The sequence below is a fragment of the Hyperoodon ampullatus genome (genome assembly GCF_949752795.1).
Source record: "Hyperoodon ampullatus genome assembly, chromosome: 14".
NCBI classification, from domain to species: domain Eukaryota; kingdom Metazoa; phylum Chordata; class Mammalia; order Artiodactyla; family Ziphiidae; genus Hyperoodon; species Hyperoodon ampullatus.
This window is the reverse complement of record NC_136927.1, coordinates 62,332,171-62,404,259: the sequence shown is the minus strand read 5'-3', so window position 1 is coordinate 62,404,259 and position 72,089 is coordinate 62,332,171. Positions and strand designations below refer to the sequence as shown.

Genomic DNA, 72,089 nt, shown 5'->3' with positions numbered 1-72,089 from the left:
TTCAAGAGTGTCTTATAGTTTTCTGCATACAGGTCTTTTGCCTCCTTAGGTAGGTTTATTCCTAGGTATTTTATTCTTTTTGTTGCAGTGGTAAATGGGATTGTTTCCTTAATTTCTCTTTCTGCCCTTTCATTGTTAGTGTACAGGAACGCAAGAGATTTCTGTGTATTAATTTTGTATCCTGCAACTTTACCAAATTCATTGATTAGCTCTAGTAGTTTTCTGGTGACATCTCTTTAAATTAGAAGAACTCATAACAGAACACTACCATTTTAGAGGTTCCCTCAATCCAGGTATGACTTTGGGTATGTAGAAAGTTAATGCTCTGTTTTTCATTTCGCTGGTTTGTTTGTTTTTGTTTTGTTTTGTTTTGGTCGTGCGGTATGCAGGATCTTAGTTCCCCAACCAGGGATCGAACCCATGCCCCCTGCAGTGGAAGCATGGAGTCCTAACCACTGGGCCACCAGGGAAGTCCCTCATTTCGCTGCTTTTATGTCAGCCCCGATGCATCCCCTTCTCCATTTCCATCCGCTGGGGAAATTGAGCTCTCCAGACCTGCTTGTTGCTTTTAGCTAAGAACATTTACCAAGAATATCAGTGTAATTTTTCTACACCATTTGGAAACTTATGTGGCTATTCATGACTGTTATTAAGTTGTTGTGGCTGTTAATATAACTCTGAACTTAGAAGTAGTTAGAATAAGGTTGTTTTGTAGGACTTAAGACTAGAAATTGTTACCATATTCTGTGAGGATAACCTCCGAAAAGAAATCTGTAACCCTGATGGTCTTGATGACCTGTGTCCCAGTGGCGGTGTTGTAATGACATCGCTGTAACTGACATCACTGCTTCTAGACAGAGAAACAGTCATGAGGTGGCTTTGTCCAATGAGAAGAGGATTCATAGCACTTTGTCTTCTATTGCTTGTTGAAAACATAAAAACTTTTCAGTCTGGGGCAAAAAAAAACTCCTCAGATCATGTTACTCCCCCATCCAAAACCCTCCATTGGCAGAAAAAAAATCCTAATTCCTTATTGTGGCTGACAGATTCCAGCATTTTCTGGTCCCTGCCAACATCTCCCCTCGATCTCCCTTCACTTCCCCCATGCTCGCCTCTAAGCTGCTCCTTAAACACACTAAGCATATTGCAACCTCGGGGGTTTCGCACTTGCTTTTCTGGCCCCAAACGCTTCTTCCGAGGCCCTTCCTGCCCAGCCTGTCTAAAGTCATTCTCTGCCCCTCAGCATTGCTTCTCCCCTTCTCTTCCTGATTGCCTCCATGGCACTTGTAGCTCTGAAGTGATCTTCGTTTTCTTCTTTTCCTCTCCCATCTAACGTGTCAGGAGGACAGGGACCTCTCAGTCTGCTGCTTTGCCCTACGTGCACCTCAAAAGTTACTTGTGTGAAATGAATGACTTTAGCCAAATGTGTCAGAGTATCGTGCTCTGCCCTGCCAACATGGTTGCTGCCCAAAGGATTTCAGTTGGGCAGAGAAGCGTGGGGACAGTGAAGGGTGACCATGTAATTTGTCTTTAGCTAGAACACGTCTGGGAGTGAAAGGGACGCTACTAATAATTACACCAGGACAAGAGGCCTAACTGGTACATAACAGTCACCCCAAAGAGACAGAACCCAGCTAAGTCCAGCTTGGCATACAGCTCTTCCCAGCTGTGTATGATGTGGGATCAGAGGGTGGAGACTTCTCTGAAGCCAGGACGCTGGAGCTGGGCTTTGAAAAATGGGCGGTAGTTTAGAAAGTGGGCCTGAAAAAGGAAATTCCTGACAGAGCAGTGTTGACCACAGGCGCTGGGATAGAAAATGCATGATGTGTTTAGGGCACAACATGTGCCCTGCGCGTGGCTGCTTGGAAGAGGCAAGGCTAGATGGGTAGGTTCAGGCCATTTTCTGGAAATAGGACCTCTGAATGCAAAGCCAAAGCCTTGTCCTGTAGATAGTGGGGAGGGGTATCAGATGTGGTTCAGAGGTGGGAGAGCTCATGGGGCAGCTGGAGGCAAGGCAGGGGTCAGTGTCTGCAACTCCTGTTCTCCATTACCTTCAGTTTGAATCTTTTCCGTCTGTCCAGGCTGCAGCTCTTCCAGGAAGCCCTCCATGATTGCCCTAGCCCACAACAATCTCTGCCACCTCCCAAGTAGACTGAGAACCCAAAATTGGCACACCAGTGCCTGGCTGGGCTGCACCCTCTGGGGTTCTCTTTTGTGCTGTCCCAGATGCTCCCAGGGGAATCAGGGTGAGCGTGAAGTGGAGGCAGCCTGGCGATCCTGAAAGCCAGTGCCCCATGTGGTTTGCCTGCCCTGCGCCTGGTGTTTGGCAGGTGCACTTTGGCTCCTGCAGCCCAAATTGGGGCCCAGCTGCATCCTACACGTCCTTAGGCCTTCGACAGTGGTGCTTACCCAGACAGGTGCTCACTTGATCTTTCTGCTGCATGGCCAACAGCACACTTCCTTCATGCCGTGACTGGCCTCGGCGGGGGGCCTTGGCGCTCTTCTGGGGCCTGAGTCTCGTCCTCAGAACCCACTCCTGCTTGTTCATTTATTTGGGTCCCGCGTCATTTGTTTATCCACGCATCTTAGCGTCCTCTGTACCGGGCGTTGGGGGCACAAGATGACTCTATTCAGGTTTCTGCTCTCAATGAGCTCAAGAGCCTGAAAACAGTGATGATAACCCCTGACATTTAGTGAACACCTACTGTGTACAGGGAGCTCACATGGATACAGCAGCCAGAGTGGTTCTTTAAACCTACGTCGGGTCATGTCTTTCCTCTGCTCCAAACCCTCCAATGGCTCCAATTGCACACAAAAGGGAAAGCCAACGTGCTCCTCGTGGCCTGCAAGACCCTCAGGATCTGACCTTATCACCTCTCCAACTTCATCTCCTCCGCCTCTCCCTCCAGATCGCCTTCCAGTGACACCAAACTCCTGTTAGTCTTCAAACCTGGCTCAAAACTTTGCTTGCACTATACCCTCACCTGGAACCTTCTCCTGATATCTGCACGGCCGACTCCTCAATTCATTAAGGTTTCTCAGCTCATCTGTTACAGTTTCACCTCCTGAGGGAGGCCGTCTGTGACCACCCTTTCCGAAAAACACCCTGACAGGCTTCCTCCAGGTTCTCTGATTTGGATTTTGTTATAGCACTGACAACCCCTTACGTTAGACTGCATATTGATTTATTGATCTGCCGTTTCCTCTGCACTCATGGGGACTTTGTCTTATTCACTGCTGAATACCCCTCACCTAGAATAGCACCTGGCACAGTTGGGGGCTCAGGAACTCTTTGAGGAATGAATGCTTCACACCCTCGAGGTTCAGGAGGCTCTCACAGGTGGGCAAGGGGAAGACGACCTCTAAGGACAGAAACTCTGTATGGCCCGAGGTAGCCATTTTCCAGGCACTCTCTGGAGTTGAGGTGATGTCTCTGGGCCCATTCCTGGTCCCTCCTACAGAGATATGGCCGCCTGGCTTACACATGCTCCAAGGGTGGGGGAAGGAGTTCAGGGCGAGGAGGGTCTTCCTGCTCTGGTGTGACAGACACGAGCCTATGCTCTCAGAGGTCTGCCCTGTTCTGTTGTCTTGGGAAGGAACTTTGGACAAGTTCTTTGCAATCAGAATGAATCTGTCTAGAAACTATAGCAATTAGTTGTTACCTATAACCGCCCTGATTACAGCTTGGGGGACTTTGATATTTTCTTCCAAGGACATGATTTCAGCACAAAGATTCAAGTATCTCTGATATCCGCTTGCCTTTGCTTAGAAGGAGAACTAAATGCTAACTTGGGCCAGTGAACTTCGAGGCTCCCACCTCACAGGCCCCACCATCAGAGCTGACTCAGGACCTCAAGGGCAGGGGCTGGGGTGGAGCAGGCACTAGCCGGAAGGCTGATAGGCCGGCATGCTCTTGATTCCCGACCGTGTGGCCTTGGACACATCTTTTCATGGCTCTCAGCCCGAGTTTCTCACCTAAAGGAAAACTTGGATATTCTTTAGCAGGAGGAAAAAGTCCCTTCAGGTGTCTCCCCTCCCCATAAGCCTCCAGCCCTCCAGGTGGCAGGCTCAGTGACAATGCTTTTGGTTGCATCTAACAGAAACTCTAATTGACTTAAACGAGATTTTTTCCCCTTACGTGAACATCCAGAGGTCAGATGGGCTTTGGGGCTGTTTGATTCAGCAGCTCAATGATGTCTTCAAAGACTTGAGCCTTCTTCCCTGATCTGCCATCCTTCCTGCTGGTTCCATTCTCGGGTTGGTACCAAGATGGTAGCAGTAGTTCCAAGGGTAACTTTGGGATACGGCAACTCCAGAGAAGGCAGATGGTGTCTTCCCATGACTTGCTTAGAATGGAAGAAAACTTTTCCAGAAGCCACTTTAGACTTTCTGGGTTCTGCATCTAATCGGCTAGAACTGGGTAACATGTCTGCTCTTGAATCAGTTATTGGTGAGGTGGAGCATGGTACCATGACTTGCTTGGACCAAACATCAGGGGTAAACTGGATGTCTGTCCACAGTGCCCAGTGGGATGGTTAAGACTGTCATCTCTAGGAGCTACAGTTGTAATTCAGCTCTCCTGTGGGACCCCCTAGATGGCACTTTCACCCTGCAGTGGCCCTCAGGGTTAGAGGGGGCTGACTTCTGGGCTAGCACAGGTTCAACTGCACAGTTTCTGGGCCTAGAGCGTTCTTAGGTGCAGCCAAGTCACTGCCAAACTTAAGATTGCTAGGAATTAGGCCCCTTAGACTCACCATTCATGGGTGAGGAGGGAGTAACTGATTGAGCAGCTACCATGAGTGATCCTTTCATGTAACAGGACTCACACAGCCCTTCAGGGACCCCGTGATCTTACAGGTTAAAAAAGGGAGCAGCAGAGACTTCTGTTTTTAGCCAAGATGAAATAACAGGTAAGATTTATCCTCCCACCTGAAACTACCAGTAAAACTAAACAAAATATATGAAACAGTGGTTTTCAAGGCTTTGGACATTGATCAATAAAGGACAGTAATCCCAGGCAGATGGGAAACAAGTGAGGTAAGTCCTATGACTGCCTAGCTCACTGCCTTGAGAGAGTTTTCAGGCTGCAGCATAAGGAGGGGGACTGAAGTAGAGCTGAGTGCACTCCCTGAGATGGTGCTGAGAGTCTGGAGACCAATGTAACAAGAGTTCAGAAATGGGCAAAAGATCCGAACGGACATTTTTCCGAAGAAGACAAACAGACGGCCAACAGGTACATGAAAAGATGCTCAATATCGTTAATCATCAGGAATATGCAAGTCAAAAACCACAATGAGATATCACTTCACACCTGTTAGAATGGCTATTATCAAAAAGACAAGAAATATTGGTGAGGATGTGGAGAAAAGGGAAACGTGCACTGTTGGTAGGAATGTAAATTGGTGCAGCCACTATGGAAAACAATACGGAGGTTCCTCAAAAAATGAAAAATAGAACTACCATATGATCCAGCAGTTCTACTTCTGGGTATTTATCTAAAGAAAATGAAAACACCAACTCAAAAAGATGCACCCCTATGTTCCCTGCAGCATTATTTACAATAGCCAAGATATGGAAACAACCTAAGTGTCCATCGATGGATGAAAAGATGAAGAAATTGTGGTATATATACACAATGGAATATTATCCAGCCATAAAAAATGAAATCTCACCATTTGCAACCATATGGTTGGACACTGAGGACATTATGCTAAGTGAAATAAGTCAGAGAAAGACAAATACCATTTGATCTCTCTTGTAGGTGGAATCTAAAAAAAGAAAAACAAACTCATAAATACAGAGAACAGATTGGTTGTTGCCAGAGGTGCAGGGGGTGGGAGAAGTGGGTAAAGGGGATTAAAAGGTAAAAAGAAAAAGGGGGAGAGAAGGGGAGGGGGGACGAGAGAGAGAGAGAGAGAGAGAGTTCTCAGAGAGAATACCAGAGAGCCAGAGAGAGCTGCACAAGGAGAAACCCCTGGAGATCTGCATAGGGTCCCCTGAAGTATTCATCAGCATACTGATCAGCACAAGTGTGCGAGGAAACTACCTGAGGCCAAGTAAAGAACCAACAGGAAGAATGAAAGGGAATAGTCCTTAGTGCTCACATGAGTGGGGAATAGTGTCTATTCCCACCAGCCATGGCACTGGGGAGAATGTCATGGTATATACGGGAGAATACTCAGAAAGGTCTTGCCTCGATAGTGGCCAATAATTAGCCCTAGAGAAAGCACTGCTCTGAAATTGCCTAAAAAATCTATGAGTAAGACCCAAAAGGATTAAACTGTTTCCAAGTAACTTAACTGTCCCAGAACAAAGCTCAAGAGGATTTACAGGATTACAAAAATATCCAGCCCTTAACAAGGTGAAACTCACAACATCTGGCATTCAATCAAAGACCATCAAGCCTATAAAGTGGCAGGCGATATGATCCACAATGAGGAAAATAAGCAATGAAAACCAACCCACAACTGAAATAGATGTTAAAATGAGCAGGTAGAGGCTTCTCTCCTGGCGCAGTGGTTAAGAATCCACCTGCTAATCCAGGGGACCCGGATTCAGGTAACCCTAACCTAACACAAGCCACAACTAGACCTGGTGCAGCCAAAATAAATAAATATTTTAAAATAATAAAAAAATTAAAAAAATTTTTTTAAATGGGTAAAGGACCTAAATAGACATTTCTCCAAAGAAGATATACAAATAGCCAATAAGCACTGAAAAGATGCTCAACATCACTAATTATTAGGTAAATGCAAATCAAAAACATGAGATACCACTTCACATTCACTAGGATTGATGGGTATTTTCTTTTTTTAAAAATTTATTTATTTATTTATTTATTTTTGGTTGCATTGGGTCTTCATTGCTGTGCGCGGGCTTTCTCTAGTTGCAGCAAGTGGGGGCTACTCTTTGTTGCAGTGCGTGGGCTTCTCATCACGGTGGCTTGTTGCAGAGCATGGGCTCTAGGTGCATGGGCTTCAGTAGTTGTGGCACACGGGCTCAGTAGTTGTGGCTCGTGGGCTCTAGAGTGCAGGCTCAGTAGTTGTGGCATGCGGACTTAGTTACTCCACAGCATGTGGGATCTTCCCGGACCAGGGCTCGAACCCATGTCCCCTGCATTGGCAGGCAGATTCTTAACCACTGCACCACCAGGGAAGTCCCAGGATGGGTATTTTCAAAAAACAGAAAACAACAAGTATTGGTGAGGATGTAAAGAAACTGAAATTTTCATGCATAGCTGGTGGGAATGTAAATGATACAGCCACTGTGGATAACAGGATGGTGGCTTCTCAAAAAAATTAAACATAAAATTACCATAAGATCCAGCAATTCCACTCCTAGGTATATACCCAAAATAACTGAAAGCAGGGACTTGAACAGATATTTGTACACCAATGTTTACAGCAGCATTATCCACAATAGCCAAAAGGTAAAAACAACCCAAATGTCCACTGGTGGGTTAATGGATAAGCAAAATGTAGTATATACATACAATGGGATATTAAACCTTAAAGGAGTGAAATTCTGACAGATGCTACAATGTGAATGAACCTTGAAGACATAGTAAGTAAAATAAGCCAGACACAAAAGGACAAATATGTCCTGATCCCACTAGAGTAGTCAAGTTCATAGAGGCAGAAAGTAGAATAGTGGTTACCAGGGGCTGGGGGGAGAAAAGAACGGGGAGTTAGTGTTTAATGCATAAACAGAGTTTCAGTTTGGGATGATGAAAAAGTTCTGGAGATGGCTGGTGACCACACATTTGTTGCACAAATTATGTTGCACAATTTGTGAGTCTACTTAATGCTTCTGAATTGTACACTTTAAAACAGTTAAAGTGGTAAATTTTATGTATATTTTACACAATAAAAAGTTAGGTAGAAATATGGAATATATATTTTAAAAAAAAGACCTAAGTCAAATTGCTAGAGGTGAAAAAGACAATGTCTGAGATGAAAACCACTGGATTAGTGGCAGAGTAGACATGGTACAAGATTAGTGAATTTAAAGGAACAGTAATAGAAACTATCCAAAGTGAAACACAGAAAAAAGAATCAATGAAATGAGCATCAGTGGATGGGACAGCAGTGGTGAAACAACTTCAAGTAGTCTAACCTATGGGTAATCAGAATCACAGAGGAAAGTGGGGGGGAGAAAAAATATTTGAAGAAATAGTGACCTAAAAACTTTCCAATCTTACTGAAAACAATAAATGCACAGTTCTAAGAAGCTCAATGTACCCTAAACATAAGAAATATGAAGAAAACTATACCAAGGCATCCATAATCAAATAGCTCAAAAACCACTGACATAGTAAAGGCAGTCATAGAGAAAAGACCTGTTACATACAGAGGGAACAAAGAGAAGGATATCAGCTCTGTTGTTGGAAGCAACACAAGCAGTAAGACAGTAGACTAACATCTTTAAAGTACCAGCAAACAAAAAAACTTGTCAACAGAATTCTATACCCAGAAAAAATATCTTCCAATCACAAAGCTAAAATTGAAACATTTTGGACATACAAAAACTGAAAGGGGACTTCCCTGGTGGTCTAGTGGTTAAGACTCCATGCTTCCACTGCAGGGGGCAAGACTTGATCCTTGGTTGGGGAACTAAGGTCCTGCATGCCATGTGGTGAAAAAAAAAAAAAAAGCTGAAAGAATTCATCATCAGCAGATCCTCACTACAAGAAATATTTAAGGATATTAAAGGATGTCTTTTAGGCAGATGGAAAGTCGTACCAGATGGAAATTTGGGTCTACACAAAGGAATGAAGACCACTGGAAATAATAACTACCTGGGTACATACGTAAGATTTTTTTCTTATTACTTAAGCTCTTAAAAGACAACTGTTAAAAAAAAAGACAACTGTTTAAATAAAAATAGCAACAGTATATTGTGGGGTTTATAACATATGTAAGAGTAAAAAAGGAGTGACAATTGAAATATAAAGGCTGGTAATGGAGAAATGGAAGTATACTATTGTATGGTTCTTATACTGTATGTGAAGTGGTATAATATCACTTGAAGGTAGACTGTGACAAGTTAAAGATATACACTAGAAACCCTAAAGTAATTACTGAAATATCAAAAAAAAAGTTACAGTCAATAAGCCCATGAAGGAAATTAAAATGCAAAGCATACTTAATTTGTCCAAAAGAAGGCAGAAAAAGAGGACAAAAGGAAACAACAAATGGGGAAAATAGCAAACAAATGGCAAGATGAAGGACTTAAACTTAGCCAAATCAAGAATCGTATTAGGGACTTCCCTTGTGGTGCAGTGGTTAAGAATCCGCCTGCCGGTGGAGGGGACACAGGTTCGAGCCCTAGTCTGGGAAGAACCCACATGCCGCAGAGCAACGAAGCCCGTGTGCCACAACTCCTGAAGCCCGCACACCTACAGCCTGTGTTCCACAACAAGAGAAGCCACCGCAATGAGAAGCCCATGCACCTCAACAAAGAGTAGCCCCTGTTTGCCACAAAGAGAGAAAGCCTGTGCGCAGCAACAAAGACCCAACGTAGCAAGCAAGCAAGCAAGCAACAAAGAAAGAAAAAGAAAGAAAAGATGAAAGAAAGAATCATATTAAATGTAAATGATTTAAACACTCCAATTAAAAAGCAGAGATTGTAAGACTGGATAAAAAGCAAAACCAAACTATATGCTGCCTATAAGAAACACACTTTAAATATAAAAATACAAATAGGCTAAAAGTAAAAGAATGGAAAAAGACATACTGTGCTGGGCTTCCCTGGTGGCGCAGTGGTTGAGAGTCCGCCTGCCGATGCAGGGGACACGGGTTCGTGCCCTGGTCTGGGAGGATCCCACATGCTGCGGAACGGCTGGGCCTGTGAGCCATGGCCGCTAAGCCTGCGCGTCCGGAGCCTGTGCTCCGCAACGGGAGAGGCCACAACAGTGAGAGGCCCGCGTACTGCAAAAAAAAAAAAAAAAAAAAAGACATACTGTGCTAACATTAGTTAAAAGAAAGTGGGATTGGCTGTATTAATACCAAAGTAGATTTCTGGGGATAAATTCATCCAAAGAACAATATGAACCTAACAGAGTTTCAAAATACATATAGCAAAAACAGAACTGCAAGGAGAAATATACAAATCTACAATTACAGTTAGAGATTTCAATACTCCTCTCTCAATCACTGGTAAAACAAGCAGGCAGAAAATAAGCAAGCACATCATAGACTTGAACAACACTATCAACCAACTTGACCTAATTGACATTTATATAACGCTCCACTCAAAAACAGCTGAATACTCATTCTTTTCAAGTGTACATGGAATATTTACCAAGACAGACCATATTTTGGGCCATAAAACAAGTCTCAATAAATTCAAAAGAATTCAAGTCATATAAAGTCTCTGCCCATTATTGTCTCTGTCCACAATAGAATTAAATTAGAAATCAATAACAGAAATATCCTTGGAAAAAATCCCCCAATATTTGGACACTAAATAACATACTTCTAAATAACCATGAATCAAACAAGTAATCAAATGGAAATTAGGAAGTATCTTGGACTGAATGACAATGAACACACAACATATCAGTATTTCTGGGATCTTGCAAAAGCAGTATTTAGGAAGAAATTTATGAACACCTATTTTAGAAAAAAAAAAAAAGACCTCAAATAAATGACCTCAGCTTCCACCTTAAGAAACCAGAAGAGAGCAAATTAAAGAGAGATGTCCACTCGCACCATTCAGCACTATATTTGAGGCTGTAGCCAGTGCAAGACAACATGATCATCTATGTAGAATTCTGAAGGAATATACAAAAGACAAAACAAACAAAACAAAACCCCCCCCCCCAAAAACACAGCTACTAGAACTAATACGTGAATTTAGCAAGGTTTTAGGATATAAGATCAATATATAAAACTCAGTTGTGGGGCTTCCCTGGTGGCACAGTGGTTAAGAATCCGCCTGACAATGCAGCGGACACGGGTTCGAGCCCTGGTCCGGGAAGACCCCACATGCCGCAGAGCAACTAAGCCCGTGCAACACAACTACTGAGCCTGCGCTCTAGAGCCGTGAGCCACAACTACTGAGCCCGTGTGCCACAACTACTGAAGCCCGCGCGCCTAGAGCCCATGCTCCACAAGAGAAGCCACCATAATGAGAAGCCTGCGCACCACAACAAAGAGTAGTCCCTGCTTGCCACAAATAGAGAAAGCCCGTGCGCAGCAACAAAGACCCAGTGCAGCCAAAACCAAAACTCAATTATATTTCTATTGCTAGCAATGAAAAAATTAGAAATTAAAAAACACCATTTTTAATGGCATAAAAAGTATGAAATACTTAGGAATAAATCTGACAAAAAGCTGTGAAAGACCTATACACTGAAGACTGCAAAATATGGTTGAAATTAAACAGAGAGATATAAGTTGTTCACAGGTCAGAAGACTCAACATTAAGATGTCAATTCTTCCCAAATTGATCTATAGATTTAACAGAATCTCAATTGAAATTACAGCAAGTGTGGACTTCCCTGGTGGTCCAGTGGGTAAGACTCCTAGCTCCCAATACAGGGGGCCCGGGTTCGATCCCTGGTCAGGGAACTAGATCCCGCATGCATGCTGCAGCTAGGAGTCCACGTGCCACAACTAAACAAAGATCCTGTGAGCTGCAGCTAAGACCCAGCACAGTCTAAATAAATAAATAATTAAAAAAAAAAAAGAAATTACAGCAGGTGTTTTTGTGGAAAGTGACAAGATGATTTTAAAATTCATATGGAAATCAAAGGGCCTCGAAATGCTGAAAAAGAACAAAATTGGAGGGCTAACAACACCTGATTCTAAGAATTATTATAAAGCTACAGTAATAAAGTGTGGCACTGGCATAAAAATGGACAGAACAATGGAACAGAATGGAAATTCCAGAAATAAATCCACACACAGGTGGGCAACTGATTTTTGTCAAAGACACAAAGAGAAAAGATAAGCTTTTCAAGAGATGGTAAAAAAAAAAAAAAGAACTTAGATCCATATGTTGCACCTATACTAAAATTGCCTCAAAATGGATCACAGATCTAAACACAAAACCTAAAACTATGGAAGTTCTTAAAGAAAACATAGGAGAAAAATCACTGTAACCTTGAGTTAGGCAAAGATGTCTTAGATATGACACCCTAACCCCAATCCATGAAAGAACGAATTGATAATTGGACTCTTTCAAAATTAAAAATTTCTGCTCTTTAAAAGACACTATTAAGAGGAGGAAACCACAAGCCACAAACTGGGAGAAAATCTTTGCAAAGCATATATCTGATAAAGGACTTGTATGCAGAATCCATAAAGAACTCTCAAAACTTAATTTCAAAAAACAAGCAACTCGGGCTTCCCTGGTGGCGCAGTGGTTGAAAGTCCGCCTGCCGATGCAGGGGACGCGGGTTCGTGCCCCGGTCCGGGAAGATCCCACATGCCGCGGAGCGGCTGGGCCCGTGAGCCATGGCCGCTGAGCCTGCGCGTCCGGAGCCTGTGCTCCGCAACGGGAGAGGCCACAACAGTGAGAGGCCCGCGTACCGCAAAAAAAAAACCAAAAAACAAGCAACTCATTAAAAAACGGGCAAAGGATTTGAACAGACACTTCATCAAAGAAGATATATGGATGACAGATAAGCACATGAAAAGATGCTCAATAAAAGTTGTCACTAGGGATATGTAAATTGAAATCACAGTGAGACATTATTTTGCACCTGTTAGAATGGCTGAAATTAAAAAGATTAAGCACAGAAGTGTCAGAATGTGGAGCAACTGGAACTCTTATATACTGCTGATGGGAATGTGAAATTATAGATACAACCACCTTGGAAAAGAGCTTGGCAGTTTAGCTTAAACATTACCACTATCACATGATCCAGCCATTTCAATGCTTCACTTATTCACAGCAATTTTTTTTTTTTTTTTTTTTTTTTTGCGGTACGCGGGCCTCTCACTGTTGTGGCCTCTCCCGTTGCGGAGCACAGGCTCTGGACGCGCAGGCTCAACGGCCATGGCTCACGAGCCCAGCCGCTCCGCGGCATGTGGGATCTTCCCGGACCGGGGCACGAACCCACGTCCCCTGCATCGGCAGGCGGACTCTCAACCACTGCGCCACCAGGGAAGCCCACAGCAATTTTATCTGTAATAGCCAAAAACTTGAGACACAAATGTCTGTCAATAGATAAGTAGATAAACAAATTATGGTAGGTGTAGGTGTCTTACATGACAGAGGTGAAGTGAGTTAGCAGCAAAATATTGGAGCTGGGAATCATTTAAAAACCAGGTCTCACTGCTACCAAAGCTCACACATGATTACCATCTCCTACTTGTGGGACCAGAGGGGCATGCTTAGCAATTCAGTATCGAGGGGCTAAGCAGATGGCAGAGGCTATGAAGAAGCACCAGGCAGGGGAAGAGCAGTGGCCTGGGCCCTAGAAAGCCTGACATGAGACTGAGCTTTGAGGGAAACCACTCAGCTCAACACATTTGGGGAATTTGTCTCACCTCAGACCCGTAACCCTTGAAGAGATTCAAGAGACATGACAACAGGACAATGACATATTTATTTACAACTGGACCAAAAAAAGGCATACAGGCATATTTTAATTAAAAATAATGATGATGATGATTTAAAAAGTCAGAAAAATCGATGCTGTTTGAACCCTTTACGAGGAGTCCGTTTCCCCACTCCCCCCAAAAGAGAATCTTTTAGGGAAAAACTCCAAGATTCGAATGAACAAGACTCCATTATCATACTCTACTGCTTGGGTTCCCTTTCCTCCAACCTGATTCTTGGTGGACGCCGCTTGGCACCGCGGAGTCGCTGTGAGGCAAGGTTGAGAAGATCACCGGTTTGACTGGTGGAGCTGGTGAGGGCTGCTGGGAGAGTGTGGGGGGAGGGGCGGCGGGGAGGGTGGTGTGTTCCTAGCTCAGCCAGCATCCTGAGCTTTGTCTTGTGGTGGGCTTCCTCAAGGGGCTGTAGCACGGGTGAGTGGCTGCTACTTGAACCCTAACCCCAGGGTGGGTTTGGTCTCTTGCAGCTTAAGAGCAGACGTGTGTGACACGCACGGGGCGGGGCGTGGGTTAGGAGGAGTGGGCGCTGACAGGGGACCCAGGCCTGAACGTCAGCTCCTCTTTCTAACTTAGGCTCCTTGCCTATTCCTGGGACTCGGGGAAGGAATGACAGAACTTAATTTCCATCTTCCTTCTCGCAACCAGTGTTCTGGGTGTTCCTCAAAGGAGGCAGGAACTCAGACAGGAGGCGGAGGGGAGGGGTCTGGCTAAAAGAGCTGTGTATGGGCACGAAGGCTGGGGGAGGTCAGGGAGAGTGCCTCTTCCCAGCCACCTAAAGGAGGGGATCTGCGGTCTCCAGGCCTTGTCCTGCCCTGGAAATGGAGGAGAAGGCCCACCCTAGCACACTCTGCAAAGAGCAGCAACCCCCACAAGGTAGGGGCTGAGGAGCATCCTGTGGGGTGAGGACCCTCAGCCCAGACACACACACATGGATGCTTGGTTTGGCTCTGGAAACACTTGGCCCTGGATCCAGGGTTTCTTGGCACGAAGACGGTTCATTGCAAGTCTCTCCTCCGGTCCAGCAAACTCTCACTGCTCTGAGCAGGGGCAACTCCTGCTGTCCTGGGGCATTTGGTGCCCAGTACTTCCAGGGGATTTCCTTGTAGCAACCAAGACCTGGGCTTGCTCCCAGTGACAAGATGACCGGAGGCCTGGCGGGAAGCCCTGCCTCGAGCAGCCCTGGGAGGAGGCTGGGGAGGAGAGAAGAGGGAGGAAAAGGGGCTGGAAGAGGCTGGTTGGCACCGAGGATGCGTGTCCAGGCTGAGCTGTGCTTTGTTGCGGCATCAATGGCGAGGACGGGCAGCGAGAGGCTCAGAAATCTCGCTGAAGCCCTGGAAGGCCCGGCGTTTCCTCTTCCAGTTAGTCGTGGGGTGGCCAACAGCCCTGAGGAACTGAGGTGGAGACAGTGACCAGAACCCAGTGTCTTGATGGGTTTATCCATCCTGGATCCATTTGTTAAAAAAACTAAGGAAAAAACTCCAAACCAAAAATAAACCTGAATAAACAGGTCTGAGAGTTCCTGCTGGAGGGATCTTTCTTAGCACTGAAGAAAAACAACCCACAAAAAACTCATCCCCCACAGAACTGGAATAAGATGATGAAGAAAAATGCAAGATTTATCTATAGGCCCTCCCGCCCCCTATGCAGCCCCAGGATCCAGGAACACTGTGCCAGGAGTTACATTCCAAACGAGCAGGAGTTATTTTATTTTACGTGCCTGCAGTTCCCCACGCGGGGTGGCTTCCTGTCCGTGGATGGAGTGGGCCAGGCCACGGTCCACCCCCATCAGTCTATCTTCACAGCAGCGTAGATCTTGCGGACAAACATGTAGGCTGCATAGAAGCCGATGGTGCCCGTGAGAAGCCAGAAGGACAGGACCATGAGGGCCGTGTAGCCAAAGTAGAGGAGAGAGGGAATGAACTCGACGATGTCCAGCTGGGGCACGAGCGGGGAGAGAAGAGAGGGGACACGCTTAGTGCCAGCCTGCCGTGGCCAACTGGGTGTCCCCCTACCTTCTCACTGATCTTGTGGTGAAGCTGAAGACTGGCAAGGGGAAGGGGCCTGCCCCAGGTGGGCAGCGAGGGGCAGGTGGGTCTCACAGTCATGGTGGACCTTCATCAGTACCAGGGCCCGTGCACCGCCTTGGATGCTCACAACCACTATGGTAGGTTATTAACCCACTTTACAGATGGCGCACAGTTACACAGCCAGGAAACAGAAGGAGCTGGGATTTGAACCTAGGGCTAGAGGGCTAAGAGCCCAAGGCCCAAATCCATTGACTCAGGCCATTTCCTGTGGGGGTAGGAGGGAGTGGGAGTCTTCCTGGGGAAGGGCCTGGGAGCTCACTGGGAGATGGGGCTGACCTCACGGGCCAGTGCCAGAATGACAAAGGCAGCAATGGCCATAGCCGTCACTTCTTCACTCTCCATAGTCCCCAGAACAGTACAGTGAGACTCCTGGGTGCTGGAGCACAGGAAGTGGGGGCAGGAGAGAGGCGTCCAGGGCTCCTGGCTTTAGGAACAGAAAGCCACCACGAGCCTGTCTCAGCCTACAATCCTCTCCACCTGAGCACGCTCTGTCACTGTTGCTACCCTCTCACGGGGATTTTTATCTTGGAGCATTTGAACTCCTTTGCAGAGTTCTGAGGCCTGGGCAGGGATGCTAGGGAATCTGGAGTGTGGTGGGGTTTGCTGGGCCAAGTAGAACTAATCTAGGACCTTGGTATCAAGATCTGCCCAGCCCACCAGGGCCTGAGTGGGGCCTGTTCTAGGGCCCATGGGCAGACACATGGCCACAAAATGCCAGGAGCCCAGAAGAAAACAATAAGGGTCACTGTTTGAGACCGTCTCCCTGAAGTCAAATGTCCTCAAACTAGGGGTGAAGGCCATGTTTTCCAGCTCAACTGCCTATGTCTCCTTTTATGAGCTTCCTTACGGCTGAAGATGGGGTGAAGGTGAGGGGGGAAACAGGGCAGTGGTAGATCCAGTGGTAAAACCAGGAAAGGGATGAGGCAAAAAGGCAGCGCTGGAAAGTTCCTTAGAGTTCAGACAGGCTAAGGCCACCATTTTACAGACAGGGCTCTGGGACTGGAGGAGGTTTTTAGAGCAGAGAAGAAAGCCTGGGCCAGAGGCAGGAAGGGCAGGAGGCTGAGACGTGACCCTCGTGTAGGCGGCTACGGTAGCAGGTTTTGCTTGCCCAACGCTGGCTCCTGTCTTCCTGCTTCCTGGTGTCTCGGGTACTCACTCCCTACTTTGTGGTCCTGTTGGGGTTGTCGGTCCTAATACAAAACCTAAGCTAGTCAATCAGAGTATGCCATCCTACTGGACGTGAGGAACAGTGAGGGATGGCATGTAGCCTGGCCAATGAGTGTCTTCCCTGGGATTTATAACATAATGATAGAGGAAAGATGTTCTTTTAGTTCTAGAGCTGCAAAGCTGAGAAAAGGAGACTCTAGGGCTGCTATTGGTCATCCTTCTACTTTGTGGAAAGATCCTGCCTGCAGATTGAAGCCAAGAAAACACACACAGAGCTGAGGAATAAACACAGAGCCCTGATACCATTTGACCTGCTGGATCTAACCAAGCCTGAAGCTAGAACTCCAACTTCTTATTCAACTTACATCAGCCAAAACATTCTCTTTTTTGCTTAAGCCAGTTGGGACTGGTTTTGGTCACTTTCCATTCAAAATAGTTCTGATTAATATGGGCTGTAGAGAAGGGATATTAGATTTGTTCTGCAGGATTCCAGGAACAAGACTATGGTCTGAAGATGGAATTTACAGGGAGGCAGATTTCAGTGTGACTTAAGGAAGGCCTTGATAATGACAGGAGCTATCCAAAGAGAATGGGAGCATCAGGAGGGAGTGTCTTCTGTTGCTGGATGTGCCAGAGCAGGGGTCAACAAGCTTTTTCTTAAAGGACCAGATTATAAATAGTTTAGGCCACGTGGCCTCTGTCAAAACTACTCCACTCTACCATTATAGTGTAAAAACAGCCTTGACAATATGTAAATGAACAAGCATGGCTGTGTGCCAATAAAACTTTGTTTACAGAAGCAGGCCTGCTGGCCCATGGGCTACAGTTGGCTGACCCCTGAGCTAGATGATCACTTATTGGGATCGCTGGAGAAGAGGGCAGTCAGCAAACTGGAAGCAGGGGTGGAGCACCGCACTCAAATATCTGGACAGTCCTTTCCAACCTGACATTTTTGGGAAAGGGAATTCCAAGCTTCACCCAGCTGACCTATGCCTCTAGTTTGGGAATACACCCTGGTTATAAGCAGAGGACTTCTCGGTTTGGGGTTCTGGATACCCAAAGTACAGCGGGTAAAACTGTCTTCAGCATAAGCTCCAGAGGTAACATGGGGCCCACCAGAGCGACCCCAGACTCCTCTCAATGGCCCATCTGGTTTATGTGTTACACACAAATCTAATAAACCTGCTGTGGGGATCTGTTTGGACTCTTATGCCACTCTTTGGGGACACTGAGCTCTGTGACTATAGCCGAGTTCCTAAATCTGAGTGCTAAAGGCTAATTCAGCAGTTTCTGCTTTTACCTTTATTAACTCTTCTCATTTACTTTCGTTCTTTCAAGTTACTGTTCTTTTTTTTTTTTTTTCTGTCTTCTTGAGGTGAACACTGTATCAGTCTCTCTTACTTCCTCTTAAAAGCACTGTAAGGTGATATACTCCCTTTAAGTTCTGCTTTGGTTGTACCTCACAGGTTTTACATACAACATTCTCATTGTCATTTATCCTGAAGGCTTTTGTCACCCAAACACACTCTCTTTCCTAAAAAGATTATGTTCTAAGAGCAGGAACAGTTCTAGGATGACTTTGGTCCTCCTCATTCTTGGCAGAAAAGTAAGACTTAGACACTTGGGGTTTTTCCCCAGCACCCTCCCCCCCACAATCCTGCCCTGAAAAGGCTAGGGGGCTCCCTCATGCAGGGTGGTACCTTGTTAACAAAATAAAAGATGGCATAGACCAGGACATAGAATGCAGATCCCCCGGAGACTAGGAAATTCCTCCACCACCAGCGGTAATCCTGAGGAGGAAACAGAGAAGGGTCATTGCTGTCTCCAGGCAGAACCTCTTCCCCAAGTTTCAGAGCTGCCTGAGGATCTAAAGACCCTGGGTAAGAACTGTAATATTTGGGGTGATGCGAAGCTTTTATACCTTGACTGTGATGGTGGTTACACAACTGTATGCATTTTTAAAAACTTACAGAACTGTAGATTAAAAAGGGTGAACTTTACTGTTTATAAATTATATCTCAATTTAAAAAAATCAGCAACAACAAAAGAACACTATTAACAACATTAGCATTTCTTGAGCAAACGCTCACCGTGTGCCACATACTGTTCTAAGTGCTCTACGTGAATCAGCTCATTGAGTCTTTGCAGCAGCCCTGTGAGTTACGCCCAGAAGGCACACGGAGGTTAAACAACTGCCCAAGATCCAGAGCTACTAACAGAGGAGCCAGGGTTTCAGCTCAGGCTGTCTGTCCCAGAGCCCTTGTTTGGCCCGCCAAGAGCTAGTCCCCAGATGGAGGGCAGGTCACCCAAACTGCATCAGCTGTTGAAGAAACCACTACTGGAGTGGACTCAGTACTGACGAGTCTACTGTCATTAGGTCGTGGTGACTTCCCCGCAAGACTATGCAGTGAGGTAGGGATCATTAACTCTAGTCTACAGATGAACAAATGGAGGCTCGGCAAGGGGAAGTGATGTACTTGCCCAAGACCTCATGGCCAGAAGAGGCAGGACCACATGAGAAACCCAGACAGCCTCACTGACCCAATTCAATACTGGACCCAGCTGCCCCCACCCAAAACTGCTGGCCCCATTCCCCTCACCTCTGCACACAGCTGGAAGTATACCATGACGATGCTGATTTGTGAACAGGACACCACCAGGATGATGAAGACGAGGAACAGGAAGCCAAAAAGGTAATAGAACTGATTCTCCCAGATTGCCTGCGGATATACCAGAGCCGGCCTTCAGCTAGCCTGCCCCCACTCCCCTGGCATTCCCTGCTTGTGCTCGGGAACTCCATCCGTTCGTCAGGACTGGCAGGAATGGAGACACCATCATGACACCACTGGGGCCTGTGGGCCTGGCTCGTGGCTGACTGGTCTCTCCTCTCTGGAGCAAAGGGTTCTTAGGGAGGGGCCGGGGCATGGCTGATCCTGAGATGGGTGGCCCCCGCCTGAACTCAGCAGCTTGCGGAAAATAATGAATCCCACCCCAATCAAAATTACACAGCTGCCACCACTGCCTGGGGCAGCTCACCATGTGCCAGGCATAGTGCCATGTGCTTTACGTACAACACCACGTGTCAGCCTGTGAAAGCATGGCATTTTACAGTCAAAGAAGTGAAGGTTCAGAGAGGCTGGTGATCGGCCCAGTGTCACACAAACACAATAGATGCAGCCTCCCTGGCCGGGCAGCCGACCCGTCCTAGGCAGGGCTGGGTGGACGAGGGGGTCTCAGCAGGGACGGGCTAGGCCACTCCAGAGGAGTGGACGCTTCTCCAGCACTGACTTAGTGCAAGGCCCTCTCTCCATGCTAGGCACTGAGCTGGGTCAGCTGGACTTAGATGGCTCTGAAGAACCGTTCTGCCAACTTTCATCTTGGCATGCCTGGGAGAGGAGTAATCATCATTACAACAGCAGCTACAAGTTAACAAGCATTTCCTGAATGCCAGGCACTGTGCCTTTTATAGACATTATCACGTTCCAGCCTCATGAAGATCCTGAGAATTAGGCATCATCCCCCCACTTTCCTAGGAGTTTTCAGTAACTCAGGTAAAGACACGTAGGGACCCAGAAATCAAAGCAGACGCAACAATGATATTAATAATGGTGGTGACTGACCGCAATATTGCTAAAGCAGCCAAAGCAGCTTCTATTTACTGAGCCCTTCCCACACCAGACCCCGTACATATGGCACATCTCACATAACCTTCCAAGCTGTCCCGAGAGGCAGGACTGTTACCCTATCTTAGGGCAAAGAATGGGGGCTCTGAGAGGCTAAAAGGTCTGTCTGGAATGTCATAGGCGGTAAGAGGCAGAGCACCTAAGTGCAGGGGCAGGGACTAGGCTAGCGTGGGTGAAGGTGAGGGTGGGGAGCAAGCAGCAGTACTCACACTGAAGATGAAGAAAAGCTCGATGAACATGGCGCCAAAGGGCAGGATCCCAGCCATGAGAATGCTGCAGAGAATGGGAGGGTTAACACTGCTGGGAGACCTGGGCCACTGGAAGCTTCGGGCTCCCTCCTGAGCCAGCAAGAATGAGAATGCTTACACTGTTCGGTGGGTCTAAATCTTTCGGCATGCTTTTGTACCATTATAGCCTCTCAAGAGGTGGGCATCATTCTCCCCATTTTATAGATGGGAAAACTGAAGTACAGAGAGGTGGTGTGACTTGCCCAAGGTCCGAGGTAGTCTTTACCTGTCACCCTGCACCTTTCCACTCCACCCCTTCCCTGGCCAACACCGAGTCTGGCTACAACTTGGTCCTCTCTATCTTGGAGTGAAGCTAAGCTTTCAGGAAGTCTACTAGAGCCAGCCGGGGCTGCAGGAGCACCTGTCATAGCCCCCACAGGGGGAGGGTACCCCTGTCCATGTCTTTCCAAGGAGATGGCTCAGGGGAATGTTGGCCTTGCCTACTCCAGAAGCCCCCGCCTGGCCCTTGCCGGAGACTCACCCCACAAATCGGTTCATGTACCACCGCTGCTCAGGGATCTGCCGGGGAATCTGGTTGGTGCGCACAGGGTTGTCATATGGCTGCTTGCGGAAGCCGAAGTAGTAACCCAGGTAGACAAGGGGCAGGGAGATCCCGAACCACATGCATAGCAGGGCCACCATGGTGGGGAAGGGCACCTGTGGGCACAGCACTGTGAGGCTCCACAAGCCCTGAAGCCCAGGCTGGGGCCGTGCAGGGGGAGGGGGACCTTCTGGGTCCCAGGGCAGGTAGGGCACAGCAGGACCACCATGGTGGGGAAGCTCCTGCAGACACGGTCCCCCACAGGGCTCCTGGCCAGACTGTCCTGGGGCTGACCCCAGCCCTGGGAAAAGCAGAGGGCAGATGGAGGGCCAGTTGAGCCATGAAGTGAAGGAACCACGGCATCCTACAGGAGCCTGTCACCAGGGAGGACGTGGGGAAAGAACAAGGAAGGAGGGATTGAGAGCACAAAGGGGAGAGGAAGGGCCGGAATGAAGGGAGATTACGTGTGGTCTGTTAAGTGCAAACGAAGGGAAAAAACAGGAGTGCACAAGTAGTGTGTTCCCAATCTCACTCAGTGAAAACACCACAATATACCACGAAGTGAAAGAAGCAGGATATAAAACTGTATGTCGAGAACTCCATTTTAACAAAAACACCCCAATACTTATATGCATACGTGCCTGGAGAGGCCTACATCAGAAAGTTAACAGCACTTCCTCAGATGGGGTATGGGGCTTTGGAATTGATTTTTCTTTTTTTTTTTAAATTCCCCTCTGCAGTCTGAGGTTTTTACAACTCACACAAAATGGAAGAAATGAATTAATATTTGTAAAGTGTTTAGAACAATACTTATTCCAAAGTAAGCACTATGAAAATGTTTGCTTTTATAATTTTAAGATTACATTATTCCATTTTAAATATATCTAAAAAGAGGTTAAAAGACTGCAAAAACAGGGAATTCCCTGGCAGTCCAGTGGTTAGGACTCTGCGCTTCCATTGCAGGGGGCACGGGTTCGATCCCTGGTCGGGGAACTAAGATCCTGCAAGCTGCGTGGTGCAGCCCAGCCAAAAAAAAAAAAAAAAGACTGCAAAAACATACTACAGATCTACATTAACTTTTCTGTACTTTCCTTTCTAAAATTTCTGCAATGAGTGTTTATAGTGAGAAGCTGGTAACTGGGAGAAAAATGTTGAGAGAGAGAAGGGAGACAGGTGTAAAAAAGAGGAAGTGAGAGGAAGAGCATGACCCTGTCTTTCCTGAGGGCAGCTCCCTGGACCGCTGGGAAGGACCCAGTCCTCCGGCAGCCCGGACTGCAAGCCTCACCCAAGGACCTTCTGTGGGCACCTGCCAGTGGAGGGGAGGCGGCTCTCTCCGCTGAGGCTGGGATGGCAAACACCTGCCCCACCTCTCCCGCAGCTAATCCGTCAAGACCATCTCCCCACCCCCAACTGAGTCCACAATCCTTGTAGCGGGGCTGGTGCCGAGCTCAGGGCGGGGACACTAGGAGGAGAGCCTTGTTTTGGGAGACTGACCTCATCAAGTCATACCAAGCAGCCTTCCCTTAGTTGAGACGAGGGAAATTCCCCAGTTGGCCCCTGGACTGTGGAAATCTCTCTTTAGAGAAGTGAGCTTTGGTCAGCTGTCTGAAAGAGCCCACAGGAAGGGCAGGACAGATGGATGCATAGGGCTGGAGAAACCCTGGCCAGCCCTCAGCCCCCAGGGCTGGGAAGAGCCCCCTGGGGACTTAGAAAAGGGAAGGAAGCAGCAGGGAGTGACCTGCAGGAATGGGCCTGAGCACAACTGGCCCTCCCTTGCCGGGGAGGGCACTTACCGCCCCTGATGAGTGCTTTCCCCAGATGAAGCAATTCAATACGAAGCAGATGCCAAAAACCACGCCAGGGTACAATGTCGCCGTCTGGAAGCAAGAGAGACCAGGCTGGGGAGCTGCATCTAGGGAGAGCTCCCACCTGCCCATCAGGGCTCCCCGACTAGAGGTTCTCAAGCCCTCCCCCCTGTTCTGTAGGACTCAGCTCAAGGATAAACCCTTCCAGAAAGCATTCTCTGACCCATAGACTAGGCAAGCCTCCTGCTCTCTGTCCTTTTAGATCCCTGAAATGCACCGTCCTCACCCTCACCCAAGTTCAGAATCACGTGCTGTTGTTACCCCCACAGACAGAAGCTCTTGGGAGCATCACGTCCTGCTCACTGATGTGCTCCCAGCACTCAGAGCACAGTGTGTTCAATAAGCATTTGTTGAATAGGAATGACCAAATAAAAGTTTTACTAAACACGTAGGTCTGGGCCTCAACCCAAACTGTCCAGAGTGGTGGTAAGCTTTAACTGAGTCTTAGGGGCAGTGGGTGCTCGCCGCCACATGAATCAATCATCTCACCCAATCCTCACTACAGGCCTAGATGGGAAGGACTGTCACTATCCCTTTTCAAGAAGAGGACACTGAGGCCCAGTAACGTTAAATACCCCACCCCCCAACCTCACACAGTCAGTTAAGGGTGGAGCAGAGGTTCAAACCCAGGCAGTCTGACTGCAGAGGCCCTGCTCCTGACGCCCTGTGGTGTATTCCATCCAGTCAGGACCTCTGGGGCTGGGGATCAGGTACTGGGAACCAAAGCCCTAGACCTACAGTGGAGCCTCCTTTACTACTGCGGCTGCCTGAGCATCCAAGAGGGTCTGCCCATGATGCCTGAGGCTCCCTGCAATCTGGGGCTCAGCTTCACGGCCAGTTTTATTTACCTTTAGCCTGTAGCCTCCCACACCCACTAACTGGCCACTGCTCTCTCCACGTCCCTGCCCCCGGGCCTTCATGAGGTAGAGTCACCAGCATCTCAGGTATCCGCCGTCTGAGTGCCAGTGCTGAAACAGTGGCCTTCTGTATAGTCTCCTCACAACCACACAACGACCTGAGACTTAGGTGCAACCAGCCCCCACTGGAGAGATGGGGAAACCAAGGCTCAGAGGGCTGGTCAAGGTTACCAACCAAGGAAATAACAGAGCCAGGACTGGGATCCAGGAGATTCCAGAACCTGAGGCCTCCTTGCTGGCTGCTTCCATCCAGTTGAAACCCTCCTCTCCGAGGCCCAGCTCATATGTCATTTCCCCCCTTCCTGTGTGTTCCTGCTTTACTCTGCTGTGTAGCAGAGGATTCCTCGCCTGTCCTCCTGGCTGAAATTTATGGACTGAGCACTGTGCTAGATACCAGGAAGAACAGGAAAAATGTCCAGACCCATAAATGGAGAACAACATAAGTGGCACTCATAGGCACAAGGCTCTGCCCAGGCCCCTCTGGGGTGCCAAGGAGGACCCTGAAGTTAGAATCGGTCGGGGAGGAGGAGTGACCCCGGAGCTAAGACTTAGCTGCCCATGCAGAGGCCAGAGGAGAAAAGAGCAGTTGTACACCTGCACGGCTGCGGCTGCAGCAGAGGCCCGCCTGTGGAGCGAGGCAGAGCTCCACACCAAGGAAGGGTCAGAATCTTGCACGGAAACTGAGGCGGCCTAGGACGGCCAAGGGCCCAGGTAGGAGGGAAAGATGCCTGAACCTGGGCAGGAGTCCTGGGGATGGAGATGGGAAGGAATTCGTGGACTATCTGGCAGGAGAACCGTCCACACTTGATGTATGAGAGGAGGCGGGGGCGCTAATGAGGAGGAAGAAAGGGAGCCACCCAGGTGACTGCCTTGGGGGCCCGGGTGGATGGTGCCACCGGATGCAGGGAGCAGGTTTGGGGCAGAAAGACGGGGTTTGCCATGGGACCAGTACAGGGAGACTTGGAGGGTATCTGGTGGGAGACCTCATCAGGGAAGTCTCACCAGGTGAGGAGAGGGCTGGGTTTTACAGCTCTGAAGATCCCTGGGTCTCAGCACACAGTAGCCTGAGAAAAACACCTGATGCGTCAAGAATTTAGGAAACTCTTTTTGATCTTTCCAGAACCACCACTGTCACAGGTCTTCTATACTGAGGGCTTATTAATTGCCAGGGGTATTTGCCAGAGCTGGGATAGCCTGAGTTCCCCTGCTCTTTTGATAGCTGTGAGAATGGTTTCAGAAGGCCTGGGTCTAGAGGCTTCTCTGAATTTGGCACCAGGGGTTTCCCTGGTCCTCTAAAGGCTCACTTGCTCTGGGAGAAGGGGCTCAGGGCTCCCTAGGAGGCAGGGCCAACTTCCAGGCGTCCTCCGGTTTCTGTGGTCTTTTCTGCTGCCAAGGACTCTCCTCACCACCAGGAGGACAGTGAACATCAGAAGCTGACCTTATTGAAGAGGAACAGAGGCCCCAAAGTCTGGAAAACAGGCTGACAGTGACGTGGGGCCTGGCTTCTCCCGCCCCTGGCAGGTAATTCTCTCTTTACTCTGCTGGGTAGGGTGTTCTCACAGATGCCCCACTGATCAGGTTTTGACCTTAAACTTTGACACCTGGGATGGTGTCTAAATCCTGTTATTCTGAATCCCCTATTTCTTCTTGTGCTTGAGCCATGGGACAATGTAGGCTAAAAATCATCTAAGTTCAATTCCCTCTTTTCATGGATGCAGCTACTAAGGCCTCAGAGGTAAGCACCCAGGGGTGAGAGCCCAGCACTCCTGGCCCTCGGGTGTGCTCCTCCCACCCATCAGGCTGCTGCCCAGCACCTGGCCCTAAACCCCCACCACAGCCTGCCTATGCTGCTCTTGAGGAGCCCAGGAGGAAGCTTCTTGGCCTCCCAAGAACATGAGGAGGAGGGTTAGGACACTTACACAGAAGGCTCCTTTCTTCCACCGATGGCCTTTTAGAGTGCGGTACAGACGGCCGGCAGAAAATCCACCAAACACCCTGTGGGGAAACGGAAGGGATCCACACCAAGGGGACCTGTTAGCTGCAGTGCAGGCGGTCTGCGCCAGCCCTGGGACCCCACTCATGCACACGTACCCCATGAACATGAAGAGGAAGCAGGCCGTGGTCATGAGAGCTCCCCGGCTGGAGGGTGACAGCATCCCAAGCATGGCCACAACTGAGGAGGGAGGGGCAAGAGAGGGAAAGTCAGGGTCTCTAGGCCCCAAGGCCCAGTCGCGGGCTAGCTCACAGGGCCCCAGGGCAGGTGAGGCTAGATGAGGCTCCCTACTCCCTCTCCCTACTCTACTGGAGAAGACTGGGTCTTACTTGGGGTTCAGAGGGGTGCAGCAGTTGCTGGGCCACGGCTGGCTGCATCTTTTTGTTTTTTAATTTATTTTATTTTTATTTATTTTTGGCTGTGTTGGGTCTTTGTTGCTGCGTGCAGGCTTTCTCTAGTTGCGGCGAGCAGGGGCTAATCTTCATTGCAGTGCTCGGGCTTCTCATTGCGGTGGCTTCTCTTGCTGCGCAGCATGGGCTCTAGGCGCGCGAGCTTCAGTAGTTGTGGCTCGAGGGCTCTAGAGCACAGGCTCAGTAGTTGTGGCGTATGGACTTAGCTGCTCCGCGGCATGTGGGAATTTCCCGGACCAGGGCTTGAACCCGTGTCCCCTGCGTTGGCAGGCGTATTCTTAACCACTGTACCACCAGGGAAGCCCCATGCATCTTAATGGTAATGGCCAGCCCACAGAGCACTTGCAACCAACCAGGCACTGAGGTGAGAGCATTACGAATGCCAGCTCACTGAATCTACCTCATCAGCCCTCTGAGGTGGAGGTTAGTTCCCACATTCCTCAGATGAGGAAACTGTGGCTCATGAGGTTAAATGAGAGGCTCACAGAAGTTAAATGACTTGTCCAAGGTCACAAAGCTTGGAGGCATGAGGCTGAGACAGAAACTTAGGCAGATTAGTTGCTAAGAGATTAGATTTTGAAAGTTCTCATCACAAGAAAAAAAATTTGTAACTATGCGAGGTGATGGATATTAACTAAACTCACTATGGTAATCATTTTGCAATATATACATATAATATCAAATCATTATTTTGTATACCTTAAACTAACACAGTGTAATATGTCAGCAAAAAAAAAAAAAAAATTTAGGCAGATTGATTTCAGAACTGCCTGTAACTACTATATATTCATTTTGGGGGGTGTTTTCTGAGAAAAAAGACCTGATTCCAGTCCTAATCCTGGTGCTGAAATGGGTAAGTCACTTAATGCCCGACTGCAAAAGGAGGCCAACCTCAGAGTGCTGATGTATGGCTTCACTGGTGGTGTGGATGTCGGGGGCTATCGATGGTGCTGGAAAGATCTGAGGAGGAGCAAATCACCAGGGCCTGTGGCTGAGAGGACCAGCCCTCTTGCTGGGATGGACGGCTCTGTCTGGCCCAGAGATGTTGACATGCTCCCCCGGCCCCAGGAAGGGAAGCCCACCCTTTTCTCAGACTCAGGCCTGTGCTGCTCTGGTGAGCACAGCTCCCCCTCCCCAAACCCCCACCCCACCTCCACCCCTGCCGGGCTTACTCACAGATGACGATGAGGATCATACAGAAGAGCTGAATGCCTGAGCCCAGCAGGGAGCTGAGGATCATGGGGTACTGGGGGGGCCTGAAGACGTCGCCGTGCACCAGCTTCCACCCGGACTCTTCCATCGTGTCTTCCTGCAGCAAAGGGCCAGAAAGCGAGGCTCTTCTTGGGCTCCAGAGAAGGCAGCTCCTGCAGGGACCACCCCCAAGGACCCACATCCCTGACCAGGGCTGAGGGTCCCTCAGGTGTCAACCAGCTCCACTCTGACACAGGAGTATAAGTGACATGAGAACGTATTTCCCAGAGAACTGTCACACGGAAAAAGGAGGGCACAAACATGGGCTTACAGCTATATAAAAGGAAAATCTCCTCCCCACATTCCACAAACCAAATGCATGGAAAAATAATGTAAACCAGCACATTAAAATGTTAACTGTGATAGTTTTTGAGTGGTGTCTTTAGAAGCGATTTATTATTTTTTTAACTGATTAGAAAAGTAATATAGGCACACCTTATTTTATTGTGCTTCATTTTACAGCACTTCGCAGATATTGTATTTTTTACAAATTGAAGGTCTGTGGCAACCTGCATCAAGCAAGTCTATTGGCACCATTTTTCCAATAGTATTTCCTCATTTTGTGTCTCTGAGTCACATTTTAGTAATTCTCACATTTCAAAATTTTTCATTATTATTATATCTGTTATAGTGATCTGTTATCAGTGATCTTTTTTTTTTTTTTGCTGTACGTGGGCCTCTCACTGTTGTGGCCTCTCCCATTGCGGAGCACAGGCTCCGGACGCACAGGCTCCGGACGCGCAGGCTCAACGGCCATGGCTCACGGGCCCAACCGCTCCGCGGCATGTGGGATCTTCCCAGACCGGGGCACGAACCCGTGTCCCCTGCATCGGCAGGCGGACTCTCAACCACTGCGCCACCAGGGAAGCCCTATCAGTGATCTTTGACGTTACTATTGCAATTGTTTTGGGGTTCCGTGACCTGTGCCCATATAAGATGGCAAACTTCATCAGTAAACGTGTTCTGATTGCTCCACCAACCAGTTGTTCCCCCATCTCTCTCCCTCTCCTCCAGCCTCCCTATTCCCTGAGACATAACAATATTGAAATCAGGCCAATTAATAACCCTACAATGGCCTCTAAGTGTGTAAGTGAAAGGAAGAGTTGCATGTCTCTCACGTTAAATCAAAAGCTAGAAATGATTAAGCTTAGCAAGGAACATGTGTCAAAGGCTGAGATTCCTGAAAACTAGAACTCTTGCACCAAATAATTAGCCAAGTTGTGAATGCAAAAGAAAAGTTCTTGAAAGAAATTAAAAGTGCTACTCCAGTGAATACAGGAATGATAAGAAAGCAAAACAGCCTTATTGCTGTTATGGAGAAAGTCTGAGTGGTCTGGATAGAAGATCAAACCAGCCACAACATTCCCTTAAGCCAAAGCCTCATCCAGAGCAAGGCCTAACCCTCTTCAATTCTATGAAGGTTGAGAGAGGTGAGGAAGTGGCAGAAGAGAAGTCTGAAGCTAGGAGAGGCTGGTTCATGAGGTTTAAGGAGAGAATCCCATCTCCATAACATAAAAGTGCAAGGTAAAGCAGCAAGTGCTGATGTAGTAGGTGGCTACACTAAACATCAGATATTCCATGTAGACGAAACAGCCTTCGATTGGAAGAAGGTGCCATCTAGGACTTCCATAGCTAGAAAGGAGAAGTCAATGCCTGGCTTAAAAGCTTCAAAGGACAGGCTGACTCTCATTAGAGGCTAAAGCAGCTGGTGACTTTAAGTTGAAGCCGATACTCACTTACCATTCCGAAAATCCTGGGGCCCTAAAGAATTATGCTAAATCTACTCTGCCTGTGCTCTAGAAATGGGACAACAAGCCTGGATGATAGCACATCTGTTTACAACATGATTTACTGAATACTTTAAATCCACTGTTGAGACCTACTGCTCAGAAAGATTCCTTTCAAAATATCACTGCTCACTGACAATGCACCTGGTCATCCAAGAGTTCTGCTGGAGATGTACAATGAGATGACTGTTATTTTCATGTTTGCTAACACAACATCCATCCTGCAGCCCATGGATCAAGGAGTCATTTTGACTTTGCAGTCTTATTATTTAAGAAATACATTTCATAAAGCTATAGCTGCCATAGAGTGTGATTCCTCCGATGGATCTGGGCAAAGTAAACTGAAAATCTTCTGGAAAGGATTCACCATTCTAGATGCCATTAAGAACATTCGTGATTCATAGGAAGAGGTCAAAATATCAACATTAATAGGAGTTTTGAAGAAGCTGATTCCAACCCTCATGGATGGAATTGTGGGGTTCAAGACCTCAGAAGAAGAAGTAATTGCAGATGCAGTGGAAACAGCAAGAGAACTAGAATTAGAAGTGAAGCCTAAAGATGGGACTGAATTGCTGCCATCTCATGATAAAACTTCAACAGATACGGAGTTATTTCTTACGGATAAGCAAAGAAAGTGGTTTCTTGAGATGGAATCTACTCCTGGTGAAGATACTGTGAACATAGTTGAAATGACAACACAGGATTTAGAATATTACATAAACTTGGTTGATAAAGCAGAGGCAGGGTTTGAGAGGACTGAATCCAATTTTGAAAGAAATTCTGCTGTGGGTAAAATGCTATCAAACAGCATTGCAGGTTTACAGAGAAATTGTCCATGAAAGGAAGAGTTAATTGATTTGGCAAATTTCACTGCTGTCTTATTTTAAGAAATCACCACAGCCACCCCAACCTACAGCAACCAACACCCTGATCAGTCAGCAGCATCAACAGTGAGGTGAGACGCTCCACCAGCAAAAAGATTAGGACTTGCTGAAGGCTCAGATGATGGTTAGCATTTTTAGCACTAAAGTATTTTTAAATTAAGGTATTTTTTTAGACATACTGCTACTGCACACTTAATAGACTGCAGTATAGTATAAGCGTAACTTTTATATGCACTGGGAAACCAAAAAATTTGTTTGACTCCCTTTACTGTGATAATCACTTTATTGTGATGGTCTGGAACTGAGCCCGCAATATCTCTGAGGTATGTCTGTATGTGATCTTACTTGTGTAATAAGTAAAAAAAAATTTTTGATATATGGCATGATATTTAAATGAACAAAAAGTAGTAAATGAGTATTGTAGACAATTTTTTAAAAATCCAGAAAGACTGAACAAAAAATATAAAACCCATAAACATTCATAGATTAAAAAATAAACCAGAAAGATAGAGAAAATGATTTATATACTTAATAACACCGTTTTGACATATTTCCTTTAGTCCTTTATATATGTATATGTGCATATGTATATATAATTTTTAACAATAAAATACTGCATTTACTGCGTAACAATACTTTATTATTTTAAGCTGATGTATGATCATGAGCATTTCCTTATGTCAATAAACACTCTCTACAATTACTATTTTAATGTCTGTACAATTTTTCATTATATGGCTGTACCATAATAGAACCAATCCATTATTATGGAATATCAGGCAATTTCCAGTTTATTTAAATGATAAAAAAGGCCGCAATAAATATTTCTAGACCAAATTTTTGTGGTTTTAATGCTTTCCTTAGGAAAATTCTAGAAGATAGTGTATCAAAACAAGTTAACTAGGACTTTCCCGGTGGTCCAGTGGTTAAGACTCTGTGCTTCCACTGCAGGGGGTGTGGGTTCGATACCTGGTTGAGGAACTAAGATCCCACAGGCCGCACCAAAAGTTAAAAGTGCAGCCAAATGTTAAAAACAAAACAAACAAACAAGTTAACTATTTGGCAGTTCATGATATGTACTGCCAATTAATAACTTTTCAGAAATCTACCAGTTTACACTTGCATGGGTGGCATGAAAAGGTGCTTATCTCACATTAACCTTGCCGGCAATTAGTACTATATATATGAATCTGTGCTAATTTGAAGGTCCAAAACTGTCTTCTCATGACTGTTTGACCCTGCACGTTGGGGGCTTATCCCTGAGGTAAAAACAGTTTTTCACATGTTTACTGGCCATGTATGGTTCCTTGTCTGTAAATTTTTTGTTCATTATCACATTAGGGATTTTAGTGGTTTTTGTTTTTAGAGATTTTATACCAGTTCTTTTAACTATCATCTTTTTAAAAATGTGTTGCATATATTGTTTTGCCATTTCACTTTTCTGTTGTTTATATATCTTAACATGCAGGATTAAGGTAAAATTAATCCAGTTTTCTTTCTGTGATTTCTTCCATTGTTTTTACGCTTAGAAATTAGAAAGCCTTATCCCCATCACTTTGGGTCATTAAACATTTTGTTTTCCTTTTCAATACTTGGTTTACGCTACGAATGATAACACACACACACACACAGGCACGTGCGTGCATGTGCGCGTCCTGGTCTGGTAGGCCCAGAGCCCCACTGCTAGACTGCCCTCCCTCTGCAAGTCCATCCCTCCCCAGCCAAGACCTCGTACAATGTCATCCTCCTTATTATAGTTGGCGATGTCCTTCCGGAGGGTCCGAATGATAATCATACTCAGGATGCCTGAAACAAACAGGGGCGGGGAAGAAGAGGAGTCGTCAGCACGGCCATCTGAGTCTTCTGTGCCGCTTGCCCTCCGGGCACGCGTGGCTTCCTCTAGTGGGAACTGGCTACGCAGCCGCCTCAGGTTCTCTCCTGGGCATAGCTCCACCCCAGCTACAGGGCAGGGGAAACAGAGGGTCACCCCCCAAGGAGGGGAAGAATGAGCTGCTGGGATGGGCGGAGGCAGTCACAGGACACCGTTTGTATTCCAGGGAGAACAGCATCCCAGCTCCTCCAGGGCTTGGTCCTTCCATCCCCTCCAGGCTCACCTCCTCCCAGGCTCGCCTCTCACTTGCCTCTGGTTATTTGTTGCTTTTAGTTATCAGGCCACAGCCCCATCTCTCTCTCACCTGCGTGCCTGTAACCCAGGCTGTTCCCTTTACCCGAATGCCCCACTCTGTCCTGACTCCTACTCACACTTCAAGACATCTTCTCTTCTCAACACCCCAAACAGTTCAGAGGCACCTCCGTTTGTACTTGCACAGCACCCTGTTTACCTATCTAGGCAGCACAGTGTAGTGGTTAAGACAGTGGGTTGTAGGACCTTGAGCTAACTTAACGCTTTTTGGCTTAGCTCACGGGGCTGCGAGGATGGGGATGCATGTAAAGTGTTTATTAGCACAGCAGCTGGCCACAGGGTAAATGTTTAATAAAGACAGCATTATCTTTACTTCTCCTGATACTGAAACGATCAGTTTCATTCTACCTCTGACAACCACCCTCACCCTGCTCACTGCCCTCTCGCCATCTGGCTTCTCACCAAGCCTGTCTCACTGCAGGGCCATGACCCTTGCTGGAACCGTCTTTCCCTAGGTCTCTGAATGGTGGCTCCTCATTCAGAGAGGTCTTCTCTAAAGCAGCCTTCACCCTTTCCTCAACAGCCATGCATATGCTTCACAGCACTTAGCACTGCCTGGAACCCCACTACTTCTGTGCTTTTCTGTCTCTCTCCTGCCACCAGAATACAGACCGTGAGGGCAGAGACTGGGTTGGGCTTGCTCAACACCACATCCAGCACGCGCATGGGGCCCGAACAGGATGAGCAACGACGACACACTGTTGAGTCAGTGAAGGTGTGTGTGAAGCGGCGGCGCAGTCTTCCCCTAGGGAGCTCTCCAGAGTAGGGGGTGAATCTTGTTTACCTCTGTGTACTGATGCCTTGCACAGAGCCCTAATGTCTGTTTTTGACCTATGCTTGGCTCCAAGAACACCCTAGAAGTCTCCTGGGAGTGAGGGGACACCTCAGCCCCTCATCCCTCACCCCCTTGTCCTCTCCACCCTCCAACCCACAGCTCTCTCACCTGACAGGAAGAAGACCACCACGACGGAGTTTATGATAGAAAACCAGTGGATCTGTACATCACTCATGGTCAGGTAAGTGTCCCAGCGAGAGGCCCATTTGATGTCACTCTCCTGGTGGTGGGGAGGAAGCACTTGAGAGTCAGGCCTCCACCTTGACAACTCCTGCTCGGACCAGAGCCCTCCTCCCCTGCCGTGGGCTCCGGCCCCTTCTCACCTCCCAGTGCACAGAGTAGGTGAAGTACAGCTGATTCTCCTTGGTGGGGTCAATTTCTTGGGGCGAGGAGTTGGTACCCTCAGGCAGGGTGCATGAGCTCTTCTCGTCTGTTTTGAGGTCTGTGAGAGACAGAGACTCAGTCTGTTCCTGCAAGGGCTGGTGCCACTACCCAGGGACTGTTCTGCGGGTGCCCTCAGAGGCAGCGTGCTGCGGAGCAGTGGCTGGGAGAACAGCTGGCAACTAGAGCTTTAAAACTGTGCTCCCTTGGGTGGGGTGGGGAGGGTGGAAGGGAGCCCCAAGAGGGAGGGGATATAGGTATACATAGAGCTGATTCACTTCGTTGTACAGCAGAAACTAACACAGCATTGTAAGGCAATTATAATCTAATAAAGATGAAAAAACAAAAACAAAAAAGAAACAAAAAACTGTGCTTCTCAGAGCCCTGACTTTCCAAAGGGCCTTAGGGGCTGCAGAGAGGTGTGTGTGGGGAGGGGACTGAGTCCCTATTTAGTCAAACGAATTCTTCCTTCACTCAGTTCAAACATTCATTTGCTCATTCAATCAGTCCCATTCAACAGGCAAAAACGACACTGACTCACTCTCTCATACGTTCGCTCACTCATTTAGTCCCCAGAGTCCTGGCACTTTAGTAATTCAAGCACTCAGATGCTTCCTTCCTTCATTTACACATTTGTTCATCCTGCTATCTGTCCATTCATTCAACCAACAAACATACAATAAATGAGCACTTACTATGTGCCCAGGTACTGTGCTGGAGAGAAAGTGGTGAGAAAAGGTGACAGGGTCTCTAACTTCGAAGAGCCAGTGGGGGAGCAGCTGCTGTCAAACACTCACACAGTACATGTCAAGCTGTAACCATGACACAGACGGGAGGGATGCCCCGAAAGTGCAGGGTCTACGTTTTACATAAGACTTCTGCGTATGACTTTGTTTGACTACGAGGTTCCACAGCTTAAAAAAACTCCAGAAACTCACCACCACTGTGGACAAAAGGCCAGGCACGCTGAATGGAAGTGCGCCCTGTGGTGAGCTAGGGCTGCCAGGCAAGGTGAGGCAGACCAGATCCTGTCAGGCCCACAGGGCTGGGCCTGGGCTCTCAAATTCCTGCACAACTGTTGACCCGGGGCCAAGTTTAGTCTATGCCAATCACTCACACAGAGGAGCAGAAACACTGAAACCTGCTGCCCAACAGCTCTGTCGGTACCCCTGCCCCTTGTTCTTCAACCCTTTGCTCTTGAGCTGGCTGGTTCTTGTGATAGGCCCAGCAAAGCCCCAAACTGCTGTTTGGTCTTGGCCAAGTCACTGACCTCTCTGAGCCTCTGGTTCCTATCATAACCAGCATATTACCTCCTGGGGTGGCTGGGAGGTGGTAAGCTGGTAAGGTGCTGTGCCAGGCCAGGAGACAACATGTCAGCTCTCCCATTGCCCCCCACCTTCTCTAATGGGAATGGAGTGACCCTACCTTGGCTGGGCCCATATGCCACACTGGGGCCTATCAGCCATTTCAGGAATCAAGGGTGCAAAGACCCTGGGTGTGAAGCCCAGGCCCGTCCAGCCCTGCCCCTCTGGTCACACCTCCCCACTCACCCTCCAGCCTGATGCTCTGGGGAATCACCTCGAAGCGGACGACGCGGTATGTGTGCTCCTGGTCCTCTTCCAGGTCCTCCCGGTGGTAGTAAAGGATGAACGAGAGGTGATTGTGCAGGTAGATCTAAAACAGAGCAACAAAGAGAACAACATAGCTAGGAGCCAAGAAACCACCAGAAAAATCACACAGGGTGACCAGCCAGGTATTAGGTCCCTTCCCTCATCTAGCAGACCCAACTGTACCAGTGTTCCAGAAACACTGCTCTTATAGCAACCCGCTACTCATGAACCCTCCAGGGCTCTGTGGGGCTTACTAGGTACAAGTTCAGACCCCTTAGGCTGGTATTCAAGGCCTTCTGTCACCCTAATATACCCAGCGGCCGTCACCCTCTCAGACATGTTAGTTCGCCTGGTCTCCCTGGGTCCCTCCCTGCCCCGTGAACAGTCTCCACCCTGAACTCCGTTCACGGCATTCACTTCACTAGAATGCCGTCCCAACTTCATTCAGCACAAGCCTACCTATTTTTCAAGGCCCACCTCCTCCGTGACAACCTGAACGCACTTTAGCTCCCTCTGAACTCCTCTGGCTCTGACCGTCAGAGCACTGGCACGGTCACGATTGGGACTTGAGATCCAGGATCTTACACTGTCAGTTCTCTCCCCAGTTATGAAGGAAGCCCTTGGAGGACAGGGATTGTGCCTCAAAGGAGATGCTTCTGTTCTTTATTCCCTAAGTAATATGTGTTCAGTTTAAAAAATGACAAATATAAGAGAATCACTGTTACAATCAATGCCATTAGCATATTTCTCAGTGGCTGCACTATAAAGTGCTTACACAGATTATCTGATTTACTCTGCATGACAACCCCAAAAGGCAGGTATGGCTATAACATACATCTTATAGATAAGGAACCCAAGGCTTAGAGAGGTGAAAGAGGTAGGCTTAAGGTCACTCACCAACTAGTAAGTGGTGAAGGCAGGATTCAAAACCCAGGGAACCTGCATGCTCTTGACCACTCCGGAGCTCTCTCTCTTACATACTGATGAAATTCCAGACTTCCTTTTCTTTTTTTTTGGGGGGGGGGTGGTTAATCTTATAATCCATATAATCATATATTTATGTGGAATCTGAGTTTTTAGGCACTGTGCCTTCCACCTCCTGTGTAGCATCCGCCAGAGCCCGGCCCACAGCACTCAGACTTCTGACGGGCCTTGGCCGGGGGCACCAGGAGGGACTTGTCTTGGCCATCTCCATCTTTGCTAAGCCTAGAGATACATGTTTCCCCTTCCTCTGTGGCCCCAAGTGCTCGTGACTTTGGGGAGTGGCTCCCCCAGCCCTCTGAGCACATCAAGACACTCTACCTTGTTGACATCCGTGAAGCCGAGCCGGTAGCCGTGTTCAAACTGCACGTCTTTCTCCTTCTTCTTGTCATCGCCGTCGCGGTTGGAGTAGAGTTCCAGCCGGGTGGCCACAGGCAGGTTGTCTGCAATGCTGGAAACCCAAGGCCCCGCTCAGTCCCTCAGACCGCCTCTCCCTCAGTGACCTCCCCTATGGGAACCCGAGGCTGGCAGGGGGCAGAGGACAACTCACAGGTGGACATAGTAGTCCTCTGAGATCCGCTCGGCCACGAGCCGGCTCTGTTCCACGGTCAGGGTCACCGGCTTGTTGGACTGGCTGCACAGAACCTCACACTTCTTTTCGCTGTTCATGAGAACCTGGAAAGGGGTGTTGACAATCCGGTCCCCTCTCAGCACCTCTCCTGCCATAAGAGAGACAGATGGAGCTCAGAGCTTCAGCCCTGAGGTTGCTGAGGTCAGCAGAGCCACAGAGACACAGGGCCCACTTGCAGGGCCTTCAGCAGTCCTGCAGCCTGCCACTCAATGTGTTACCCTGCCTGTTCAGGCCAGGCTTGCCCACCTGACGCCCCCCTGTTGTCCCTCCTCTCCCTTTGTGCTCTAGCACCACCAGACTCTTCAGAGCACATCAAACGTGCCATGTCATTCCGTGCCTCTGGGCCTCATGTCGTTTCCTTTGCCTGGAGTGCCATTCCCTGCCCCACGTTCCTGGGAAACTCTTCCTCACCCTTCAAGCTCAGCTTCTATGCCACTCTCCGGGAAGTCTTTCCTGACCTCCTTAGGACTGAGTTCGTGACTCCCTCCTCGGACTGCCCTCTGCACAGAGGCAGCATCATACAGTGGTGAAGAGAGGGCTACTGAACCCTGGCTCTGCCACTGACTAGCTTAGCAGTCTTGGTAAGTACCTTAACCTCAATGAGGCTCAATTTCCTCATCTGTAAAATGGGGATAATAGTACCCATCTCACAGGGTTACAGTGAGAAATAAAGTACCAGGCACAGAGTGGGAAGACAACAAATACTATTTTTATCACCAGCATCACTTCTGCACCTCTTCATATGTCAGTGATGTGACTTTGCACAATGTGTTGATAGGTTAAGTTTCTGCCCTCATACCTTATTATGAGCTCTTTAAGGGCAAATAATGTTTCCTATTTATTTCTCCGTCTTCAGATCCTGGTTCAGGGAGGAAGGGAGGTAGGGTAAAATCCAGCACCTGAGATTTTCAGCCAAAACATCTTTTTAACTTAACAAACTGGCACACCCCTTGCATGCCTACTGCCTCAGAGAAACCTGCTGCCAGACGTCCCAAGAGCAGGCACCGAGCAGTTAGGGCCTGTCAACTAAACCCAATGGTGCTTTCATTCTGAGCCATTCTAACACTTCTACTGGGATGAGGCGGAACTGGGGCAAGCTGAAGGAAACCTACCAAAGCCCACAGGCGGCACTAATGCCCACACACGCCTGGTCTAACAGCTGCCTACCAGTGTGGACCCGCTTGATGTGGGACTCTTGGCCTAGTCATTCATTCGTTCATTCATTCATTCCTTCCCAAACATCCACTGGATATTGGTTATGTGCTGGGCTCTGAAGAAATAACGTTGAACAGACATACGGAGCTTATGGTCTAGTGGAAAGACAGATTGATTAATCAGGATAATGAGAAGATATAGTACAATATGAGGAACTTGCTCTAGATGTGGGGGAGTAGGTCTAGGACAGCTTCTCTGAGGAAGTAATGCTTGAAGTGAGCTCTAAAGGAAGAGAGCCTTAACTAGGCAAAGAGATAGGGGAAGACTATTCTAGACAGAAGGGAACAGTACGCACAAAGGCTCCCTGCCTGGTTGGGGGGCGGGGGGAAGGCAGGGGGATGACGCGGTAAATGTAAGAGGCCTGTGCGGCTGCAGTGCACACAGCAAGGGTGACTTGAGGCGCGCTGGAGAGACGGGCTGGAGCTGGACCTCAGGGGGCCTGTGGGCCAACGGGAAGTTTGATCTCTATCGAGAGAGCCACAGAAAACAATAAAGGGTTTCTAACAGGGGCGGCAGAAGACATTATCCAATGCTGGTTACAGATCACTCTGGCTGTTTTGTGAAGAAAATATCGAAGATGCACGGGACTGGCTGGGGGCGATGGCAGTCAGCTATGCAAGTGGGCGGTGATGGTGGCTGGATTAGAGGGTATAGTGAGGGCGGAAACAAGTACACAGATTCAGGAGCTACTGAGGAGGTGAAATCTAGTGGGGCTGGTGCCGGCTGACACAAAGGATGAGTGAGGAGCGGTGCGTATCAGGAAGACTATGAGGCTTCTACAACCAAGGTCCAGTGGGGGGAAAATGGGAAAAACAGCAAAGTTAGACTGAAGGCATTTTTTCAGTTTGGATATGTCAGTGGCTATGTCAAGCAGGCAGTCAGATATCGAAATCTGAGGGTCAGAGGAAAGGTCAGGGCTATAGATAGAAGCTGTGAGTTGTTGGGATACAGATGGTAAGTGGCAGGGCCACAAGCTTTACCACAGTGGGGAGAACCACTCAGCTGTGCAAAGTAGTACTCTGACAAGAGTGGATGAGGCCACTCAGGAGAGGGGGGAGGGTAAAAAGGGCCTGGATGAAGGTCTCTACACCTCTCCCCCGCTTTCCCCCTCCTCTAGAAGGCTAGTTATGCAGGTGAGTCTGCAAAACCCAGGGATGGACTGGCCAGTGGGAGGGCAAGAACACCGATAAGATATCTGCATGGTCCACTGCTGAAATGATCTGGGTCATCCTCTGCCATTTTACAGATGACAATGCTGAGAACCAGAGCCAGATAGTGACTGTGGTAGTGCTAAGCCCCTGGGCTCTTTCCTCTACACCATGCCTTACCACTCACTTCTTTTCAGTAAGGTCAATAAGGAACTCACTTGAGGAAAGGAAGAACATACAGAGAGAGGAACAGGGCTGAAGACCAAGTAAGGTGGGTATCACTTCTTGATATTTAGAAATTATTGATACATTTAAACCAAGAAAGAGGACATACTGGCCTGGAACAGCTCATTTCTAATACAAAAGTATTCATTTTAATTTTTAAAGCTGGGAGCAGACAGCCAGCCACACTAAACAAGCAACAAGCTGAGTGGACCCTCTAAGCGAGTCTGATGTTATACTCCAGTACCTCTGCCGCAAACATGCCCCCACCCCCCCGCCACGATATGAATCTCCACCAACATGATGATCAGGAGCACAGCCCTTGGACAGCCCAAATGAACCTTTCTGGAAAAGGCAGTCTGGACAACAGAAGGAATTCTGTTTTTAGAGTTAAAAAACCTGGGTTAAGATCTCAATTTCTCTACCCATTGACCATGTGACCACAAGCAAGTTTTTCAAACCTCTGAAGCTGCTGTGCCCTCTACTATGGCATGGGGGCCATCATACCTGGCTTTGCTGAGTTACAGTTGGAACCAAGTAAGACAGTGTGCAGAGTGTACTGCTTAAGGCTATGGACCCTGAAGCCAGAGTTCCTGGGCTCTGCCACCAACTCGGCGAGTGACCTGTAGCAAGTGACTTCACCTTCTGTGCCTCACTTCTGTTATCTGTGATAAGGGGATAGTAAGAGTAGCTACCTCAGAGGGCGGTTGTGAGAATTAACTAAGGTAAGCACAGACATGCTTAGAACAATGCCTGGCTCACTGTTAGAGCCCCTGAAGTATTAACAGTGATGAGGGTGAGGACGTAGAGTACAAGGCTTGCGACCCAACAGGCATTCAATCAAGGCTGTTTCTGCTCCACTCAGGGAGGACAGTAACTTTCACTGAATGACAACTATGTGTCAGACACTGGGTCAGAAGTGGCACAGAGAGAGACATGTAAGGCATGATCCCGCTGCTCAAAAAGCCCCTAGGCCACAGAGGGAGGCACTACACAAAGCTGGAATGAGATACAGTGGGGCAGGATAACTTTTGTACACGGAAGTTTCCATTTCTATGAGGCAGGAACATTCCCCAGCTTCACGGAGGTTAAGGTCACGCAGTATCACACTGAGGTGTGCCCAAATGCTCAGCCTTGGGCTGTAGATGAATCCACACCAGCTCACAGTGGGAGGGAGGAGCTGCTGTGAGGAGTCTGGAGGACACAGCAGGTCAGGCTTCCCAGCAGCGGCAAGGTGGCTGGAGCACGGCATGGTGTGGAGAGAAAAGAAGGGTAAGCGGCAGGCAGCAGGAGCAGCCCAGGCCCCGAGACCGACCTCTGTCCAACTGTACAAGGCGAGACTTTGGGACTGGCGGTGCTGCCTGCTTTTGGTCGAGGCCTGCCCCAGCTGGTCTGGGACATCCAATACCTGGCAGTAGGTACACCTGTTGGCTAGGGGTTCTGGAAACATCTGAGCCATGGGTAGCCCTGATGGAGAAGGCAGCCCTTTCAGGGGACTGCTCAAGAGCCAGTTCTCTCCTTTCCCCTCCCTAAGCTATAAGAGAATAGGAAAGTCTCTTAAGTTCCTTGAAGTCAGGGAGGGCATCCTTCCAAGTTTTTATCTCCAGGACTTAACACTGAGATGGCAGAGTAAGTACTAATAACCATGTCCTCAATAGAGGCCACCTAATGTCTTTTCCTTTAAGCCTGAAATTCCACCAAATGAAGAATTATTTGAATTAAAATAAAATGGCTGCTATTTATAAACACATATGCCAGACACTGCACTGGGTGCTTCACACATTATTTGAGGCAAGGCCTGCACAGCTTAGCAAGAACTATGGTGATGTCCCTGATTCCATTAGGGCCAGAGATAATCACTCATTCTTTTAACTAAAAGCAGAGCAGGTTACAGAAGCCACAAGAAACAGAAGGGAATATCTAGAAATCAAGGAGAGCCAGTCGGAGCAGTAGCCAAGGGCTCCAGCTCTGAGGCCTGACTACATGGATTCCAAGCCCAGTTTAGCCATTAATTAACAGTATAACCAGAGGCAAGTCACTTACCCATTAATTAACAATATAAACAGAGGCAAGTCACTTACCCTGTAAAATGGGAATAAACACCACAACTACCTCCTTTGGGATGTTATGAGGATTAAATAAGCTAATCTGTATATAAACTATGTAGAATGGTGTCCAGCACACGGTAGGTGCTATACAAGGGTTAACTGCTATTAACATTATGAAAAGATCTGGGTTCCTCTTTGGGATAGCGTGACAGCAGTGTGGGAGAAGGACTTACCCAGATTCTCTGCCTTGTAGGTTATTTTGCTGGGCTGGCAGAAGGGCAGTGAGTAGTATTCATAAGGCAGCTGGGTGCGAGAGCTGGTGAGCTTCACAGCCTAGTGGGAGAAGGGAGGCCATTATTCCTCAATCCAGAAATCAAGATGACTTTCAGTAATCCTCCCTGGTACCCACTCATCTTTAGTATACTCGGCATTATTACCTAATAAGCAAACTAACCGCAGCAGACACAACTCTGGTATACTATACAATTATTTCACAGTCCACTAGTTTTAGATTACATTATAGATTTTGTTTAAAATCCCAACCAAATCCAATATATACTCAGAGTCCTTAACATGCTGATATCCTTTGACCCTATAATTTCACTTCTGGGTATCTCTCCTAAGGAAATAACGCCAAATAAGGGAAAAAACTTCAGGAACAAAGAGCTCACTCCTCATTCCTAACCATGGTGGTCTTTTGCCTCTAATTCCTTGAGCCTGATCAGCTCTCTCCTGTTTCAGGCTTTGAACCTGCTCCTCTCTGCCCGACTCTCTGACTCCTTCTCACGTTTGGTCTCAGCTTAAATCCCCTCACCTTCGAGTCCTTTCCTAATCATCTTATCAAAGGAATTCCCTCATCTTCTGTATTTCAACACTTCTAATTATCTAGCATGTCTGATAAAATGTAATTATTTTATGTTTTTGTTTTTTTCCAGAGAAATCAGCCTCCCCTACTAGAATTTAAGATTAAGCTCCATGAGGGCAAGGACCATATGCGTCTTGCTTACCTATGTAACCACCGTGCGTAGAGATCTAGGTACATAGTAGGTGCTCAATAAATGTTTGCACAATGAAAAAAGAGAGAAAAAAAAGGAAAAAATGGAAAAAAGAGAGAGAAAAAATGGAAAAAGAGAAAAAAAATGTTTGCACAATGAAAAAAGAGAGAAAAAGAGAGAAAAAAACCAGCTAAAAGCCCCATAATGGGAAATTGGTCTATAAACCACAATATATTCGTTCAATTAAATATTATGCAACCATTAAAGATGAAGTTTAAGAAGACCATGAAGAAGAACATTTAGGAAGTGATGCAAGCACACTGAATGCAGCTCTGGAAACAGTGACAGCCACAGACAACTCCCCAAAACATGGATAAAATAGAACCAGTCAAAATGTTACAAAAACATAAAATTTAATTAATTAATCAATTAATTATTTTAAAGTTTTTTTTGATGTGGACAATATTTAAAGTCCTTATTGCATTTGTTACAATATTGCTTCTGTTTTGTTTTGGTTTTTTGGCTGCGAGGCATATGGGATCTTAGCTCCCCGACCAGGGATTGAACCCACAACCCCCTGCATTGGAAGGTGAAGTCTTAACCACTGGATGGCCAGGGAAGTCCCAAATTTTAATTTAAATGCAACTAAAATTATCTTTGCTATTTAAAAACTATTAACCATTCCTCATACACCATCTGAAAGTATAAATAGTTTTTAGAGTCCAGGTCCACAATCTTTACTTAAAATTCTTGCTTTGGAATTAGGAATTTTTCTAATTTTAAAAGAGCAATGTGGTATATTATAAAACCATGGGTTTTATAACACCCCCCAAGCTGGGTCTGGAGCAGTACCCCACATTCAATGACAAGGAAACACAAAAATATTCATACTAAGTGGGAAAAATAAAGTTAATAAACAATTCAGGTCAGGTCTCGCCTACAATGAGTTTAGAAAAACTGTAAGTTTCAGAGCTTTTTAGATGTTGGATTGAAGGACGGGGGACCTCTATTAAGCATTTCATGAACTGCTTTAGGCAAAATGACCAAAAAGTTATTATCTGTTATAACAGCCTGTTATTTTGTGTTTCTTAGCATTCTCTCCTTCTGGACAATCAAAAAAGAATCCACATTACAAAGAAACTGAGTCTCACCTTTATGTCCCCTCCCGCCCTCTCCCTTCCCACCCAAGGTGTAGCTCTCACATGCCCAGCTTGGCAGGACTGAAGCCAGATCCACCTGCCCTCCCCATGCCACAAGCTTTGCTCTGGAGGGGGCTCCTGGCAGAGGCACTGGGAGGAAGGGTACTGCGGCAGTTAAGAGCCGGGCTCTGAACTAACCCCATGTCTCCCTCACAATGTGACCTTGGGCAAGTTGGTTCACTTCCTCGGGCCTCAGTTTCCATAACTGTAAAATGTTCAGTAAATCTCTAAAACATACAGTATCTGCCTCAGAGGGCTCTTGGGGGGCATCTTGAGCTAAGCCATGCATAATGCCTGGCATGTAAATAATCCTCAATAAAGGTGACTTTAATTATTGTTCCCGAAAATTACAAGTCTGACTTCCAAGGAAGAGGGATGCTCACAGTAATGCAACACATGGAATGGTGCATTTGCTTGTTACTACTACATAGTTCTAAATTCAGACACTTTCTAATAGTCATTGATCATATGTATTTATCCACCCTACCAGGCTATGTACTAGGAGCTGGTGACACAGCAGTAACCGAGAAAGATAATATCCCAGCCCTTGTAGAACTTGATTCGTGGTAGTTTTCGTTTTTCCACAAATGTATTATATTTTTAACCTCTAAACTGGTTAACTCCCCCTGGATAATGAAAAGTTGCTTGCATCTAATGCCCCAAATAAGCATGACATGTAGCAATTTATAATTTTGCAAATGCCCAAAATGTGGTGGCAAACAAAGGCACATGTACGTGACAGCATGTCAGGTGGATGGCCCTTTGTGATTTTCTGGGCTTCTGTTCCCCCTTTTGAACACTGTGATGCTTAAGACAGGATAAAAACTTTATTTTCACACAATCTCACTGCTTTGCTTTTGCACAGACCAGTAAAGATGTGGTTCCCATCAGCAAGAAATGTACATTTTAGGAGCAGAATTTATTTTCATTACTTTATAAGTTTTGCTAGACCTTTGTACAGAATCACTAAGGATTTGAAGGACTACTTAAAAACTTCAACTATACATTATTTTGCCTATGGGGGACCAATGTGGTAGTCAAGAAGCTGGGGGTGGTTTATGGAAGTGTGAGAATGCCAAGTACCCTACACTGAAAACACTGCACAGAAAAAAAGACTAAGAAAAATAACCCAAAGTATTAAGAGTGGTTATATTCCGGTGATGGTAGAGAGGAGTCCCTATAGCTGGGAGCTCTGGAACAAGGTCACACCCCTTGTCTGGTGGCCAGTCCTCTCGCCTCAATTGGGGAGAACTCTGCAGCTGGCCACTCCAGTTCCAGAGCCTTCCATAGGACTCTGTTATATCACAGCTTAATATCTCCCTCTGCCCAGTCCTGCTTCCCTTACTCCCTCCTGAGTGCCGACCCTGAGCGCCTAGTCAATAAATCTCTTGTACCAAATCTCCACCTTAGAGTTTGTTTCCTGGGAAATGAGATCCAAGAAGATCCACCACCAACCCTCAGCGGTGTTTAGGGCTCTGAGAATGCCACCAAGAGTCCGAGACATTAACCAAGGTGCCAGCCTGCCCACTGCCCCGATCAACCATATTTTAAAGGACTCTCCCATAACCCTGTCACAGGTGGCTGACCCACAGGTAGGTTGACAAGGTGAGGTGGCCCAGTTGGCTGTTCTTCTGGACTCTGATTTAGGGCAATGCTTTCAAATCCTAATTACTCATGTACCAACTTGCCCTATCTACTTACCATTTATTCTTCTATTTTCTTGGATATGATTCATTTTTAGGTAAATACCTTTATTTAAGAAGCAAACATTTTAACACTATTAAAAATGGAAAAACCGGGCTTCCCTGGTGGTGCAGTGGTTGAGAGTCCGCCTGCCGATGCAGGGGACGCGGGTTCGTGCCCCGGTCCGGGAAGATCCCACATGCCACGGAGCGGCTGGGCCCGTGAGCCATGGCCGCTGAGCCTGCGCATCCGGAACCTGTGCTCCACAACGGGAGAGGCCACAACAGTGAGAGGCCTGCGTACCGCAAAAAAAAAAAAAAAAAAAAAAAAAAAAAAAAAAAAAAAGGAAAACCAACAACGACAGCCATGAAATCATGAGTTGAAGTAACGGCTATATTTTCTAGTATAATTGAAAGAAAACAGCTATTAAGATAAAACATACGTGTCAGCCACTTAAAATCATCCCATATACCACCACTCAGATATGCAGTGCACCGTTTGGAAATACTGAACTGGAGAATCCTGGCAGAAGCTAAAATAGAAAAAAAAGGCCATAATAGGCTGCGTATACATAGATGATATGAGTTATGCAGAGAAAGCTGGTAACAGAGAGGAGGATGGAGAGAGGCAGAGATGTCACAGAGAAGGAGGCAGGTTGAGAGATATGGAAAGAGGTGGACACAGGAGCGAGTGAAAGTGAGAGAGAAACAAAGACACATGAAGAACCAGAAACAGAGACAGAGCCAAAGAGAAAGAGAGAGAGGGACAGAGAGAGAGAATGCACTCATACAGGCAGAGATGCAGAGACAGCCAGAGGCAGAGAGAGAGGAGAGGCGGCAGGGCCCGGGGGACACACCACTTCCGCCCCAGCCGTGTGCAGTGAATCCTCTTCCTCCCAGGCTGAGCAGCACTGGTCTGGGTTCTCTGCAACCACAGCAGGGACGTGACCAGGTCGCCACAGTCTTCTGGCCAGGTTGCCCAGCAACTGGGCAACAGTTGGCTCCCACAGACCAGGAACACACTTACCTTGATTTCTACAGGGTCGTTCTGGTGGAAGTTGATTGGTGCGACCCCAGGAACATAGAAGGCCCCAGTATCACACGTGAGAGAGAGAAGCAGCAGGGACCACGGCAACCAATCCTGCTTGGAAGAAGAGAGATGGCAGTCAGAATGGGGGAAAGAGGTGAACGACCCTCCGGGGCACCGTCACATCTGCTTTAACTGACACAGTCTCATCCCCACTCTGAGAAGCCTGAGGCCCCCCAAGGGCTACCCTCTAAATGCCCCCAAGGGTGTTGTGAGGCACTGATCCTGCACTTCCAGAAATGAGCCACAAACTGAGTGCAGTAATTAACAGCAGGGCAAAAGGGCAGACTAATACAGGAGCCACGGCTCCCCACTCCTCGAGCAATGTTCCTTTCATCATGTCACATGTATCACTGGCCTGTAGGGCCAGCAGGAAACAAAGCTCCATAGTGTCCCATTAATTCCCATTTCTCCACATAGCAACGTGCTTGCTTTGTCAGGAAGCTCCTATGGTACCAATACATTTTCTTACAAACCGTCTCCAAAACTGTCCTGACCCCGCCCCTCCCATCCTCTGCCTCCTCAGCCCCGTCCACGCCGGCCTTCGTGTCTCCTGACAGCAAGTCCTTCTCCACCCCCTCAGAGCCATTGCCTCCACTGCTCCCTCCGTCAGAATGCCCTTCCCACAGGTGCCTGCCTGGCTCACGTCTCATCCCTTATTTCATTCAGGTCTCTCTCAAATGTCACTTCCTCAGAGAAGCCTCCACCGACTAGCCCGTCTAAAATGGCCTCCTCAGGGCTCCTACCACCCATTCTCCAACCCCTTCCTCCACTTCTCTTCGTGGACTTAGCTAATTGGCATGGACATATGTATCTGTTTACTTGTGTATTATCTGTCCCCCTTCACTCGAATGTAATCTCTGTGGGAGCAGGGACTGTGTCCCCAGTGCCTGGCACCTGGAAATCAAAGACAAGAAAGATCAATTACCCACCTTAAGAAGTACCCCATCAAAGCATCTCTTTCCCTTCATTAATATGCTTTGCCCCCTCAAGGTACTAGAAGAGCTTCTTTCCCTCTGCCTGGCTTGAATAAGGAACTTTGTCATCCACACACCTGGATCACTAACTCAATTGCGCGGCTGCATCTGCCTTCTCTCTCCACCCCTTTTACCACTGTGGCATTTCAGACCCTCATTTCCTCCCATCGGACACTGGCCACAGCCTCCTGATCACCTTGTCCCGGCATCCTTCAAGTCACCATCACCACCATACACACACACACACACACACACACACACACACTCTCTCTCTCTCTCTCTCTCTCTCTCAGATGATTCTTTCTGGAACTCAGTGTTATAGGGAATCAGAATCACTCAGGGGGCTTGCCAAAAATGTAGACTCATCTGTATTTTTACCAGGAGCACAAGTTGAGGAAAACTGGCTTGCAAAGTTGAAGGTTCTGAGCTTGTCAAAAACAAAAAACCAAACAACCCAATCCAAAAATGGGCAGAAGACCTAAATAGACATTTCTCCAAAGAAGATATACAGACTGCCAACAAACACATGAAAGAATGCCCAACATCATTAATCATTAGAGAAATGCAAATCAAAACTACAATGAGATATCATCTCACACTGGTCAGAATGGCCATCATCAAAAAATCTAGAAACAATAAATGCTGGAGGTGTGGAGAAAAGGGAACACTCTTGCACTGCTGGTGGGAATGTGAATTGGTACAGCCACTATGGAGAACAGTATGGAGGTTCCTTAAAAAACTACAAATAGAACTACCATATGACACAGCAATCCCACTACTGGGCATATACCCTGAGAAAACCATAATTCAAAAAGAGTCATGTACCAAAATGTTCATTGCAGCCCTATTTACAATAGCCAGGAGATGGAAACAACCTAAGTGTCCATCATTGGATGAATGGATAAAGAAGATGTGGCATATATATACAATGGAATATTACTCAGCCATAAAAAGAAATGAAATTGAGCTATCTGTAATGAGGTGGATGGACCTAGAGTCTGTCATACAGAGTGAAGTAAGTCAGAAAGAGAAAGACAAATACCGTATGCTAACACATATATATGGAATTTACGAAAAAAAAATGTCATGAAGAATCTAGGGGTAAGACAGGAATAAAGACACAGACCTACTAGAGAATGGACTTGAGGATATGGGGAGGGGGAAGGGTAAGCTGTGACAAAGCGAGAGAGTGGCATGGACATATATACACTATCAAATGTAAAATAGATAGCTAGTGGGAAGCAGCCGCATAGCACAGGGAGATCAGCTCGGTGCTTTGTGACCACCTAGAGGGGTGGGATAGGGAGGGTGGGAGGAAGGGAGACGCAAGAGGGAAGAGGTATGGGAATATATGTATATGTATAACTGATTCACTTTGTTATAAAGCAGAAACTAACACACCATTGTACAGCAATTATACTCCAATAAAAATGCAAAAAGAAAAAAAAGGTTCTGAGCTTGTGCACTAGTTTAGATACAAAGCCTGGTCAAACTCTTAAAAGCAATATATTCATAGAGTGCTTTTCTCTGATCTGCTGTGATGTTTATAAGTATCTGTCAGCTGATGTGCATTATGAAATATGAAATAATAGTCTGACCCCAACAAAAACAGTGAAAAATGGCTAAGACAGTTGTATTGAATCTGGTAATCACAAGGTCAGCAGAATTAGGGGTGAAAGCAAGATCTTTAAAAGAAATGACAAGACAAAAAGGTGGAAAAATGTCTCATGAGGTAGGATTCTGTATAGGAAGTCAGTATGTTCCCCCCCTCTGTCATTTTTTTTAACTTTTTATTTTTAAATAAATTTAGATTTACAGAATATACTATGAGAGTTCCCATATACTCTTCACCCACTTTCCTCTAATGTTAACTTATTACATAACCATGCGTAAGAGAGGCTTTTTAAAAAATAACTAGGTTAAAAAAGTTTTGAAAAAGAAAAACATATACAGTAAGTATTTGCGAAGATTATGGAAAAACCCGAACAAACTTTTTGACCAATCCAGTAATTCAAACAGTACAAACGGGTATAACCATGAAAAATAAATCTTCCTCCCTCTTCAGCTCCCCATAGACAACTGCTAGCACCAGTTCCCTGAAAATCCCTCTGGAGATACTCCATGCACATACAAAGAGAGGCCTTTAGTAGCATGGGTTTGCCTTGATACAGCAACAACAAACAGATTTTTATTCTTTCTTTCTGTGAGAGAAAGCCTACTCACTGTGGGCTGGTTACAGCTTCTGATTTCCTCTCCATCAAGTGGAGGATTTCCTCCACTTGACCAGTCATCAGAAGATTCTAGCCCTCCCTCTTTGCTAGGCCTCACTGGGCAGTCCTTAGATTGAGTGCTTTGTGTGAGAGAAATAAATCCTGTCCTTTGTTTTCCTCAAATTCCTCTTTGAACCTGAATTCCAGTTAACTAAATGCAAGGAAGACAAAGCCTGTACTACTGACATCAAATGTCAGCCAAAAGTCATTTAAAAATAAAAACCCAACTCTAAATTTTTGAAAAATGATACAGAAAACAGACAATCCTCACACATAGATACTATCAACAAATCACAAATCAATTTATCTTAGAGGAAGGATCAACAGATGAAAAATGGCAAAGAATTATTTCCACAATATGCTAGAATCTTTGAATAATATAAGTTGGCAACCAAAAGCAATTCAGAAGTTCAGTTTAGAATTAATGACTATACCAAGATGATACTGTTAGTTTTAGATATTAAAATGTCTCGATATTTTCATATGGCTGGAGGGATTATAAACTGAAACATTTCTGGGGGGCAATTTGACGCTATCAAAATCCTCCCCTCAGAAAAGTCCCCCAGAAGTGCATACTCTTTGACCCTGCAATTCTATTCTAGACATGTTAAGAAAAATATGACAAATATGCCAAAATGTACATAAAAGGATGTTCACCACAGGGTTATTTAAAATAGTGAGATAGTTCACAACTTACAATAGTAAAATGTCCAATATTAGTGGAATGGGTTAAATTATGGTGTAACCACTTATCCTTTTATGTAGTCATTAAACATGATGATATACTTCTTGAGTAGGAATATTCAAGCTTTAGATTTATGTAGAAAAAGCAGGGGATAGAACCCTGCTCAGCAAGATATGCCCCTCTTTTTTAAAGTTATGTTTGAGAAAATGAGGTGATGTTTTCCTTTTTTGCATATCTGTATTGTCCAGTTCTTCTTTGGGGATTATACATATTTATACCACTTAAGAAAAATAATAAAATAAATTAGGCAAAAGAAAACATCACTGTTCTGAACGCCTAGGTTAGAGCAATTCTAGCTTGGTATGGAATGAACTCTACCTGCTGGCCCCAAGATGCCTTTCCATCAGCACCTCCCACTTTTTCTTTCTAAGCCTTCAGGAAGACGCCAAGTTTGTCTCTGCCCTTGGCAAGCAGACTTGCCCAGGTGAGGCTGCCTTCAAGGCCTTTGCTCAGGCTGTTTCTGACACTTGCCCTTACCTAATTCAAGTCCTACCTACACTTGAGAGGTCCAGTTGAAATGTTGCTTCCTTCAAGAACCCCTCAGACCCCAACAGGAGGAATTATCCTCTTTCTTCTTTATTTTTCAAGGCACTTGGCAAATATCTCTATGATGACACTAGAGGCAAGAAATTGGAAACTACCCAATACCCAAATGAACTTTCACATCTATACATGTTCAAAGACTGCTGCTTAAATTATTTGACAAGTATTTAAATCTGTACTTGTTTAAGGCCCTACTATAGCACTTTTCATGTTGTATTATGGTTTAAGTATCTGCCATCTCTCCACCTGCACTAATCACTTGTCTGGCTTTGTTGATGTGAGTACTCAACAAATCTTTATCAAACAGGCTAACAATAAGCATCAACTAACCTCTGATCTATAAAAATATAAAATCATCCATTCACATACAGGTTGAATACTATGGTTCTTAATCTTTGCTATATCCACTTGATAACTGATTTTTTTCAAATCCTCAAATTTAAGGAGTTCTTGACACCTCCCACCTTTCCAGCTGTCCAAGGATCTACTGTGAGAATCCCTGAGACATCTATTACCTCTATACCCTATCTGTACATCTAGGATACTGGTTCTCAACCCCGATGTACATTAGAATAACCTGGGGAGTAAATGGATTAAATTCCCAATCAAAAGACATATAGAGTGGTTGAATTGATTACAAAAAACAAGATCCAGTGATGTGCCGCCTGCGAGAGACACATCTAAAGACACACACAATGAAAGTGAAAGGACAGAAAAATATGTTCCATGTAAACAATAACCAGAAGAAAGCAGGAGTAGCTATACTAATATCAGACAAAATAGACTTTCAGTCAAAAGCTGTGCCTAGAGGGCTTCCCTGGTGGCGCAGTGGTTGAGAGTCTGCCTGCCGATGCAGGGGACATGGGTTTGTGCCCTGGTCCGGGAAGATCCCACATGCCGCAGAGTGGCTGGGCCTGTGAGCCATGGCCGCTGAGCCTGTGCGTCCGGAGCCTGTGCTCCGCAACGGGAGAGGCTACAACAGTGAGAGGCCCGCGTACCGCAAAAAAAAAAAAAAAGCTGTGACTAGAGACAAAGAAGGTCATTATATGATGACAAAAGGGTCAATTCAATAGGAAGATAAAATAATTATAAATATATATGCACTCAACATCAGAGCACCTAAATATATAAAGCAAATATTGACAGATCTGAAGGGAGAAATTGACAGCAATGCAATAATAGTAGGGGACTTTAATATCCCAATTACAACACTGGATAGAACATCCAGATAGAAAACTGTTAAACAGCTGACTTGAACAACACTACAGACCAAATGGACCTATATATATAGACATATATAGAACCTTCCACCCAACAGCAGAAGAATACACATCTACTCAGGTGCACATGAAACATTCCCCAGGACAGACCACATGTTAGGTCACAAAACAAGTCTTAACAAATTTGAAAAGAGTGAAATCATTCCATGTATATTTTCTGACCACAAAGGAATGAAACTAGAACTCAATGACAGCAGAAAATGGGAAAATCTGCAAATAGGTGAAAACTAAACAACACCCTTTTAGATCAAAGAGGAAGTTGAACAAGAATTTTAAAGGTACCTTAAACAAAAGAAAAAAAATGCCAAAATTTACGAAATGCAACAAAAGCAGTACTAAGAAGGAAGTTTACAGTGATAAATGCCTACATTAAAAAAAAAAACCCTCAAACAAACAACCCAACTTTACACCTAAAGGGACCAGAAAAAGAACAAACTAAGCCCAAGTTAGCAGAAGTAAGGAAATAATAAGATTAGAGCAGAAATAACTTGAAAAGAGAATGTTAAAAAATAGGAAAAAAAATCAGAACTGTGTTGGTTTTTTGAAAATACTGACAAGCCCTTAGCAACACTAAGGAGAAAAAGACTCAAATAAAATCAGAAATAAAAGAGGAGACATTACAGCAGATGCCTAAGAAACAAAAAGGATCATAAGGGTCTATTGTGAACAATTATAGGTCAACAAATTGAATAAAAAGGAGACTGAATCAGTAATCAAAAACCTCCCAACAAAGAAAAGTCCAGGACTAGATGGCTTTAAAGGTAAATTCTAACAAACATTCAAAGAAGAGTTAATGCCAATCCTTAAACTCTTCCAGAAATACAAGAGGGAACACTTCCAAACTCATTTTATGAGGCCAGCATCACCCTGATACCAAAATCAGACAAAGATACCACAAGAAAAGAAAACTATAGGCTAACATCCTTGATGAACACAGATGCAAAAATCCCCAATAAAATACCAGCAAATTGAATTTAACATCTTGCTAAAAGAAGCATACACCAAGATCAAGTGGGATTTATCCCTGGGATACAAGGATGGTTCAACAAATGCAAATCAATCAATGTGATAAACTACATTAACAAAACGAAAGAAAAAATCACATAGTCTTTTCAATAGATACAGAAAAAACATTTAACAAAGTTCAACATCCATTCATGGACTTCCCTGGTGGAGCAGTGACTAAGAATCTACCTGCCAATGCAGGGAACACAGGTTTGAGCCCTGGTCCAGGAAGATCCACATGCCACGGAGCAATTAAGCCCATGTGCCACAACTCCTGAGCCTGCGTTCTACAGCCTGCGAGCCACAACTACTGAGCCCACGCTCCACAACTACTGAAGCCCGCACTCCTAGAGCCCGTGCTCCACAACAAGAGAAGCAGCTGCTATGAGAAGCCCGCACACTGCAACGAAGAGTATCCCCCGCTCTCCGCAACTAGAGAAAGCCTGTGCACAACGAAGACCCAACGCAGGCAAAAAAAAAAAAAAAAATCCATTCATGATTTAAATTCTCAAAAAAAAAAGTATAAAAGGAACTTATCTCAATGCAATAAAGGCCACAAATGAAAAGCCCACAGTTAACATCATTATTTCTTGCTAATCAAAAATATATGTGTTCTACCTCCTACGCTGTTGGTGGGAATGAAAACTGGTGCAGCCACTATGGAGAACAGTATGGAGGTTCCTCAAGAAACTAAAAATAGAGTGGCCATATGATCCATCAATCCCACTCCTGGGCATATATCCAGACAAAACTATAATTTGAAAAGATCCATGCACCCCTACGTTCATAGCAGCACTATTTACAATAGCCAAGACATGGAAACAACCTAAATGTCCATCGACTGATGAATGGATAAAGAAGATGTGGTAAATACATATGTGTGTGTGTGTGTGTGTGTGTACACACACACACACACACACACACACACATATATACACAATGGAATATTACCCAGCTATAAAAAAGAATGAAATAATGCCATTTGCAGCAACATGGATGGATCTAGAGATTATCATACTAAGCGAAGTAAGTCAAAAAGAGAAAGACATAAACTGTATGATATCACTTATATGTGGAATCTAAAATACAACACAAATGAACATATCTACAAAACAGAAACAGACTCCTCACAGATACAGAGAACAGACTTGTGGTTGCCAAGGGGGAGGCAGGGTGGGGGAGGGAAGGATTGGGAGGTTGGGATTAGCAGGTGCAAAGTATTATACATATGATGAATAAACAACAAGGTCCTATTGTATAGCACAGGAAACTATATTCAATATCCTGTGTTAAACCATAATGGAAAAGAATATGAAAAAGAATATATATATGTATAACTGAATCACCTTGCTGTACAGCAGAAATTAACACAACATTGTAAATCAACTATACTTCAATAAAATTTTTGAAAATATATATGTGTTCTAAATTTCCCTTCCTAGGAAGCCAGAGTCCAGACTTTTTTGCCTTATCTGATATGTGATGTGAAGCCAGGGCAGAGGATTACAATCTCTTATGGTTATCAAGCCAATTAAATCTAAGAAGTTACTCCAGTTCTTTTGAAACAGAATCCTCCAATCTTAGCAGAGAGACACTGCCCTGGGGAACTCAAGGGCTCCATGAGAGCTCAGGTTGCAGAGGAATGAAAAGCAAATACTGAAAGACTTTAATACCCTTTTGTTCCAAAGTCTCAAACCAATGGAGCAAGTAGACACAAAAAACAAACAAACAAAAAGACATAACAACAAAGAAAATACTCACCTTAGCGGAAAACAACATTAAAAAGTAACAAGAAGCCACAGAGTCACTGAGCACCTAAAAGTAAGTACAAGGCACTGTGGCACAAACAGTCCCTTCCTTCCATTTACCAAGTCCCTGCTTTGTGCTAAGCACTTTACAAACACTGACTTGAACGATTCTGGCAACTACAACTACCTGGGGATTTCTATCACCATTTCCCAGATGATTGCCAATTAACCTGAGACCCTGAGATTATATAACTTGCCCAAGATCAGAATGTACAGGAACAGGTATGCTCTTTTCAGGCAGGTGAGTTGCATTAAAACATGATAAACATGTAATGGTGATATCAATAACAATGGCAGCTAACATTTACTGGATACTGATTATGTGCCAGGCACACTTCTAGGTTCTTTTCATGCAATAACCCAATTAATCAATTAATCTTGACAACAATCCTATGAGATAGAGACTCTTACTATGCTCATTTCAGAGATGAGGAAATTGAGGCTCAGAGAGGCGGTATAACACTAATTGGGTCAGGATTTATACCCAAGCAGTCTGACTCCAAGGCCCATGCTCTAACCAGTACAGAAACCAGCTCACTACATTGAACACCTACTATATGTCAGGCACTGTGCCAGCCTCACAGAATGCACACCCACGAGGAGCTTTCAGCCAGCTGGTGGACAGAGACAAGTCATCAGCCAATGGCAATACTAGGTCCCAGATGCTATGGAGGGCCTAGTCTCTTATCCTATCAGTTAAGAGGCTAAGAAGTACACAGGAGCAGCAACAAGCCCAGTCTTAGAGGGATGGGGTGCAGATCTAAGAACTCAAGCCTACTCCAGGGCCTGAAGGGAAAGGAGAGAGAAGAGAGAAGTGTTCCAGAAAGAGCAAAACACAGGCACAAAGGCCTGGGGGCAACCATAAGGAGTTTATGGCAGGTGAGGTGTAGGCTGGTGCTTCTCAAACTTCAATGTGCATATAGATCACCTGGAGAGCTTATTAAAATGCAGAGTCTGATTCTGCAGGTCTGGGGTGGGGCCTGAGATTCTGTATTTCTAACAAGCTCCCAGGTGATGACAACATTTCTAGTTCCTGTGAGTAGCAAGCATGAATAGGTCTGTGTAGACAGCAGACTGGAAAACGGGTAAGGGATACATCACACAAAAGCCACACTGAGGAGTGTGGGCTTTCTCCTTAGTGCATTGGGGAGACACTGAAGAACTTTAAGTAGGAAAGGGATACATCATATCTGCAGTTTTAAAAATGACTCTGGTTACCGAGTACGCGTGTGTATGTGTTCGGGGGAAAGGTGTGTGTGTGCAGCACATTTCTGCTCCAGAGACACAGTAATATCCAGCCCTAGAGAAGTTACCTATAAATTCTTGGTCAGATGTGAACAGAAGCAGCAGCCAGGTGGAGAAGGAGAATGGTAGGCAGTGGTTCTGAAACTTGAACAGGCAAGGAAATCACCAGGAGGGATTATTAAAACAGATTCCTGGGTCTAACCCCCCAGAATGTCTCTTTCAGTAGCTCTGGAGCAGGGACTGAGAATCTGCACTTCTAACAAGTCCGCAGGAGAAGCTAGTACTGCTGGTCTTGTCTTGGGATCACACTTTGAGAACCACTGGTGTAGTGGAAAAAGCACAGGCTTTGGGGGCCATACAGATATGAATTCAAAGCCCTGACCCACCAATTCCTAGGTGTGTGACTTTGGGAAAGTTTTTTAAAACTCTTTGAGTCTCCGGTTCCTTATTTGTAATAAGAAAATAGTAATACTAAACTTATGGCAGGGCAGTTGAGTGATGATGGTGGTAAGGATTAAGTAAAGTACACAGAGTGTGTGCTTGATAAGGCAGAGTGGCTTTGCTCTGGGTTGCACTGGAAGGCAGGACCAATGAGTACGCTGCAAAGAGGGAGATGTATGCTCAATCTAAGGAAACTTCCAACAAGAGAGTTATCTAGCTAAGGAAAAGGCCATAACCATGAGCAAATCAGAGAGAAGGAGGTGACCAAGGAAGGAGGTGAAAGGGGATATCCCTACCCTAGTGAGGAGAGTGAACCAGAAGCCTTATTACCTCCCATGAAATTCAAGAAATTCATGATTCCCTTGAAAATATGGGACATTCCATCAACCCAAGCAACCTAAAGGTTGAACAAAACAAGGCAAAGTTCCACCCAGAGTTGGGTTCCATAAAGACATCTTTTGGGACTTCCCTGGTGGCGCAGTGGTTAAGAATCTGCCTGCCAATGGAGGGGATATGGGTTCAAGCCCTAGTCCGGGAGGACCCCACATGCTGCAGAGCAACTAAGCCCGTGCGCCACAACTACTGAGCCTGTGCTCTAGAGCCCGCGAGCCACAACGACTGAGCCCACGTGCCACAATTACTGAAGCCTGCGCGCCTAGAGTGTGTGCTCCGCAACAAGAGAAGCCACCACAGTGAGAAGTCCATGCACCACCACGAAGAGTAGCCCCTGCTCACCACACCTAGAGAAAGCCCACGCAGCAACGAAGACCCAACGCAGCTATAAATAAATAAATAAATAAATAAATAAATAAATAAATAAATAAATAAATTTATTTTTAAAAAAGACACCTTTTGAAGAACCTCAGGGTCAAGTAATCCAGGAGGCCAGAGAGGGGAAGTGACGTGTTTACACAGCAAATTATCTGCAGAGTAAATGAAGTCCAGCTATACCAAACCTGGCAGAGCTGAGTGATCAGAAGTTTGTCCCCACTGTGGGAGCCATGCTCAGAGATAATTTTAGGTCATGATTAGAGGTATCCAAAGAAGAACTTGATGGCACAGATTAATTGCTTTTTGCCTCCCTTTACCCTCCCTCTCTAATTCTTTTCCTCTCCAATACTTTGTCTTCCTTGTCCCTCCCCCAATTCAATGCTTTTCTACCAATAAACAAATCACTCTAGTCAGTTTCACACTTATCCTTTACTTCAGGATTATTTTGAAAAAAAAAATAATGAAGGCATACTAGTTTTACTAAATAATAAAATACAGAGCTATCCAAACTGGTATTGGAGAAGACAGAAAAGACTTCAACGTAGAAACTGAAATAAGAGCAGTATTAGAAGAAAATATAGCTATACCTTTAAACAATCTTGACATGGAAAGTTTTCTAAGAAGAAAACAAAATCCAGAAGCTATTAAGAAAAAGAATATAAAGGAAGAAGGAAGAAAATGAAAAAAAAATCACCATAGAAAAAGAAAAAGACAATTTGAATAAAAGTATTTCCCACACACCTGACAAAGGACTAATTTCTTCAATATACCAAGAGCTCTTCCAAACCAGTAAAGGACAAATAACCCATAAGGATAAGAAAGGGCAGTTAAGGGCTTCCCTGGTGGCGCAGTGGTTAGGAATCCGCCTGCCAGTGCAGGGGACACGGGTTCGAGCCCTGGTCTGGGAAGATCCCACATGCCGTGGAGCGACTAGGCCCGTGCGCCACAACTACTGAGCCTGTGCTCTAGAGCTCGTGAGCTACAACTACTGAAGCCCGCGCACCTAGAGCCCATGCTCCGAAACAAGAGAGGCCACCACAATGAGAGGCCCACACACCGCAGAGAAGAGTAGCTCCCGCTCGCCACAACTAGAGAAAGCCCACGCGCAGCAATGAAGACCCAACACAGCCAAAAATAAATAAATAAATAAATAAGAAGTATTAAAAAAAAAAAAAAAGAACGGGCAGTTTAAAAGAAAAATGTTCAAATGGTCAGACACAAAAAGATGCTCAACATCATTCATAATCTAAAAACTGTAAATGAAAATAATGACATCTTTTTTACCTTTCAGAATCACAAAGTTTAAAAAAATCTGAATACACTAGATACAGGTAAATTTGGGGAGGGCAATTTAGCACAATATATACTTAAATGGAAGGTAGAATTATTATTGAAAGACTGCCAACATAAGATATTAAGTAGGAAAAAAAAGTAAGATGCACAGCAGTGTATGTATAGCATAATCTCATTTGTCTAAATAAATTTTTTAAAAGAATGTACCAAAGCCAAAGACATCACAAGAAAAGGAAACTACAAATATTCCTCAGGAACACAGACAGAAAAATCCTTCACAAAATATTAGCAAACTGAATCCAGCAACATATAAAAAGGTTTACACATCATGACCAAGTGGGGTTTAGCCCAGGAATGCAAGGTTGGCTTAATATCTGAAAATCAAATAATGTAATACACCATATAAATAGAATAAAGGACAAAAACTATACAATCATCACAACTGATGCAGAAAATGCACTTGACAAAATCCAACACACATTCATGATAAAAACTCTCAACAAACTAGGAATAAAAAAGAACTTCCTCAATCAGATAAATGGTAGCTTTGAAAAACCCACGGTCAACATCACACTTGATGATGAAAGACTGAATGCTTCCCCCTAAGAAGAGGAACAAGGCAAGGATGTCCACTTTTGCCATTTCTATTCAACATTGTTCTATAAATGCAAATAATGTGCACTAAAGCTAATAATTAAAGTCATCCAGATTAAAAGGAAAAAGTAAAAGTGCTTTTATCTGCAGATCACGTATCTTGTATCTAAAAAATCCTAAGAAATCCACAAAACAACAACTAGAACTAATAAACAAGTTGAGCCAGGTCACACACTACAAGATCAATATATAAAAATTAATTGTATTTTTACACACTAACAACAAACAATCCAAAAATAAAATTAAGAAAATATTCCAGGGACTTCCCTGGCAGTCTTAACTACTGGACCAGGTTTGATCCCTGTTCAGGGATCTAAGATCCCGCATGCTGCACGGTGTGACCAAAAAAAGAAAAAAAAAGAAAAGAAAATAGCTCCATCCACAGTACTTCAAAAAGAATAAAATATTCAGAAATAAGTTTTCAAAAAGGACTTGTACACTGAAAATTACAAAACATTGCTAAGAAAAACAAAAGAAGATCTAAACAATTGGAGAGACATTCCATACTGGATTGGAAGACAATATTGTTAGGATGGCAATTCTCCCCAGACTAATCTATAGATTCAGCGCAATCCCTATCAAAATCCCACTAAGCTTTTTTGTTGAAACTGACAAGTTGACCCTAAACTTTACCTGGAAGCACAAAGGACCCAGAATATCCAAAACAACTTCAAAAAAGAACAAAACTAGAGGATTTATACTACCAATTTCTAAGCAATTATAAAGCCACAGTAATCAAGACAGTGTGGTAAGGATAAGCATAAAACCCAATGGAACATGGACTTCCCTGGTGGTGCAGTGGTTAAGAATCCGCCTGCCAATGCAGGGGACACAGGTTTGAGCCCTGGTCTGGGAAGATCCCACATGGCGCGGAATAACTAAGCCCATGCGCCACAACGACTGTGCTCTAGAGCCCACGAGCCACAACTACTGAGCCTGAGTGCCACAACTACTGAAGCCTATGTGCCTAGAGCCTGTGCTCCACAACAAGAGAAGCTACTGCAATGAAAAGCCCGTGCACCGCAACAAAGAGTAGCCCCTGCTCCCCACAACTAGAGAAAGCCTGTGTGCAGCGACGAATACCCAACACAGCCAAAAATAAAATAAATTAATTAAATAAATAATTTTAAAAAACAAAACAAAAAAAAACCCCCAATGGAACAAAATTAAAAGTCTAGAGATAAATCTTTGCATTTACAGTAAACTGACTCTCAACAAAGTTGCCAAAGCAATTCAATAGGGAAAGGATAGTCTTTTCAACAAATGGTACTTGGACCATTGGGTAACCACGTGCAAAAGGAACCTCACATCATATACAAAAATTAACTAAAAATAGATCATAGACCTAAATAGAAAAGGTAAAATGATAAAACTTCTAGGAGAAAATCTCTGTGCCCCTGGGTTAGTCAAAGATGTCTTAGATACAACACCAAAAGCACAATCTATATTTTAAAAAATTGATAAATTGAATTTCATCAAAATTTAGAACTTTTATACTTCAAAAGATATCATTAAGAAAATGAGGGGGCTTCCCTGGTGGCGCAGTGGTTGAGAGTCCGCCTGTCGATGCGAGGGACGTGGGTTTGTGCCCCGGTCCGGGAAGATCCCACATGCCGTGGAGTGGCTGGGCCCGTGAGCCATGGCCGCTGAGTCTGCACATCTGGAGCCTGTGCTCCGCAACAGGATAGGCCACAAGAGTGAGAGGCCCACATAGCGCAAAAAAAAAGAAAATGAGGACCTCCCTGGTGGCGCAGTGGTTAAGAAACCACCTGCCAATGCAGCGTTCGAGCCCTGGTCCGGGAAGATCCCACATGCTGCGGAGCAACTAAGCTCATGAGTCACAGCTACTGAGCCTGCGCTCTAGAGCCTGCAAGCCACAACTACTGAGCCCACGTGCCACAATTACTGAAGCCTGTGTGCCTAGAGCCCGTGCTCCGCAACAAGAGAAGCCACCGCAATGAGAAACCCGCACACCGCAACGAAGAGTAGCCCCTGCTCACCACAACTAGAGAAAGCCTGTGCGCAGCAACGAAGACCCAACGCAGCCAAAAATAAATACATAAAAAAAAAATAAATAAATTTTTAAAAAGGGGGGGCTTCCCTGGTGGCGCAGTGGTTGAGAGTCCGCCTGCCGATGCAGGGGACATGGGTTCGTGCCCCAGTCTGGGAGGATCCCACATGCCGCGGAGCCGCTGGGCCCGTGAGCCATGGCCACTGAGCCTGCGCGTCCGGAGCCTGTGCTCCGCAACGGGAGAGGCCACAACAGTGAGAGGCCCGCGTACCTCAAAAAAAAAAAATTTAAAAAAAGAAAATGAAAAACAGGCCACAGACTAGGAGAAACACCTTTGTAAATCACATATCTGATAGGGGACTTGCATCCAGAATATATAAAGTTTGGCAGTATCTTTAAATAGTTAAACATAAACTTACCATACTATCCAGTAATTCCAATCCAAAAGAAAAGGAAATATATGTCCATACAAAGACTTGCACATGAACGTTCCTAACAGCTTTGATCACAACAGTCCAAAATTGGAAACAACCCAAACACCCATCAATTGGTGAATGGATAAACAAAATGTAGTATAGCTGTACAATGGAATACTATTCAGCAATAAAAACTACCAATTCATGTTAGGATGAACCTCAAAAACATTATGCTAGGTAGAAGCCAGATGTGAAAGTCTATGTACTACATGATTTCACTTACATGAAATGCCCAGAAAAGGCAAATCTATAGAGACAGAAAAGGCAAATCTATAGAGACAGAAAGCAGATCAGTGGTTGGCTGGCTGTGGGAACAGTGATTACTGGCTGCAAGTGTCAATCCCTTGACTGTAAGGGAACTTGTTGGGGTGACAGAAGAGTCTAAAACTTTGTGTCATTATGAAGATGGTTGTATAAGTCTATATGAAAAATTATTGAACTGTACACTTAAAATGGGTAATTTTATGGTGTTAAATGATACCTTCATAAACCTGAAGAAAAAAAATCAGCTGGGGGAGGTATAGACAAAACAAGTTTGGCAATATAATAGTAGTTGTTGGGTAACGGGTTATAGAGGTTCTTTATACTATTTCTTCTACTTTTGTGTATGTTGGAAAATTTTTATAACAAAAGGTTTTTTAAAATAGACGTTTTATGTGCATAAAGATGTTCTGGAGAAACATTTTTTTAAAAATCAAAGACTACACCTGATGAATGGACGGTGGGGTAGCTGAGTGACTTTCTTTTCATTTATAGCTTTCATACTTTTTCCCACGTATATGGATTACCTATATTCAAAATAAATACATTGACACTTTAAGAAGGGGAAGGCTGCCTCTGAAAATACTTGGGCAAGTTCCCCTGAAGATGTGCAGAAAATGGGAGCTACAAGGTAAGAATGATGCAGAGGAGGTTCTGAAGCCAGGTGTGTGGGTAACCAGACCAGATCAGTAATTCTTAATCTTGGGGAAGTGTTGCAAATCCCCCTAAGAATCTTAAAAAAGCTATAGACGCTGCTCCCAGAAAAAAACACTCCGAAATGCAGAATCTGACGTATGATTCCAAGAGGATCAAAGGATCTAGAAGTTCACGGGCCCTTGATAAAGACCCCTGTACTGGATCCCATTCCAACTTTTGTGATTATCTGCCTTAATTACCTCTGTAGCCCTGACAGCCTCATAGAGGATGTTTGACCCATATTTCATTTCTGTAAGGAAATTAGGGAGAAGCAAAGTACCTGCTTCTTGGGAAATTCCTTTATATCTTCCTTTAATTTTTAATTGATCACCACAGGAACTCTCACATGAGGTTCAGTTTGAAAAGCCAATTAAGTATTTAGGAAACATCTGCTGCACGTTCAGAGCCATGAAAGGAGCAGAGTCCTAGGAGAGGTGAACCAGTCCATTCAACGTTATTTTGCTTTACTTGGTTTCCAAGTCACAAGACTGCAAAGGCAGCATGTCAAGGAACAAGGTGATGGCAATCTAGAAGCCCCTGTGCTGTAATCTAACACCCTATCACTGGCAAAGATATGGGTGACCTGAAAAGTTATAAAGCTCGAGAGGCCTAAGAATCAAGGTCTTGCCCTCCCTATCTACTTTATTCTTGGGGGCTGGGCACGCAGAAAATTTTCTTCTAAACAACAGCCCAATGAAGGACTACTAAGACCGAAAATTACCCCTCACCCCCCGCCCAAATTTGCACCACCCAGTTTGAAAGGTATGAACAATTAACTTCTTCCAAAGAAAATAGGAAGTTTCCCCTGAGAACTGAAAATTATTTCATTCACTCATATTTCTCTGTGGGCAGAAGTTAACCTTTTGTTTTCTGGAGCCCTCTGCCTTACAGTCGTCTTTCCCATAAACAGCATCACCTAGCGATAGAGTCTGGCCAATCTGAACAGCCTTCCTGGTTTCTATTCTATGCCTTTCCTGCTGCAAAAGCAGCACCTTCCCTTAAGAGTAAGCTAGATTCTTCTTTTTCCTTTTCAAAGATACAGTCACCATTTTAAGATCATTCAGTAACTGTTCCCCAGGGCTGCGAAGAACAAAGAAAAAGAAAAAGAAAAAGAAAAAGGCTGTGGGGCACAGTTTGCCAACAGTTAACTGAAATCAGTTACCTAATCAGTTAAAGCTCCCTAAGAATTCAACCACACATGAAGGACAGCTAACGACAGCCAAAGACCACTTACCAAGCAGCCGCCATGGAGCTAAAGACTTCAGGAAGAAAAACAAACAAACAAATGAACCAAAACAATCACACAAGCAAAAAAACCAAACCAGAACCAAATTAGCCACAGGAGACTGAAAATGTAGCCTTTATTTCAGAGCCCAAAGACACAGAATAGTTGTTGAGCAGAGACACACAAAAAGACTCAAAACTTTTCTTTGGGGGTAGGGAACAACCCACAGCAGGCTGTGGAAGTCCAGGTGAAACTAGTAACTACCCTCACCAAGCAAAAGACAACCAGACCCAAACCTTGAGGCTAGCAAGTGCAGAAATAAAACATAAAAAATGCACTGACCTTCCCTCTCCCCCTGGGTATTTGTAAAAGGACTCTCAGTTAGCCCAAGCAATAGGCTTAGATGGTTCGTCTCCTAAAGACTTCAAACCTTGGAGTAGGAAAGTTACAGAGAGCTCTCTTTGCACTAGGCATGTTCATCTCATATTTCATTTAATCATCACAACAATCCTTTGAGGAGAGTATCACCCTCATTTTAAAAATAAGGAAACCGATTCGGATGAAAAAGTTTTAGAGATGGATGGTGGTGATAGTTGCACAATAATGTGAATGTACTTAATGCCACTGTACACTTAAAATAGCTAAAATGATAAATTTTATGTTATGTCTATTTTACCACAATAAAAAAAATGTTTTTAAAGTAACAGGTTTAAAGAAGCAAATAGTTTGCCCAAAGTCATAAAACCAATCAGAGTGTCAGATTCTAGCCCAGGTCCTTAGACCAAGCCTTAGTTTCTTCATTTGTAAAATGGGCTTTTGTAAGGATTAGACGGAATAATAGATAAGCCTACGGTTTATCAACTGAAATGTATCTTGTGAGCAGAAATTTCCCCTTCAGAGTTAGGTAACACAGGGGATTACCACACCTTTTCATATTGCTTTTGAATCAGAATGTCAAAATAGGAAAAATGTTATAGAGACCACCTCATTCAGGGGTTGCAAGTTCAACCACTTAGAGGGGCCAGGCAAGTTACCTAAATGGTGAAGCTGCGGAGGAACAGGACACGAGGGAGTGGAAGAGAAAATGACGAACTGGGTCCTGCATGGGGAATGCTCCTGACGGGGGACTTGGGCCCAAATTTTCAAGAAAAAATGAAAATTTAGAGCTTTTGTAATGTGAAATCTCCCAATTATTAAATATTGGCAACTAATTAGAAAAAATTTAAAGTCCTGTGCCTGCCAATCTCCGTCCTCCATCCCCACCACCCCAATCAAATCCATATGAAGATGCGGTCCATAAACTGTCTATTTATAGCATCTGATCTACTTCATTAGAAACTGAGGCCCAAAGACGTTAAGTGACTTGCCAGGGCACCCAAACTCCCTTCCAAACTGGCTTACAAATTCAGCTCCAATTTGTGATTTGATTTTGTTTTTTAAGAACTGCTAGTAGCATTTAGCATACCCTCTGAATACAAAACCTTCAGACTTCAAACCCTGGGAGGTCTGTCAGTTTAATGCTCGGGCATAGGTGAGAAATCATGGTAGGGGGCAGAGAAGGAAGCAATGAAGAGGAATGAGACGGAACCAAGAAGTCGCGGGTGTCCCCAGCCGTGCCCCACTTAGGAAATACCAGTGTCAGCAAATGGTTCAGGGATCAAAGCAGGTTTGGGGTGGTAGGTGGCTCCTACCATTCGTCTACGGCCAGATGGCCCTGTTCATCCTGGGTCCTTCCCACCTTCCTGCCAGTGCCCAGAGATCAAAACTCAACCTTCTCCAACATTCTGTGACCTGCTTCCTTAATGCTGAGATCAAAGGGGAACTTTTGTCCAAGTTGTAAAAGAGAAACCAAGAGGCAACTTAATGCCATCTCTGCCTTCTCTGGACTTCCTGAGGGGATTAAGGGCACTCCTTTAAAGGGATTCCTCAGAGAAACACATTTGTACCAAGGCCTGGTGTCCACGCCTCAGCTCCAAAGACGCAGTGACTCCTGCAGAACATGTGCCAGGTGGAGCAACTCGAGAGATCAGGCAACACAACCAACAGACAGCCGCTTGGGAAGACCACAGGGATTATGGTCATGAAAAAAAAAAAAGCAATCTGATTTTATAGGCATATTAGCAAAAATCACCTTAAATACAAGTACTGTAAACCACAAAATTTTCAACCAAGACTTTAGAAATCCTCGAGTCTAAATCTTAATTTCACATATGACATGTGCTGAAACAAACCAATAAAGCCAAAATAATCTGCCCCAGGCTACACGGTGGATCAGTGGCAGTGCTGGGACTAAGCTCTGGCTGCTGACTCCTGCTCCAGTGCTCCTTCCTCAATGGGCCGATGCCCATCCACATGTGAGGCCCAGGGGAGATAGCAACTTGCCACACACAGGACTGGTAGCAGAGTCCAGGCCTCCTGCCTCCTGTTCCAGGCCTCTATCATCCAGATTCCATCACTAAAAACGGCTCCTGTGCTTCTGACTGGGGTGGGGGGGGATGCGGGACGGGACGGGGGGCGGGGGGGAACTGGCTAGCACTGCTTCCATCTGCTCAAAGAAACCCTGAGGTCATTCAGGCCATTCCCCTGCCTCTGGACTGGATCAAACCCAAGTAACCTCAAAACAGTGAGAACTGACCCAGCAGTTCCACTCCTAGGTATATACCCAAGAAAACTGAGAACCTATGTTCACGCAAAAACTTGTACACAAAATGTTCATACCAGCGTTATTCGTAACAGCCAAAAAGTGGAAACGATCCCAAAGTCCATCAACGGATGAAAGGATAAACAAAACGAGGTCTATCCATACAATGGAATATTATTTGACCATAAAAAGGAATGAAATATTGATACATGCTACAACGTGGATGACGTTTGAAAACATTATGCCATGTAAAAAAAAAAAAACTCAGATACAAAACACCACATATTGTTTGATTCCATTTATATGAAATGTCCAGAAAAGAAAAATCTATACAGACAGAAAGTATATTAGTGGTTGCCAGGGACTGGAGGGAAGCGGGGAGTGGGAAGTGGCTGCTAATGGGTTTCTTTATGGGGTGATGAAAATGTTCTGGAAGTAGATAGCAGTGAAGGTTGCACAACTTTGTGACTATACTAAAAACCACTGAACTGTAAACTTTAAAAGGGTGAATTTTACGGTATATGAATTATAATCCAATAAAAAGGGAAAAAGATAAAACCCAAAACAGTATAAACAATGATTATGTGGGAGAAATACACAGAGTTTTATTCTCCAAATGGAGGTTTCTAGACTCCTGAGATGCCTACAATTGCACTCAATGGACGTTTCCCAAGTTCCACGAAAATAATATTCCCCAAAGCATATTCCATATGATCAAGAGTTCCATAAGGAGTGAGATATGAGCCTGCTTCTCACCTCAGACCCAGCTAGATCAACTCAGTATCCTGTAACTTTATAGAGTCATCTAAATCCAGGGCAGGAAAACTAGAGAGAACTTCAGTCTACACCGGCCATCTACTCCTATGCTGCAGGAAGTTCAGGAAACCCCATTGTGCTAACACAGACCTGGGAGGTGGCAGCCAACCCCTGGGGAAAAAGAACCAATCACTAAGGAGGGGAAGGGGGAAAAACACATAACTACCACTTGAAACTTGAGTCCACAACCCTAACTTTCAAAACAAAAGAATAAACCAAAACCCAGCATGTTCCCACGGTCACTGAATCTATTAGCTCACTTCCTCTTTCGTTGTATGACTTGCCTCAAAACCCAGGTACCCCAAAGCAGATCCACACACTTCCATTCCCGACAGCGGTGCAACAACCTATGTGTACGAGGGTGTGGGGACTGTTCTGACTTCCGTGTAATAAAGTGCTTAACACAGACCAAGCTCAAGTCCACCTGCCCACTCTGCCTGTCACACATATCCCCCTGTAATAAACTTGCTTCCATGCCTTTTCACCATTGCATCAAACGTGAAGTTTCTCATGTGCACTCTTTAAAATGGCCTCTGTGGGTCACTGTATACATTACATCCTCAGTTTCTTGAAATCAGTTACAGTATTCACCATGAAAGCACAGGACGACACTCCCAGGTGATGCAACAAACACGAAATCACTGTGCTTTCCACTGTGCTTAGAATAAAATCCAAAGTCCTTTCCATTGTTTCTCTGCAGGCTGAGAACAAGCCGGCTCCCTTAATGTAACGTTCTGAAGAGGATGGGAAGGCGAAGCACCTAACAGAAGTCTTTCAAAATGCAGTCCACAGACTACAAACTGTAGACTACAGCCCACCACAATTATAGGCATGCTTCTAGAAACACAGCTCTTCCTGCCTCTCTCCCATTTCATCTTGTATCATTCTCTGCACCACACCCTGACTCACCATGTTTCAGTCCCTCCAGCCATCTGTGTTCCTCCAACATACTCTTTCCCACCTTGGCCCTTTACACTTGCCATCTCCTCTACCTGGAACACTCTTTGCACTGCTAGTTCCTTCTTGTCAATCAGGTCTCAACTCATGTCACTTTCCCTGAGAAGACTTCTCTGACCACTTAATGCAAAGCAGGTGCATCACCCTGTCACTCCCAATCACTACCGTTTCACCTTGCTGTCTTCACAGCACTTACTACTATCTGACATTACCTTGTTCATGTATTTGTTTACTTACTCACTGCCTGTCTCCTCAGACTAGAAAGGCTCCACGAAGGTAGGGACCTGGACCCTCTAATACACCAGAACATCCCTAGGTCTTGGCACAGAGCAGGCCCTCAAATATTTGTTGATTAAATAAATGTGTACCAGAAATATGTTAACTTATTACCTCTTAAAAACCTCAGAACAGGGCAGGAATTTCCCAGTGCAATGCAATAAATGCCACTTTATTGAACTTTTCCCTATAGTAAAAGAGGGTGTGACTTTTCCTGTTAAGTTCTTACAAGATTCTTGTTCTGAATGTGGTCCAGAAAAAAAATGGGTTTCAACATACCACTTTTGGGATTTTTTTCTGTGGACTCAGACCACAGAAATCAGGCAGGACTGTGAAGACTTTTACCTGACCTCTGAGGTTCTAAACAAGGAATCCCTTTATTAAACAAAAAGGATAATTTATCAGTTGGTTAACAGAAGGAGGGAAATTTGTTATCAGCCAATAACCTACCCTTGTTTGGAGAAAATCAACACCAAAGAATTTAAACAACAATCTTCCTTTACTAAAGTTAAACATCCTTTGTGTGCACTCCCAGGATGCAATTATCTGCTGAGGAAGCAACATACAGGAACACCTAGACAATCACTCTGGACTAAGTGACTTCAATTTTGGTTCTGGTCTCCTGACAAGTAGAATGTGAGCCGAGCTTCTGGAAGAAGAAAGGGCCAGTCCTTCACAGATCTACTTCCAGCGTTCTGTACCAGAAGCCAGCAAGTTCTGACCCACTTTCCAGGCACAGCTTATCCACATACCCTTATTCACACACAGGCTTCATCCTAAAGAGCTGTGTGGCCCTGTAGGGGCATGGGAAGGGGAAGGGGCCAGGCGGGGCTGGTACAGTGTTTTTCAAAACGTAGTTACAGACCACCTCGATCATAATCACTACAGTGCTAAAAAAAAGTGCAGATTCCTGGGCATCATCTAGCCCTAAGGAATTAGAATCTTTGGAAACTGCATTTTTAACAAGCCTCCAAGCCCACACCCCGAGTCTTATGCACAGTTAAGTTTGAAAACCAGTGGGATAAAAGCTCCCTATGAGAGAGGCAAGGAGTTGAGAGAAGACAGGAGAAATGATTAGGGAAGAATCTGGGGATGGAGGATGGGGGTGCCAAAGGCATGCTTCCGGGTATCGGCAGTCAAGACAAGTGCGCGGTGGGAACAGCTGAGGGTACAGGTGAAGACAGGGCTCTGGAAAAGAACTGACACAGGATTTGGGCTGGGAGGTTGGTGAGAGGTGAGGACGCATCCGCGGACTGGTCAAGACAGTGGGGAGGCGGAGAGAGCAGGGTCTGGACGTGAGAGGGAGGAGCGAAGGTGGGAATAACTGGGGGCTCTTCAGAGAGATCAGGGCTGGAAAGTGAAAACTGGGAAATGGGAGTCACAGGACGCGGAGACCAAAGCCAGAATAGGAACCGACGGAGGCGGTGGCTGAGACCTTTCCTCCGACCCAGTGCCTCCCCCAAAACTTCGGGCCCTGACAAGACTGAGTGCGGGGCAAAGGCCGGAGAGGGGGAGTTTGGGGGAGTCGAGCCCTGTCAGGGATGTCCCTCAGGCCTGCACTAGGGGTCCCTGAGGTGGCTCTGGCCAGGCATGGGACGCCGGAAAGTCCTGGGATCCGCCTGAGGGCCCCGCTCCATCTCCGGCTCCCGGAGCCTCCTTCACTCACCACCACGGCCGCCATCTTGGATCCACGTGTCGCCGTAATGACGTCAGCGGAAGTAGTGTTTCCCTGGTTGTGGAGTTTAACTCCGCGAGGTGCTGCCTGCCTTCAGTCGCTCCTTTCGTGGCGGTGAGTGGAGGAGTAAAGAAGACTTAGCTGCTGATCGGTAGCTTGGTCTGGGGAGTCAGGTCTCTGATTAGGTGAAAAGAGAGAATGGTGTAACTACGGGAGCCATGTTAACTCCTGGCAGAGCCTGCTCCTCCCACTCTTGACATTGCATTGTGGGTAACAGAGGTGTGAGTAAACGCACTTGTTCTGTGGACTCCATTTTTACTATTGGCAGGAAGACCCGTTGCCAGGGTTACCTGAGGCCCCTGATATGGGTGAGTGGGATGGGTACCAGGGCTCTATTAGCAGAATAATTTGTAATTATATATTTAATTACTTGCTTGACTATCCTATATCCTCTCCAATAAAATATAATTCCTATGTGGGTAGGATCCTGTCTTTTATTTAACCTGGCTCTGCCTCATTCTCATCTGTGAAATGAGGAGGGGATGATTATAATACCTTCATCATAGGTTTATGATGGGGATCCAATGACATAATGTTACATACTATTATTCAATAAATAATTGTCATTATACTCTTATGTATACTCCTTCTGGCATATGTTAGGTGCCCAACACTGTACACTACTTATTAAATGAATGAAGGAAAAGCAGCATCTTCAGTGGAGGGAAACATCTTTGAATGTGGACTTAACCATGTGCTAGTTACCTAAGTGTGTGACTCGAGGCAAGTCACTCAACCTTCCTAAGCCTCAGTTTCCAGTAGCTGGAAAAGGAGACTCAAACAGCTGTGGTGTTAAAATTGGGAGAGACCTGAAAGTTCTTTTGGTCCATGTATCACTGTAAGGTGGATACAGTACCAGTGCTGTCTGCAACTGTTAGGAAAAGTTGTAAAAGAATAATAATGGTGCGACTTCCCTGGTGGCTCAGTGGTTAAGAATCCACCTGCCAATGCAGGGAACACGGGTTCGAGCCCTGGTCCGGGAAGATCCCACATGCCATGGAGCAGCTTAACCCATGTGTCACAGCTACTGAGCCCGCATGTGGCAACTACTGAAGCCCGCACGCCTAGAGCCTGTGCTCTGCAACATGAGAAGCCTGCGCACCGCAACGAAGAGCAGCCCCCGCTCGCCGCAACTAGAGAAAGCCCATGCTCAGCAGCAAAGACCCAACACAGCCAAAAGTAAATTAATTAATTTTAAAAAGACAAAAGAATAATAATGGTTAATAATAATAATCACTTACTGAACATTTGTTGTGTGCTGCAGCATTTAGCGTTATGCTAAAACT

At 45.5% G+C, this 72,089-nt stretch overlaps 1 protein-coding gene across 1 annotated transcript; it reads right to left on the bottom strand.

The window, feature by feature from the left end:
- Positions 1-15,286: 15,286 nt before the first annotated feature.
- On the bottom strand, positions 15,287-70,749 carry TM9SF4 (transmembrane 9 superfamily member 4; the record flags this gene model as incomplete). The annotated part of the gene is made up of 18 exons (XM_079718691.1): positions 15,287-15,503; positions 18,523-18,612; positions 19,423-19,542; positions 20,715-20,778; positions 21,274-21,449; positions 23,127-23,210; positions 26,035-26,110; positions 26,207-26,288; positions 27,695-27,827; positions 32,176-32,246; positions 33,587-33,698; positions 33,802-33,920; positions 35,410-35,533; positions 36,772-36,901; positions 37,001-37,169; positions 41,948-42,047; positions 46,618-46,731; positions 70,621-70,749. 18 exons carry the CDS (start codon positions 70,747-70,749, stop codon positions 15,354-15,356), a joined length of 2,043 nt encoding a protein of 680 aa, XP_079574817.1. The 3' UTR covers positions 15,287-15,353.
- Positions 70,750-72,089: the final 1,340 nt, after the last annotated feature.